Source organism: Hemicordylus capensis, chromosome 4, assembly GCF_027244095.1.
Source record: "Hemicordylus capensis ecotype Gifberg chromosome 4, rHemCap1.1.pri, whole genome shotgun sequence".
Classification (NCBI taxonomy): domain Eukaryota; kingdom Metazoa; phylum Chordata; class Lepidosauria; order Squamata; family Cordylidae; genus Hemicordylus; species Hemicordylus capensis.
The window spans coordinates 5,343,891-5,414,565 of NC_069660.1; the positions used below are offsets into that span (position 1 = coordinate 5,343,891).

At 50.6% G+C, this 70,675-nt stretch overlaps 2 protein-coding genes across 2 annotated transcripts; both read left to right on the forward strand.

The window, feature by feature from the left end:
- Positions 1-17,385: 17,385 nt before the first annotated feature.
- On the forward strand, positions 17,386-29,343 carry SOX12 (SRY-box transcription factor 12). The gene is made up of 2 exons (XM_053313296.1): positions 17,386-17,616; positions 27,607-29,343. The coding sequence occupies exon 2, from the start codon at positions 28,030-28,032 to the stop codon at positions 28,996-28,998; it is 969 nt and encodes a 322-aa protein (XP_053169271.1). The 5' UTR covers positions 17,386-17,616; positions 27,607-28,029; the 3' UTR covers positions 28,999-29,343.
- A 28,717-nt stretch (positions 29,344-58,060) lies between these two features.
- Positions 58,061-64,858, forward strand: NRSN2 (neurensin 2). The gene is made up of 3 exons (XM_053313298.1): positions 58,061-58,182; positions 61,965-62,232; positions 63,565-64,858. The coding sequence occupies exons 1-3, from the start codon at positions 58,130-58,132 to the stop codon at positions 63,949-63,951; spliced, it is 708 nt and encodes a 235-aa protein (XP_053169273.1). The 5' UTR covers positions 58,061-58,129; the 3' UTR covers positions 63,952-64,858.
- The last annotated feature ends 5,817 nt before the right edge of the window (positions 64,859-70,675 follow it).

Below are 70,675 nucleotides of genomic sequence, written 5' to 3' on the forward strand. Positions count from 1 at the left end.
TCCTTTTCAGATATAGATTCCTCTCCTCTACAATCAAGAACATCTTCCGACCAGTAACAGTTGAATTCCAACTGACCATAAGCATCACAGGCTCCTCCTCCCTATCTGCATATGGAATCCCCACTGCCCAGTCAGGTGCTTCTGCTTGCAAACTCTGTCAGCCAGTCCCAACTTTCTACCACGTCCTCACGCATGGCCCGTCTTGGAGAATTAATAATATGGATTGTAATGTTTTAACTTTTACTGTATCATTTATTTTGTTAACTTTTTCTGTTTGTTTGTTTGTTTGCTTGCTTGCTTTGTTGTAAACCGCCCAGAGATGTGAGTTTGGGGCGGTATAAAAATATATTAAATAAATACATAAAAGTAATAAATAAATAAATAATATAAAACGGGGTTTTCCTGCTTTGGGGGAAAGCTGTCAACATGTCTAACTTATTTCATCACTGTTTTTCCCACCCTGAGGAAATATTTTTCTGTTGAATGTCTGTCTGTGTTGCAGCTAGTAAACACATCTGAGTCCTGCGAGAAAGAAAAGGTGTCAGCTGCAGAACCCCCTAGCAAAACACGCTAGTGTTCCTTTAGAAATGTTGCCATGGATCTCAGAAATGTTGACCAGGGACCTCAGAACTGGTTGCCAGACACAGCAGATGGGCCAGGTCAGTCAGTGTTAGCTGTGGACATTTTTTCCGCCCGATTCAAAATTTCACAGGGACTAGTGGGCACCAAAGGGAACATACCTCCTGCAGCAAGTAGCAGTGTGGCGTCCCGATCCAGATCCAGACCGAAGCATGGGCAAAGGATTAAAGCTCTCCCCCCACATACTAGGGTTCCAGTCTGGACTGGGACTCCTATGCTTGTGATTTCCCACAGTTTGTTAATAAGCTTGAACCTAACGAGGGCACTTGAAGACGGTCATGATAAACAACGGCACTGTCCGAAATTGTAGGTTTGTATGCAAAGGCACAAATCGTTCTGCTTAACAAGGGATACTGTCCAACATTTGACAATGTAACAGGTAAAAACAAAGATATACAAAGGATGGATTTCTGAGAGCCCTGCCCTGCCCACCATCCCTTGAACACTAGGGGGAAATCTGTGCAGGTCGTATTGGCATCAGCCTATTCTGCACTAGCCCCTGAGGCAGGGTACATTTGTACGCAGACTTTAACAGTTCATTATTTTTAAAAATTAAGAACAGAAATTTTAATTTAAGGCTGGCAAAGCTATTCCTTTCAATAGGCAGATTGCTAGTTTATCTTCCCTAATAGTCCTTAATGGTCAGTTTATGTCTCTTTATGTGAGCTGAGTTCTTGATACAGAGATCTCTCCAGAGACTGTCTTGAATGGAAGAGCTATCAGGGCTTGGGCAAGGAGGTGATTCAGCTAAAGGGGGAAGGCAGATCGTGTGTGTGTGTGTGTGTGTAGGAACAGCATTTGGGGAACAAAGTAAGAGAGGTCACCAAAAGCGGCCTCAAGCTCCCTTGGGGTGCAGGGGTAGTGGCTCTGGCTGCTGTCTTGCAGAGGCCATGCTAGTGGCCCCCACTTGTGCTCAGCTTGTATATCTAGTTAAATGGTTTGCAGTTTGCAAGTATTCCTATGGTGACATCGGTTAGAAATACTTTTTCTAAAAGGGCAAAGATCTCCGCGGCTGGCACCCAGCATCCTGTGGGAAGCCTGGGAGGCCAATGCAGCATCCTGGGAAAGGCCGTAGACAGATAAGCCTTAAAACCTATCTGTGTGACTCTAGTCTTTCTCTCTCTCTGTTATGAAGCATCATTCCCCACAGAGGTAGGATCATAGGAACATAGGAAGCTGCCATATACCAAGTCAGACCGTTGGTCCATCTAGCTCAGTATTGCCTACACAGACTGGCAGCAGCAGCTTCTCCAAGGGTGCAGGCAGGAATCTCTCTCACTCAGCCCTGTCTTGGAGAGGCTGCCAGGGAGGGAACTGGGAACCTTCTGCTCTTCCCAGAGCGGCTCCATCCCCTGAGGGGAAGATCTTCCAGTGCTCACACTTCTAGTCTCCCTTTCCTATGTAACCAGGGTGGACCTTGCTTAGCTAAGGGGACAAGTCCTGCTTGCTACCACAAGACCAGCTCTCCTCTCCTGACAGACAACTCTGGCAGAGTTCTCCGCACAGCAGGCTTTACCACGAACTCAACGCTATCCAAAAAACCCAATGCAAAAAGTGGATTTTTTTACCCTGGATATAAATCGGGTTGCATTCTAATGAGCAGTGAAAAACCTGAATCATGTGTCAAGTGCTCCCCAACCCTGATAGCTTGCAAGAACTTTGGGGTAAATCTGCCCAATATGTAAACGCACCCGCTCCATTCTGGAGGAGAAGCGGGATAAAAGCCGGGTGTGGAAAATTTCCAGGGGACAGTTTCCCTTCATTTTCTGGGAATTTATTGAATTTTTTCGGGCTTGACAACCAAGCAAGGAGCAGCAAGAACCTTGATCAGGCCACTCACCAAAGAAGAGTAGCTCCCAAAACATTCCACAACACTCTGTGGCTGACAGCCTGAGTCCATTTCGGAACAGCACGACCCTGGGAGTAGAAGACTCCAAAGGACCACTACATTTCAAGAGGATTCCTCTAGTAAATTTAGTCAGGAGGTCAGCCAAGATCTGGATAGGTGATGAGGGGTGGGAAGGAAGCAGAGTATGCCGGGATTTATTTGTTTATTTATTTATTTATTACTTCCTGTGCATGCACTGGCATGTGTGTGCATAAGAGTCCAAATGCACCTTCCCCGCCCACTTCAGAGATTTAATTTTTAGGGAATCTAAATCCCTAAAGGAGGGAGCTGAAACCTGAAGAATTCTAGCATGTGCACTAACAACATGTACACGGCTGCATTGCTTTTGTAAATCATATGCTAAACATTCTCTAATAAAAGTCAATAAACTTGGGACTCTACTGCAACAAGAGCTCCAGCAGACTACCTTGGTGTCCCCCTCTCTATGGAGGCCACCTCAGCTGAAATCACTATCTGGACTGGTCTGTGTACCAATCTAGCCAGCTTGCCTAGCAGGCACAGGAGGAAGCTGGGTCCACGGAGAAGCCACTCTTGAGGCATCCCTCCACACTAATTCCTACAACTCTCCTGCTTCGCCTCCCTGGACGGACGCTAGTCTCCAGTTGCCCAAATCAGATCTTCTTGAGGACAGGTGATATAGCCTCTTGCCCAGCTTCTTCAGGGTCTCTCTATCTCTCCAATTTTTGAAACCTTACCCCCCCCCCATCTTAAAGTAACTCTCTCTAGCCTGCCTGGGAATTTATACATAATTTTGAGCTAAATGTGCCTTACAATAGTCTGTTTTTAAACATATTTGTAGAACTTTTATGCTAGGACTGCCTAGTAATCTAGTCTTATTGCTTTTATTTGTTTTTCTTACAATAAACTCATTTAAAACTGCTTGGAACTGCCTCACCCTTTTTGAGCTAAATTCCCCACATTCGCCCAAACTGAGAGTGTTGACCAATCATCCCCGAGGCACTTCCATCAACAAAACCACTTTGAGAACTTTTCTTGATAAGTGGTATATCAATATTTGTTGTAGGAAGAGTACTACTTGTAACATTATGTGCATACAGTTCTCTACATGCGTATACTGGCTGCCATCTTGAGGAGGTCCCTTGGAAATTCAAAGGACAAGTTAGGCATTTCAGTGGGACTTCCCGGAGTAAATGTAGTCAGGATGTCAGCCACTGTACACATTATTGAACATAACGTGTGGATAGGATAATGGTCTCTGAAGCTGGAGGTTCTGTAACGGCTAATAAGAACATCAGAACAGCCCTGCTGGATCAGGCCCAAGGAAGACCATCCCGTCCATTATCCTGTTTCACACAGTGGCCCACCAGATGCTTTTGGGAATCCCACAGGCAAGAGGTCTCTGCCTGTGTAGTAATGGATAATAGTAATGGATCTACTGGTTCTCCATGGCACTTCTCTCCCCCCCACCCACCTGCACCAAAATGTTGCCCCTTGTAGCTCTGGCTCCTTCTTTACAGGGTGGGACTAGGGGGAGTAGACGCTACTTGCTTGCCCTCCATATAGCTCTGCTAAGCTATTTGCTCTTGTAAAAGTTGCCTGAGCACACAAAGCTGCATGGCAAGCAGCAACACCAATTAGCATGGTAATTAACAGAATGTAGAGAATATATCTGCATACCAATAGGTACCATTTTTACTGAAGAGGCTCCAGGCTTAACTGCATGGTTTTGGGGTGGGGTGGGGTTGGGGGGGGTTGGGTTTTTTTTAATGCCCCAACCACATTTAATTCTCAGAGCTATGCTCATTGCCAGCACACTCCAAAGCAGTGCCAACAGCACAGTATCAGTCTCCACAAAATGTGGGGGAGAGATATCGTCTTGCTGGAAAATAGGAACACAGGAAGCGGCCTTCTACTGTGTCTGACCCTTGGTCCATCTAGTATTGTCTGCATTGACTGGCACTGCAGCAGCTCTCCAAGGTTTCAGGCAGGAGTCTCTTCCAACCCTACCTGGAGAAGCTCTCAAGGAGTGAAGCTGGGGCCTTCTGCACGGAAAGCAGATGCTACCTCTCCATGGAGAGGAGAGCTGGTGTTATGGTAGCAAGCATGACTTGTCCCCTTAGCTAAGCAGGGTCCACCCTGGTTGCATACGAATGGGAGACTAGAAGTGGGAGCACTATAAGATATTCCTCTCAGGGGATGGTGCCGCTCTGGGAAGAGCAACAAATGCAAATATGTATATACAGCTTTTCAACAAAATGAGGTACTATGCTGGGGGGTGTATAGGGCCAGTTTTTCTTCCCCCTGCTAAATAAAGAGAACCACCACCTTTGTCCCTTTGCCTAGTTAGCAGGGGATCAGAAGGTTCCAAGTTCCCTCCCTGGCAGCATCTCCAAGATAGGACAAGATTTTTTCCCCTTTTTTTAATAGGACAAGATTTTTTAATTGAACCAACAAACTACCAAAGCATACAGTACGTGGCCAAAGCACAATTATATACAAAGTGGTTGTTTGTACATCATATATCTAAAAGATTTACACACAAAGATTTGGAAACCCACAAGGTTATGAAGTATATGCAGGTAGTACTGTAACTCGGGGGTGGGGGATTTCAAGGCACATCAGGTAATGGTGGGGGGGCTGAGAGAGATTCCTGCCTGCAGCCTTGGAGAAGCCGCAACCAGTCGGTGAAGACAATACTGAGCTAGCTAGACCAAGGGTCTGACTCAGTCTATGGCAGCTTCCTATGTTCCTATGTACCACTGAGCAGCAGCAGCCAAGAGGCACCTTTAAGCATGAATTAGAAAGTGCTTACCTCCGCTCTGGCAGCTGCCGCTACTGAGCTACAGCCCCATCTCCTAAGGGGAATATCTTGCAGTGCTCATGTGTAGTCCCCCATCCAAATGCAAACAAGGATAGGCCCTACTTAGCAACGGGGACAATTCAAGCTCATTACTGCAAGATCGGAGCCACCTAATGGCGCAGCGGGGAAGTAACTTGCCTAGAAAGCCAGAGGTTGCCGGTTTGAATCCCCACTGGTATGTTACCCAGACTATGGGAAACACCTATATTGGGCAGCAGCGATATAAGAAGATGCTGAAAGGCATCATAGGAACATAGGAAGCTTCCATATACTGAGTCAGACCACTGGTCTATCTAGATCAGTATTGTCTTCACAGACTGGCAGCAACTTCTCCAGGGTTGCAGGCAGGAATCTCTCTCAGGCCTATCTTGGAGATGCTGCTGCCAGGGAGGGAACTTGGAACCTTCTTCTGCTCATCCCAGAGCGGCTCCATCCCCTGAGGGGAATATCTTCCAGTGCTCACACTTCTAGCCTCCCATTCATATGCAATTTTTCTTTTCTTTTCTTTTCTTTTTTTACTGGTTTTTTAATGTTTTGCTTTTTAAAATGTTTTAAATGATTTTAATTGTAAACTGCCCAGAGATGCAAGTTTTGGGCAGTATAGAAATGTAATTAATAAATAATAAATAATAATAAATATGATCAGGGCATATGGTCCCTAACCGTAACCCTGCTTAGCTAAGGGGACAAGTCATGCTTGCTTGCTATCACAAGACCAGCTCTCCTCTCTCATACTGTGTGGGAGATGGCAATGGGAAACCCCTCCTGTATTCTACCAACGACAGCCAAAGGGCTCTGTGGTCACCAGGAGTTGACACGGACTCAACAGACACAACAACTGCAAGATCAGCTCTCCCCTCTAGCAGCTTTGAGGGTGGAGAGTGTCCTGGCTACTCACTGGTAAAAATAAGTAGGGCTGGGTAAGAGTTCCATGATCACTGACTGCCCTGTGCCAACAGACCAGAAGAAAAGCCAACCTGAGCTGCTCTTGTGCTTTTAACAGCACCTTGATGCATAGAAATCAATGGATGGAAGTTTTGCACAGCACATCGATAAACATTAACACCAGCTAATCTCTGCAAATCAAGCTGCTGTTTAAAGGGGCAGCATCAGGAATTGGTTGAAAAGTTGGCAACTCTTTTATTGGCAGCTGCTTTTAGGAGGTACAGAAAACTAACAAAATGACATGATGCCAGGCTTTTAAAAAAATTACACATTACTAGGGAGATGTGGGTCAAAGACACCTGTACTTCTTCTTATAATGTTCACTTCAGCCTTTAGCACTGAAGCACTTCACATATATTAAAGGTAAAGTGTGCCGTCATGTTGATTTCAACTCCTGGCGCCCACAGAGCCCTGTGGTTGTCTTTGGTAGAATACAGGAGGGGTTTACCATTGCCTCCTCCCACGCAGTATGAGATGATGCCTTTCAGCATCTTCCTATAGTGCTGCTGCCCGATATAGTACTAGCAGGGATTCGAACCAGCAACCTTCTGCTTGTTAGTCATGCATTTCCCCGCTGCGCCACTTAAGGTGGCTCACATATATTAGCGTTCCAATGAAGAGAAGAATCCGTCCACGAGTACAGCATTTGTCTCTTCAACCATGGACAGCAGGAGTGGCACATCTGAGCAAATCAGCATGGGGCAGGGCTTCAAAGCACACTTCTGGAGACTGTACATGAATACAGTGCCCCCCCGCCCCCAATTAAGCTACTAAAACCAAGGAAGTTTGGATGGAAACCAGAAGTGGATTTGGGGGTGAAAGAACTGTGAGCTCAGTTCTGGTCCTGAAAAGAAATTCCTGGGCTGGGCTGAACCTGTGGTCAGAAGCACTCTGGTCCTTCCTTCTATGTCCACCTCCCCGAGGTACACCTAGGTAACTTTGGAGTCTGGACCTAAAGGCCTATGGAGGCCTCCCTTGCTGGACCCCCCCTGCAATTCAAGCATCACCCCCCCATTCTCATCTCACATATTTCTTTTCCCACTCCCCACTCCCTCTGTCTCTAAAGCACCCAGCACATGTCATTATCACACTCAGCCACCTGGCTCAGTGTGGGCCAGCGCCAGCAGCGACAGTGGCGTAACGGGGGGAAACAGTGCCCAGGGCAAGCTCTGCCCCTGAAATTGCACCCCCCCCCACAATGTTTGCCCCTGAAATTGCGCCCCCTGCCCCCCCAGGCCCCCACATACCTGTGCCGGCGCCCCCTGGAGTGAGCGTGGCGGTGGTGGGCGGTGGCGGCGATCCGAGTGCAGTGGTGGTGGATCGCCAGCCGAGTGCGGCGGCGGCGGTGGCGGATTGCCCGCCGAGTGCGGCGGCAGCGATTCGGCGGCGGCGGATCGATTTGCCCACTGAGTGCAGAGCGACGCCGAGGCCTGCCGTCTGGCCCGGCATCGCCTCCCAACTGCGAGGCGCGCCTGCGCAGTTGGGAAGCGACGCCAGGCCAGACGGCAGGCCTCGGTGTCGCTCTGCTGCACTCGGGGGGCGAACTGATCCGCCGCCGCCTGCCGCCGAATCGTCGCCACTCGGTGGGCGATCTGCCACCACCGCCGCCGCACTCGGCCGGCAATCCGCCGCCACCGCCGCCGCACTCGGCGATCCGGGGGGGGGCTCGGGGGGGCATGCCACTTTTTGGCGCCCCCCCACGTGACCCGCCGGAGTGGCGCCCAGGGCATGTGCCCTGCCTGCCGCCCCTATCGTTACGCCCCTGCGGCGACCACACCACTCAGGACAGACCCAAGAAGATTTAGGGGCCCCCAGTGGGTGTGGAGGCCCTGGACTTTGGCCCCAAAGTCCAGGGGTAAGAACACCACTGCCACCTCCCTGAACTACCAGGCATTGGTTGGTGGACCTGGGGTGCTAATTCAACAAAACAAAACAAAGTAAACCCTGAAAGGGCGAAGTCTGAGTCTGCCCACTCCGGGGTTAGAGGATATAAATATATGCCATTATTCAACACACAGTGAGTCAGTGTCAACAACTGGTATTACATCCTGTGGGACAAAAAACATTGATGCAGGTATTAAATCAGTGGCACGCCTGGAGGCCCTACCAGAAGGCAGGTCTTCGGCCACCTTGGGAGCACAGCAGTCTTTAAAGGCCCTTAGAACTCCTCCCTCTCTCCCACTTATGCATCCCCCCCCCACTAGTGCCAATTGCAGCCTAGGCCCCAGCATCGCCTTTGCTAGGCTTGTTGCCACGGAAACTGCCTCCACAGGATTAGACACTCGGATAACCCATCACTCAGCCTGGCAGCCAATCAGCACCACCCCTGAGCCGACATCCTCACAGTCGCCCAGGCGACCAATAAGCACCTCACCTGCTCTGGGAAGTTTTCAGCCGCTGGAGCAGCCAATGAGCAGCCGCACCTGCCCCAGGAAGCTCCCAGTCGCTCAGGCAACATCATCACCACCCCGGGCCCCCTTTCCCCCCTGCACATTCGGCTCTTCCTGCAGCAGCAGACGTGGCTGGGAACAAATGGCTGAAGGGGGCAACTCTTTTAAGTTGAGAGTGATTAATGTTAACACATCTGTCAGCCCCAGCAGCACCAGGGCCACACTCTGCCTGTCGCCTCCTTCCAAAGAGAGGAAATGCCCAGCACGGGATCATAACGAGAAGGAGGATGGATGGGGACTGACGGATAATGTACGGAAAATCAGAGCCATCTTCTTCCCCCAGTATCCAAGCCTAGGTGGCCTCTCTTTGCCCCCATTGCCTAACCTTCTTTAGAGATTGCTATTAGAAGCGCTGCTTGAGGAATCACAGGCCGTACCTCGAGAAGTGATTTTTAAGATGGCCCTATTGAGTGTAGTTGATAAACTCAACTGAGGAGAGGATTATCTCCCTTGGAGGCCTTCAGGAGAGCCTTAAAGAGCCATCTTTTTCGCCTGGCTTTTAAGGATATCTAGTTTTAATCTTAATTTTAATCTGGTTTAAATGATTTTTCGTTTTAATTGTTTTATTATGTGTTTTTGATTTTAATGTAGCCACTTTAGGAAGGGTGGTATATAAATCCAGATGAATGAATGAATGAAGAGAAAGGCCAGCATGAGGCATGAATAATTTTTTAGCAGCTGCAATGGTGGTGGTGGTGGTGGTGGTGGTTGCAAGGAAATGGAAACAGGAATCCTCCCCCTGCTCAGAACACAGAGCCCCATGATGTTGTAGTGATGCAACAAGCAACATAAAAATAAGGTAGTTGGCGTTTGTTTTTACATGACAGTTTTTGGGCTTACATATGGAAGGCAAATAACAACAAAATAAACAACAATAATTATAAACATACATTTACATACTACCTTTCAACAACAACAAAATCTACAAAGCAATTTATATAAAGAAATATGATGGCTTCCTGCCCCAAAAGGGCTCACAGTCTAAAAGGAAATAAAAGGTAGAGACCAGCAACAAGCACTGGAGGAATGCTGCTGTGCTGGGAAGGGGCAGTTGGTCTCTCGCTGATAAATAGAAGAGAGTCACCACTTTACAAGGTACCTCTTTGCTCAGTTAGCAAGGGAGAAAAGAGACCTCATCAGTTTTAAAATTTGTACTCACTGAAGTTTTCCATATGGGACTAGGGGCTTCTATAAGTAAGATCTCCAAACTCCTGTGGCTTTTTACACGGACACCTGAAATCACAGCTTCTGATGGAATTCACACAATGTTCCCGCTAACAGGGATTCCCAAATGTTGACTACAACTCCCATAATCCCCAAGCAAAAACCATTGCAGCTGGGGCTTCTGGGAGCTGTAGTCAACAACTTCTGGGAATCCTTGTTATCTATCTATCTATCTATCTATCTATCTATCACATTTCTATATCACCCAAAACTTGTGTCTCTGGGTGGTTTACAACCAAAATTTAAAACAACAAATCACTTAACAATTAAAATAATCTAAAACATTAAAAATGTTAAGACATTTAAAACCCAGTATTTAAAATAGATAAATACTTACATACATACATGCATGCATATATACATACATATTTTTTTAGAACCATAGATCTAATTAAAAGCCAGGGTAAATAAATGTGTCTTCAGTGCCTTTTTAAAAGTTGCCAGAGATGGGGAAGCTCTTATTTTAACAGGGAGTGCATTTCAAAGTCCAGGGGCAGCAACAGAGAAGGCCCGTTCCCGAATAGCCGCCAGACGAGTTTGCAGACGAACCTCTCCAGATGATCTTAACAGGCGGTGGGGCTCATGGCAAAGAAGACGTTCTCTTAAATACCCAGGGCCTAAGCTGTTTAGGGCTGTATCTTATATAATAAAAGGCTACGGCGTGTTCCCGTGCGCCCGTGTCTTTTTGGCCCGTTCTGGGCATGTGCTCTGCGCATGCCCAGATCAGGCCAAAAAGATACGGCTGCCCAGACACGGGCGGCCATGTTGGGGCCCAGAAGTGGCGGCCTCAGAGAAGCGGCCGCCGCCAATGGGAATAGAGTGCTGGCGAGGTGGCGGCGGAGCCGCGGCCTCGGCCAGAGGTGGCGGTGGCTGTGGCGGGGCAACTGGCCCCGATGGCGGCGGCCACCACCCTACGGGAAGGCAGCGGCGGGCCGACTGGCCCTGATGGCGGCGGCCGCCGCTGCGGAAGTACGGGTGAGGCGGCGGCGCTCTGGCCCCGTCAGGCCCCTTTTTTGGCTCACTGCGGCCGGGGGTGAGTGAATGGGCCGATTTGGCCCTTAAACGTGGGGGATGGGTGGAAAAAAGCAGCTGGGAGAGAAAAATAGTAGGGGGGGAGGGAGGGATCAAAAACCAGCTGGGAGGGCGGCCGGACGGGCGGCGAAGAGGGGAATGGCGGCGGGGGGCCAGGAGCGCCATAACTAGAGCCCGTATTTAAAACGGGCTCTAACATACTAGTAGGTAATAACCAGCCCCTTGTATTTTGCCTGGAAACGTTAGAGGGAACACTGAACTCTTGAAGTCCCTTGAAGTCCAAAAGAGAGACATTTTGATCTCAGCAACTTGGGAGGAGGATGCTGGAAATGCTGGATCAATGGAAACTCCTAGACCCAGAGACAACTTCCATTTTGCACTTTGTTCTATCCACTCTTCCCTACAGTTGTAATGATTATTTCTGCAGTTGGACTCTTCATAGCATGAACATCTTGAACAGTTTTTGTGCCTCTTCCTCTGGGGATGCCTCTAAATCAGTGCTTTTCAGCCAGTGATATGAATACTATGGGTGGTATTTGGCCCTGCTGCTGCCATAGCCCTGCTCTGCCCAGCCTGAGATTGCCAGCACTGGAGATGGCTGAGGCGGTGGTCCAGCTGTGGTGTGGGGTGGCCGTGCTGGACACAGTGGCGGGGGCAATGTGGACCCCATTGGGGGGCCCCACGGAGGCCTTTGCTCAGAGGCTCATCAAAACCTGGCACTGCAGCCTGCCCCCCCCCCCGAGGTGTCACAATAATGAAATAAATAACTCAACAATTCTAATAACTCTCAGCAGCTGGGTTATTCCAATAACTCTTCTAATAACTATTTATTACTTACCACTCACTGGAAAGGCCTGGAGTAGGAACGAGTAAAATGGCACAAGTATTACTTACAATAGCTGAGGACTACTAAATTCTGGTTACCCTCATGGGTCCTCCTGGGCCATCTGAAGTGGTGCAGTTGCAGGCTACAGGTTGACCACCTCCGAGAGGAAGAACAGGATTCCATTATAGGGAAGCTCCTTGAAGCCTTAGAAGAGGAGGGGAGAAGGGGACACTTTGCATTTGCATGGATTGCAATGGATTCACAGAATGGCTGCTTTCAGTTCCCCCCTGGGTCCGGGAGGAAACAAAGCTCTCTTCCCATGGATCTCAAGATGCATCATACTGCTTGGTTAAAGCTTTCTTCTGCGTAGAGCAGGGCAAGGATCCCAACCTATGGTACTCCAGATGTTGCTGAACCACAACTTATACAACTTTTAGCTGTACTGCAACATCTGGAGTACCACAGGTCAGGACCCCTGGAGTAGAGCAAGGGAAAGGGTACCAGGTTGCATTCTCCCCCCCCCCCCCGCCCCGGTCATGATCCCCAGTCCAGAAATACCAGAGTTGGAGTCAGAGTTCCACAGCTCCACCAGAAACCACAAGGGAGATACTTCTTCCCAACTCGTGTGCGCTGCCAACGATGTCCACTTCAGCACAATCAAGTCAAAGATTTCAGCATAAAAACAGGAATCCTGAGAAATACTTGACAGCCCCATCTCGCCCAGCAAGGCCATCAGCCCAATATGAGACAATTGCAGAATGCAATGAGGCTGATAAAATATATGCACTTAAGATGCAGGCGCAAGCACGCACCCTTCTTCTTCCACTTTCTGCTACAAAAGACACACACATACACAGAGGGTCAGGTCATTGTGCTGCTGCAATGCACAGAGAAAGCCTGGATAGAGTCAGGGCATCATGCAGAGGGAAGGGACTCCAATATTTCCAGTTTGAGAAAACCGTGGCACAAACAGTGACATTAACTGGGCACACTGACATTTCTGAGCTCGTATGAGACACACACTTCAGTGCATATACAAGAACAGCCCGGCTGGATCATGCCCAATCAAGGCCTAGCTAGTACAGCATCCTGGGCCACTGTGTGAAACAGGATGCTGGGACTAGATGGGCCTTGAGCCTGATCCAGTAGGGCTGATCGTATGTTATTTTGAGCATTTAGAGCTGCCTTATACCGAGTCAGACATTTGGGCCATCTAGTGAAGTCTTCTGTGCTCTGACAGGCAGCTGCTCACCCAGAGCACAAGCAGGGGTCCTTCCTAGCCAGCCCTGAGATCTTTCCGTAGTACCTGGGAGCTTTAAACTAGAGGTTCTGGGTGTTCAACTGAGATCTTGCACCAGACATATATTCTGCCAATGAGACATGTGAGTCCTCTCCATCTGGCCCCACTTGGCAATGCAGCCAAAGAGGTACCCAGAGTTGTTAAATTTGGCCTGACAGCAGACCTGCACAACTTGTGACCCAGGGATGCGACTTATTTACTAGCCCCTGCTCTTTTGCCTTTAATTGCTGGTTGATCTGTAGATATTAGCAAGTAATTAACAGTTTCTTCATGCTATGACTATCTTCATCTGCTAATTTACATTAATAATGAAATTAAAATACCAGAAAGCATTTTCCTCTACAGCTAAGCTTGGATGTGTTTTGTCATGTGTCTTGCCTAATTTTTGTGGTTTTAACTGCAGTTTTAATGGCTGTCATTTATTCTTATGTTTGACAAAGTGCTTATATATAATTTCTTTTTTAAATCCTTGCAAGGCACCTAGATATGCAGATTAACTGGCTGTTAAAAGGCACAGGAGCAGGCCATGCTAATATTTTTCCAGTCAGTTGGTAACCCTAGTGTGAGAAAGTAAACAGATTTAAAGAAAGACATAAAGGCGATGGGAATAAACTTGAGCTGAAATGAATTAGAACTGAGTGAGACAGATTCCTCCAACATAGCCCATATGCCAGCCCACTGGAAGGGAGCAGCCGATTTCAAATTTCAAGTCTGACCCATCCACACCAAGGCGTTTTTCACACAGCAGGCTTTGAGTTCTAAGTTGCCCCCCAAAAGTGATGCAAAAAGTGGATTTTTTAAACCTTGGATATAAATCGGGCTATACTCTAAAATGCAATTAAAAGCCTGAAACATATGTGATTGAAGTGCTCCCCGATAGCTTGCAGTGACTTTGGGATAAATCTGGCTGATATGTGAATGCACCCCGCCCCGCTCCATTCCGGAGGAGATGCAGGCTAAAGGCCCTGTGTGGAAAACACCCAGCTCATTTATCTGTTTAAAAATGTGTAAGCTGCTCAAAGTGGTGACATCACAACTGTTGCTACAGACAATAAAACAGAAACACAAGAGCAGCATATTGATGTATATATACATTATTAATATGCATATTTACTGTTATATACTTAAGTGGCACAGCGGGGAAATGCCTGACTAACAAGCAGAAGGTTGCCGGTTCGAATCCCCAGTGGTACTATGTTGAGCAGCAGCAATATAGGAAGATGCTGAAAGGCATCATCTCACACACGCTGCGCGGGAGGAGGCAATGGGAAACCCCTCCTGTATTCTACCAAAAGACTACTGCAGGGCTCTGTAGGCACCAGGAATTGAAATCAACTTGAGGGCACACTTTACCTTTACTGAATCACAGACAACACTGTTCTGCATGAGTTCTGGTCAATTTCACCTACGACAGTGCAACAGAATTCCTATGATTAAGGCACCTTCTCTGATGTCATGGACCAAGAAAAGGCACCTCTGCAAGCAAGGGACTTGCTAGGCCAAAGAAAAGTCCTTTGCAAGCCCTCCCAGCAGCTCCATCAAACTAGTCAAGGGAAGCCTTGCAAAAGCAGTCGCCCTTTTAGACCCAAGCTGAGTGTCTTTGCAGGACGTGAGCAGTTCTGCCAGGCCATCCAAATGCGCCTTGCTCAAGCCAAGTTTCTGAATAAAAGCAGACCTCCTCACAAAAGCAGAATGCCTTTGTATTCAGCAGGACATGCCTTACAAAAGGTCAGCTGCAAATCAATGACAATTAACAAGGAGCAGAATAAAGAGGGCAGAATCTGCAGTTCATCTCTAAAAGACTGAGGCACTGACTGTTGTGGGGGGTGGGTCGGGAGGGGCCCAAGAGGCAGAGTGTAACCTCATCCAGAACAGGCAGATCTAAACCATCTCTCACAGGAATGTAGCTATAATTGAGCAGATGGGTTCAAAAAACCCAGGGCCCCCAGCTTCCGAGGGTCCTTCAGCTCCATTCCTCCCTTGAGGAGAGGAGAGCTGGTCTTGTGGCAGCAAGCATGACTTGTCCCCTTAGCTAAGCAGGATCCACCCTGGCTGCATACGAATGGGAGACTAGAAGTGTGAGCACGGTAAGATATTCCCCTCTGGGGATGCAGCCACTCTGGGAAGAGCAGAAGGTTTCAAGTCCCCTCCCTGGCAGCATCTCCGAGATAGAGCAGAGAGAGATTGCTGCCTGCAACCTTGGAGAAGCCGCTGCCAGTCTGTGAAGACAATTCTGAGCTAGATGGACCAGTGGTCTGACTCAGTATGCGGCAGCTTCCTATGTTCCTATATTCTTCATTATCTCCCTTACTCTGAGGGGCTGCCAGGGAGCGGGCCCCCTCTCCCCGAGTTACAACCCTGATCAGGAATGTAGCTTGGGAGTGTTCCTGGATCCAAAACTCACTCTGGTTTCTCAGGCTGAGGAAGTGGCCAGGAGTGCTTTTTATCAGCTATGGCCATTTCTGGAGGTAAATGATCTTAAAACAATGGTGCATATGCTGGTAACCTCTAGGTTTGACTACTGTAATGCACTCTACATGGGGCTGCCATTGTTCATAGTCCATAAACTACGATTGGTACAGAAAGTGGCAGCCAGGTTGGTCTCTGGGACAACCCAAAGGGACCATTTAACACAGATTCTAAAAGAACTGCACTGGCTGCTGCTGTGTTTCCAAGCACAAATACAAGGTGCTGGTTATTACCTATCAAGCCCTCAATAGCTTTGGTCCAGGGTACTTAAGAGAGCACCTTATCTGTCAAGAACCCAGCCGCCTCTTAAGATCATGGTGGGGGGAGGGTTATGGTTGCTGCCCTGGGGGGTTGGAATATGCTCCCTGTCACAACAAGAGCATCTCCACCTTGGATTGCTTTTAGGAAGGCCCTCAAGACACACCTGTTTTCTCAGGCTTTTTACTGAAATTAAATTTACATTGTGCAATTGTTTTTAATCTCATGAAATTTTAAAAAACTTTTTTATTCTGTGAAATGGTTTTATTTTTACCCTGTTTTATATTGGTTGTGTTTTAGATTGTGTTCACCACCTAGACATGCACATATCAGGTGGTATAGAAATGAGAAGATAAATAAATAAATGCAGCTGCTAGTTTTGCTTTTAACATGGATTGGAGTCCTCATGCCCTGCTGCAGCTGAGCCAGTCCAGAACTGAACAGACAGTCTTCCTCTGTCCCCCGCCCCCCGCACTCCACCTCCCTCCTCTTCCTCTGAGGCCTTCTTCCAGTCAAACGTTTGACTGGGCAATCTGTGTGCCTGGGCCTTACTGCTTCAGATGGCAGCTGAATGTCCCTCCACCCATGGAACTCCCTGCAGGTAGAAAGCCAGTGGATTAAGGCAAAGGCCAGGCTAGAACCCTTCTTCCTGCCTCACGCCGCGTGTTCTGCCCTCTTGTACAGCACAGTTCATGTTGACAGCGCTACAGAATTAGCAAAATTAATACAACCACCCCAGTAACAATAACAATAGCATTAGTAACCTGAATCCATGAACATACTGAGATATGTAAGCAGTTCAGTAGCTGGGGCCTGTTCTTGTTTATTGTTCTGCTTTGCTTTTTCCTTTCTTTCTGTTTTTTGGCATCTTATGCCCGCAAACCAAACGCAGCAGCCATTCGCTATCTGTGGGGGCCGCCCAGGCCCACTGAGGAGGGCCTCCTAAGCCTGCTGTTGCTGAGACGGCAAAGCAAAAGGCCAGCCAAGGCCAGGGGCGGCAGCCGGGGCCAGTTCCCTGGCATGCCAGAGCCTTCCTTCTTGGCTAGCTGGCCCCCCAAGAAGTTGCCCGGGCCAGGCTTGCTTCTGGAGGGCTACGAGGAGTGGGGCAGGGGTGGAGCCTTCCGGGGGAGGAGGAGGAGGAGCCCCCTGGTTTCCCCCCAAGGTCAGCTGTGGTGGTGGCAAGAAGGGAGCAATGAGTCAGCAGAAATCCAGCAGCAGCAGCAGCAGCAGGAGGGGGCGGCCGGCCACCAGCAGCAGCCTCCGGGCTTGGGAGTTGCGGGGGACCGTCCTGCTGCTGCTGCCGCCGCCGGCCTGTCTCGTGAGGGATGGCTGCTGGGAGAGAGATCTGGGGCCAGGTGCGCCTGCAGGCCAAGGGACGCCTCTGAGCAAAGAGTCCCGGGGGTCGTCAGGGGCCTGTGGGCTGGCTGGGGGGGGGGACGCCTCAGTCAGGAGGAGGACCAGGATGGAGCAGGGGCCGAGTGGGAGGAGGAGGAGGAGGAGGAGGAGGACCACCAGAGGCTGCAGGAGGAGAAGATGGCATTCGTGACCTGGGAGAGGAGGAGGAGGGGGAGGGCTGTGCAGAAGGAGGCCAGAGGTGAAGAAGGAGCCGCGTCTGCTGCCGGCCCAGGCGGAAACAGGGTCTGCGGAGGAGGAGGAGGAGGACGTGCTGGATTGTGGCCCAGGGGCACCCACCCTCCCAGTAGGGGAGGCTGGGGGGATCTGCTCAGCTCCATCACAACTGGGGTGAGTAACTTGCCAGGGCCTCGGCCAGAGACTCTTTTCCCCAGGTATGGGGGGGGGGGTCGAACCTGGGGCCTCCTGGGGGGTGCAGAGGGGCCGGGTGCAGTCCCTGGCGGGGGGCACCTCCAGTGGAAAGAGACCTCCCACAGGAGCAAGAAGGAGCACTCGGTCACCCTTTGCTAAAGGCCAGGCCAGAAACAGGTCTCACCCCCACCCCACCCCACCCCACCCCACTTCCTTCCTTCCTTCCTTTCTTTCTTAGAGTAGCAGACATATATGTCCTTTTAGACTTTTAGCCAGCCACACAGAGCAGCAGCTCGGGGGTGGGGGGGTGGGGGGTGGCAGCGGCAGGTGAAAGTGCTCTAAGAACAGGCCTGTGAGCGAAACATCCACTGAGATATAAATACTCTGTATTATCTTGTTCATGTATTTATTTATTGGGCACATGTGTAGTGGTTAGAGTGCTGGACTAGGACCGGGGAGACCCGAGTTCAAATCCCCACTCAGCCTCATGAGACTTGCTGGGTGTCTCTGGGCCAGTCACTTCTCTCTCAGCCGAACCTACTTCACAGGGTTGTTGTGAAAGAGAAACTCAAGTATGTAGTACACTGCTCTGGACTCCTTGGAGGAAGAGTGGGATATAAATGTAAATAAATAAATAAATAAATCTCTACACCGCCCCATATATAAATCTCTGGACAGTTTGCAATTTAGAACACAACAATAATTAAAACATCAACACAAAACAATTTAGAATATAAATTAAAAATTTTGAAACTTTGAACTTTAAAACTTTAAAACTATACATTAAAAGCTTGATTAAACAGGTATGTTTTCAGGTTTTTCTTTAAAACATCCAGAAAAGGAGAGGCTTGGAATTTGGTAGGGAGCGCATCTCAAAGTCCCAGGGCAACCCTAGAAAAGGCCCATTTTGAGTTGCCAACAACTGAGCTGGTGGCGACTGCAGCTGGACCTCCCTTGATGATCTTCTTAATAGGCAGTGACTCAGCCTTCCATCCTTCCGAGGTCGGTAAAATGAGTACCCAGAATGTTGGGGGCAATATGCTAAAATCATTGTAAACCGCTTAGAGAGCTCTGGCTATAGAGCGGTATATAAATGTAAGTGCTATTGCTATTGCTAAGTGCTATTTGAATAGCCACCTAATGGCACAGTGGGGAAATGCTTGACTAACAAGCAGAAGGTTGCTGGTTCGAATCCTTGCTGGTATGTTTATGTTTATGTTTATTTTTACATTTATATCCTGCTCTTCCTCCAAGGAGTCCAGAGCGGTGTACTACATACTTGAGTTTCTCTTTCACAACCACCCCGTGAAGTAGGTTAGGCTGAGAGAGAAGTGACTGGCCCAGAGTCACCCAGCTAGTTTCATGGCTGAATGGGGATTTGAACTCGGGTCTCCACAGTCCTAGTCCAGCACTCTAACCACTACACCATGCTGGCTCTCACGCTGGTGTTTCCCAGACTAACACCTATATTGGGCAGCAGCGATCTAGGAAGATGCTGAAAGGCATCATCTCAGACTGCGCGGGCGATGGCAATGATAAACCCCTCCTGTATCCTACAACCACATCCTATCCTATCTCGACAACCACAGGGCTCTGTGGGCACCAAGAGTCGAAATCGACTTGACGGCACACTTTACCTTTTATTGGTTCATGAAGAAGAAGGTGTTCTCTTAAATACTATGGACCCAAGCTATTCAACTTGCTCCCAACATTGACTGAGGATGGCTATTAAAAGTCAGCCCAAGCAAGAAAGTGGTGGGTGCAGTGCTCTGGAGCAGGGATTCTCAACGTTGGGTCCCCAGATGTTATTGGACTTCAACTCCCGTAATCCCCAGGCCCAGTGGCCTTTGTCTGGGGATTATGGGAGTTGAAGTCCAATAACATCTGGGGACCCAACGTTGAGAATCCCTGCTCTGGAGGATGCTCATGCTCAGCCTCCATATGAAGGGAGGCCCACAGTGGTGGACGTTTTCAGCCCTGCTGGAGAGAAACCTGGCTTGCGCCCTCTCCTCGCGGCCACCCTGGGAAGCAAGCTGACCAGCCAATTCAGCCTTGCAACTTTGGACTGATTCAGTTTCTAATGTTCAGAAGTCCTTGTGGTTTTCGGGGCTGGGATAATGACTGCTGTGGGAGCAAAATCACTTCCATCATGTCATGGAGAATGAAGGTCTTGGGGAAGGGGGACATCAGTCTGAGGAAGAAGGGAATGATTCTTTAGAAGGGACCCCCTTCCTTGAGTGAAGCGCCCATAGCCTCTTGCAAAGAGGATACTCTTCCGGGAGTTGAGGGGCTCCTAGTAGTGGGTGATTCGATTGTTAGGGGCATAGAGAGGCGGGTCTGTGACCAGGGGCACACCTAGGTGATTTGGGCGCCCAGACCTCCCAGCCATGGGTTCCCCACCCCAAAACCTATTTTGTGGGGGGCCTTGCCAAAGTTCCGGTTTGTCTTCTTCTTTGATTACAGCCATCGCCCAGCCGAGGGGTGGCTACTGGGGATGAGCAGAGCAGTCCTTCTCTGCTTTCCCCTATCCACCCTCTGGCGGTGGCGGCCGGAGCAACTCTGGGCTTGTTCGCTCCGGCTGGCATCTTCTACCAACTGCGAGGCACGCCTGCGCAGTTGAGCGATCATCACAAGCCCATGACCTCACAGGCTTGCGACAACCTCTCAACTGCGCATGTGCGCCTCACAGTTGGCAGAAGATGTGGGCCCGAGTGGACGGGCCCAGTGTTGCTCCAGCTGCCAGTGGCGGCAGAGGGGGGATAGGGAGAGTGGAGGAGGACTGCTCCGCTCACCCCCCCCGGCAGCCATCCCTTGGTTGTATGGCCACTGTAATTTAAAAAACCCACGGAGGTTTGGTGGGATGGGCGTGGGGTGGCTACAGGAGCCCCCCCCCACCATTTGGAGTCTCCCCCACAGAACCTTAGAGGCCACGGACTGGGACCACAAGGTCCGGGGGTTAGAGCGCCTTGGTCTGTGACCCCCATGTAGACCGCACGGTAACTTGCCTGCCTAGTGCAAAAGGTTGTGGACGTCACACTGCATCTAGGTAGGCTGTTGGGCAGTGCTGAGTGGAGTCAGCTGGCACCAAGAATGTTGGGGGATATAGTTGGGAGGTCATGGAAGCAAACGCTAGGCTGCTAGGAAGCATATTGGAGTCCAAGACCCCCAGGGTAGAATTCTCAGAAATGCTTCCTGGTCCACCAGCAAGATAGGCAGAGCTGAAGGGTCTCAGTGCATGGATGAGATGCCAGGAGAAGGGCTTTAGATTTGTTAGGCACTGGGATACATTTTGGGGCAAGCAAAGCCTGTACAAAAGGGACGGGTTGCACATGAACCAAGATGGAACCAGATTGCCAGTGCTTAAAATCAAAAAGGTACAGAGCAGCTTTTAAAATGATGCCTTGGAGATTGCCAACAGGAACTGGGTGGTATCTGGTATCTGGTACTTCACTAGATGTGAAGTACTCTATGGATAGAGATAGCTCTTTCTGGCAGCTTTAGTGTAGTAAGGGAAAAGATCATTAAAAATCACAGGACTGACCGATTTCCTTGAAATAAAAATACAAAGAGTCCTGCCATCTTGGGCTACTATTTTGACTAATTTCAGAACTCTAGGTCAAACCATTTTGGAAATGTGAAGGGCTGGGTAAAAGCCGGGCATGTTGCACTTTTTAATGAAGGCAATGGGCAGATTCCTTCACATGGGGGTGGAATGATAGGGTCTAAGGCCCTTCATCTCCAGACATTTTCATTATTTTCTGCCATGGAACAAGACACATAGGACTTTTTTATTTGTAAAAAATAATTCAAAAAAAAAATCATTAAAAATCAGCGTTGGCCAATCAACTTCAAAATCAGCACACAGAGTCCTGATAATTATGTGTTCTATATCTATGCCAATTTTCAGAACTCTAGGCCAAGTCACTCTGGAAATATAAAAGGGGACCTCTTTTCCCTTGGGGAACATCATGGGGCCCCCAGGTCTGTGCCTACGGTGTGCCTGCCCTCACCTCTTGCCTGTGGGTTTCTCAGAGACATCTGGTGGGCCACTGTGAGAAACAGGATGCTGGACTGCATGGGCATCCTCGGGCCTGATCCAGCAGGGCTGTCCACCCCCACCCCGCTAATCTCTGAATTGCAATTCAGACATGTGCAAACAGACATGTGCAGTACACAATCCTATTTTCTTCTCCATTCACCCATCATAACTGACTTTTTGTTAGTATTTTATATAGATAGATTTAAAAAGTGTACTGCCCCCCACGACTTAACCTTGACTGCTGAATGCCAGCTAAGATAAGGATGGGCCAAATTATATGTGACATGGGAAATCGATAGGACAAATTAAACACAGCAATATAGTAAAAAATAAAAATAAAACCATCCACTAGAGCTAAGACAACTCGGATGCTAAAAGCCCTAGGTAAATAAAACTGTTTTTACCTGGCAACTAAAACTCTTAAGGAAAGGTGCCAAGTGCCCGGTCTTGAAAGGATGTTCCAGAGCTGAGGAGCCTACTGAGAAGGCCATGTCCGCAGTCACTATCTGAAGAGGGAGGGTGCATGAGGTTAGGCACGCTCCTGAAGTTTTGGTGCTGGAATCAAATTTTCAGTGCTGAAAGGTTGTATTTCAGTTACGAAAGACAAAAAAAAAAGTCTCCGGGAGAATACAGGAGGGGTTGACCATTGCCTCCTCCCGCGCAGACTGAGATGATGCCTTTCAGCATCTTCCTGTATCGCTGCTGCCCAATATAGTACCAGTGGGGATTCGAACCTGCAATCTTCTGCTTGTTAGTCAAGCATTTCCCCACTGCGCCACTTCAGGTTTTGCTTTATTGGTGCCCCGGATTAAGAGTATCTGCTCAAAATACGTTGGGTCTAACAATGAAAAGCATTTCTAAGTGCGGATGCTGGGCCATCTGGGCAATATCGGGGTTCTCAAACTTGGGTCCCCAGATGTTGCTGGACTACAACACGCATCATCCCCAGCTGCAGTGGCCCCAAAGGCCATTGCGGCTGGGGGTGATGGTTGTTGTAGCTCAGCAACATCTTTTGAGAACCCACGGGATAATGCACGTTTTTGTGAATGGAAGTCATCATGACAAAAAACACCTAGTGAATCTTGTGGCCCTCTTCACTGGAACCCCTGGGCTCTTGGCTGGTCCCCCCACCCCCCACACCCACACTTTGGATTGCCTCCTTATTTTGCCAGCCCCTGGGTATGCATCCTTAAAATCAGGTGTGTCACCATTTCAAACGCTACAGTCTTAGCAGATGCACAGTGTGGAGCTGTGGAGTGAATCTTCTTGAAATGCACTACCCGAAGCTAAAAACGCCTGTTGTTTATTGCACTTCTTATACTTACAGCTATTATGGCTGTCCCATCTTCTCCTCACAACAGCCCTGTGAGGAAGGCTAAGCTGAGAGAGAATGATTTGCTAAGCTGAAAGAGAATGATTTGCCCAAAGTCATCCAGTGAGCTTCTGGGCGGAGAAGCGGATTCGACCATACCACCATATTGCATGTCCTGACCACTTTTCCACTCGACTACTGTAATGTGCTTTTCATAGGGCCAGCCTTGAGGGCAGTTCATAAACTTCAGCTGGTCCAGAGCATGGCAGGATAGCTTCTCAAGGGGTCTGCTTGCTTGGAGCATTTTAGCCTGGTATTGGGAAAGCTCTTGCTTACCAGCTAGTTTCCAGGCCAAATTTAAATTGCTGGTTTAACTGCACACACACCCTGGTCCCGAATATCAGAGGGATTGGCTTCTCCCATATCATCCTCTCATTGTGACTGAAGATCAGCATCAACGCTGGCCCAAGGGCTGGTGGCTGGAGCCTGGCTTGGGGGCTCTGCCACCTTCGCCCATGTGGGCAGGTGTCTCCCAGTGGGCGGGCAGGTGAGTGGTCCCCATCGTCTGCTTGCCCACCCACCAATGCCCGCAATGGGCAGCCAGGCTGCCATGGCGCATTGTAACAACCACCACCACCAATATTTATATACCGCTTTTCAACGAAAGTTTCCAAAGCGGTTTACTTAGAGGAATAATAAGTAAATTAAGATGGCTCCCTGTCCCCAAAGAGCTCACAATCTAAAAGGAAACATAAGACAGACACCAGCAACAGTCACTGGAGGTCCTGTGCTGGGGGTGGAGAGGGCCAGTTGCTCTCCCCCTGCTAAATAGAGTCACCACGTTAAAAAGGTGCCTCTTTGCCCAGTTAGCAGGGTTGGAAATAACAACATTTCCAGCTGCCCAGCAGCAGGTGAAAGTGACAAGCAGAGCAAGAGGGCGGCCCGGGGGGTGGGGTAAGGTGACAGGGATGGGGAGCACCCAGTTGGTTGACTGCTCACACCAACAACAAGAGTGAGTGCTCATGGGGGTTAGGTGACCCAGGCTGTCAGCGTGAACACGCACACACACGTACATGTACACACATGCTCTTACCCCTGGACTTCGGGGCCAAGGTCCAGGGCCTCCACAACCCCTGGGGCCCCCAAATCATCTTCAGTCTGTCCTGGGTGGTGTGGTTTGTACCCTCAAGAACATACATGCTAAAAAATGATGCTTAACTTTTAGTGGGGGTGGGGGAGCCTCCAAAGACCCTTTAGGTCCAGATTGCAAAATTACCTAGGTGCACCTCTGCACACACACACACACCCCGGATTGGTGCCCTAGTGGCTGCCTAATTCACCTAGCAGGCAGGCTGGCCCAGATCAGGAAATGAGGCTAGATTTAGGGACAAGTGAGTTCTCCAGCAGGCCACCGCTTGGGAGTTTCTGAACACAGCAGTCCTTCTTGAAATCAAAGGCTGACATAGAAGCCGTGGGATGTAACGCTTGCACAGTTGTGGAAGAATGCTGTATGTAAGCACAAAAGTTGCACCAAGGGAGTTGTGCAGCACTGCTGCCATGATATGTCATGGCATCACTGCCACGCAACTCTGTGTGTTCAGTTTTTGCACTTGCATGGCAGAGCTCTGGCACAGCTGAACAACGAGAACCTTCCACCACATGCGTAATGGCATGCAGTATGTCAGCCACTAAATTAATATACCATTAAACAACACATTTTTAAAAATTTGTTTGAATATGGAATGAATGAATGAATGCAGGGTTAAATCATGCATACAGATTGTGTATTAGAGTTGTGAAAGGGATTACAAATGCAGTTAAAAGTAAGATATTATAAAGCTGAAGCCACCTAATGGTTCAGCGGGGAAATGACTTGACTAGCAAGCCAGAGGTTGCCGGTTCAAAGCCCTTCTGGTATGTTTCCCAGACTATGGGAAACACCTATATCGGGCAGCAGCAATATAGGAAGATGCTGAAAGGCACTGTTTCATACTGCGTGAGAGGAGGCCATGGTCAACCTCTCCTGCATTCTACCAAAGACAGCCACAGGGCTCTGTGGGCGCCAGGAGTACGGCACACTTTTTTATATAAAGCTGAACAGCTGGAGGGAGACACCAAGACAGTCCTCCCGGGAGTCACCATTTGGTCTGGGGTGACACCAGAAGCAGGACTTTTCTAGTGGAGGCCCTTGTTTCTCACTTAGTTCAATAAGAACTACTACGGTATAGTGCTGGAGAACAAACTTTGACCTGAGAAATTAGCAAGCTGCTGCCAGTCAGAGCAGACAGTACTAGGCTAGATGGGCCAATGGTCTGACTCATCAGAAAGGAGCTTATGCTGTGGGGCCATAGCTTGATGGTGGAGCACATTTGCTTGCATGCAGAAAGTCTTGGGTCACAAGGACTCAGGGATAGATGATGGAAAGGATTTCTGCCTGAGCCCCTAGAGAGCTGCTGCCAGTCTGAGCGGACAGTACTGGGCTAGAAGGACCAATGGGCTGACTCAGTATCCAGCAGCTTCATATGTTCACCTGCAACCAAGTCTCTGGTTCAGGTTCCACCTCCGCTATGAACCCATCAGGTGGTCTTCGGCCGGCCACAACCTCTCAGCCTCAGTTTCTCATCTGCAACCCGGGAATAATAATAATGGGGCCTACATGACAGAGTTGTTGCTGTGCAGGTAGAATTACAAGAAGAGCCTGTGTAATTTTTAGGTTTTAATCTCTGGCTTATTTTTAAATGGTTAAATTGTTTTAAGTTTTTGTACATGTTTTTAACTTGTTTTATGGTATTGTTAACCGCCCAGAGACAAAACTTTGGGGCAGTGATAGATAGATAGATAGATAGAGAGATAGATAGATTCTGATAGATAGATAGATAGATAGATAGATCGATAGATAAATAAATGTATGTGTAGGGGGAGCCGCTGTACATGTGCATTATTCATGTGAGCGTAAAGTCAACATTAGCCAGGAGGCGGGTTGGAAAAAGGGCACTCCTGCTTTCTTTGCTGAATCAACCATGTCTGCCCCTGGCTAAAGCACAGCACGGGAGCAAACACCTGGGCACTTTTACTGCCCTCTGGGGCAATCCTGGAGTGTGCCTCACAGTGGTCTGGACTCAGCAGTTTGCCCTGTGGGCAACTGGTGAATGGGTAGTTGTGGCCCCTCCTGACTGACTTATTGTCACAGAACCACAGAGATCAGTGGGGGTGGGGGGCATTCCCAGTGCTCTGATTGCAGAGAGGAGGCGGGGGGGGTCCTGGCCCCCTGACCTTTCTGGCCAGCTCCCTTAGCTCCTGTTACAGAAGGCTACCAGGGGGCATGGTATTTCGGGGGGGGGCAGGCTTCTATAAGGGCACCACTCCTTTTCTTTCCATAATTTGGGTGCTGGAGACTGTCTCTAGCCTTTGCAGGGCCCAGGACGAGAATAGTTTGGGGGGTGGGTGGGTAGTGGATGATTTCATATTCTTCCAGCCCTCCCAGAACCGGGAGAGTCTCTGCTGCTGTGCTGCAGGGTGGGTGGCCCATATGTGTGGGACCGTGGGCAGCCACTTTCCCCCACTCCCACCCATTCTGCCGGAAGTGGGGGATCCCTGGACTGGGTTTCCATCGGGTCTGTTGGCCATACTGGAGGTCTGGCAGGCACCCGGAGTCGCCCTCTTCTCCCCTGCCCTCTGTAGCTGCGCCTTTCACCAAAGCTTGAGTTGCAGGAATAATTTCATCGCGTTCTTGCCTGCTGCAGACCCAGCTGCTGTGGAAGGCACAGCTGGCTAAAAGCCGTCCTAGCTGCATCCAAACACCTAAAACTTGGATGCTGGGGCGTGCAAAATGCAACATGTTTCTTCAGCCTCGATGCCTAAATTAGCTTGCTGGTGCTCAGGCGTTGGGAGTTGTTGTCCGCCCCCCGCCCACCCGCCCCAGTCCCCAGCTGAACAGCAGCAACCTTGGAGGTGAGATGCCAGCTCCACCCTCCCTCTCCTTGGCTTGCCTGTGAACTTGACGGGGCTGTGAAACCAGACAGTGGCACAAAGAGCTGAGCCGAGCAGCCCGTCTGGGCTTAATCCCCTGCCTGTGGTCCAGTCCAGTCCGGGGATGTGGGGGAGGCGCAGGGGTCACATTTCAGGTAACAGATGTAGCAGGGTGAGCTGGGAGGTGGGGGGCGGAATCGGCTCTGGTGGGAAAGCTGGAGAAAGTTTTTGGCATTCTCTCCAGCAACTCCTTCCACGGTGCGACCCTATTGGGGGATGCAAATATTCCATTCCTGCCCCGCAACCAATGACGTCCCCAGGTGGGAGGAGCCTCCCATTGACAGAATAAGCACCTTGGTGTTTACTCTGAGCAGCAATGTGTGCAGCCCCTAGACTGTACAGGAGGGGAGGGGCGGAGTGTGTCTGGGAGGGAGGAGGGGGAGGAGGAGGAGGAGGAGGAGGGGGCTGTCAGTGAGGATGGGCTATAAGAGAAGGCAGCGAAGAGGAGAGGGAGAGCGGGGTGGGCGTGAGCAGGCTGTGTTAGGAAAGCAAGCCGCGGAGCAAAGAGGTGTGGAGGGCACCGGAGGGGCAAAGAGACTCAGCTCTGACCCCTCCGTCCATTCATTCTCCGGTCTTTCCCTACCCCAAGGACCGAGCAGCGGCAGCGGCAGCAGCAGCAGAGAGAAGGCGTGACTCCTCGGTCTTCGCTGGGCAATGCAGCACCCAGAGGGTTCCCTCGCCTGGAGCTGACGCCCCCCGCTCCTGCCCTCCAGCCGCGTTGCCAAAGACTCCCCCCTCCAGCCAGCCCTCGTCTGTCCGTCTGGCGATCTGGCCGCTGGCGTGGCGTCTCCGGGAGGCCCAGCGATTGCCTTGCAAAGGTGCCACAACCACTTCTGTCAATTTGCCAGCCAGCTGCTTCAGAGACTGAGTTAAAAGGGGGGCGTGGACGAGGGGAGATCTCGCCGGCAGCCGGAGAGGCTCGCCCACCCACCGGACCAGCGGCAGAGCCTTCCTCTGCCAGACGATGCAAAAATAACCCTGGCCTGGATTGAGTGACTGGAGAAGCAGCAGCATGGTCCAGCAGCGGAACGTGAGGAGCCGGGGGACGGAGGCCAAGAGGGAGGTGTGTCCCAAAGATGCCTTGCTCTTGAAGGATGCCAAAGGAGAGCCGGGCTGGTGTAAGACGCCGAGCGGGCACATCAAGCGTCCCATGAACGCCTTCATGGTGTGGTCCCAGAACGAGAGGCGGAAGATCATGGACCAGTGGCCAGACATGCACAACGCGGAGATCTCCAAGCGCCTGGGCAGGCGTTGGCAGCTCTTGCAGGACTCTGAGAAGATCCCCTTTGTCAAGGAGGCAGAGCGGCTGCGCCTGAAGCACATGGCTGACTACCCTGACTACAAGTACCGGCCCAGGAAGAAAGGCAAGCTGGGAAGTGCCAAGTCCCGCCCGAGAGTCCCCGTCAAGATCAAGCCCTCCGTCCTCGGACGGGCGGCCTCCGCCAGAAGGCAGCCTCCGAAGCAAGGTGCTGATGCCAGCAGCCCGGTGGGGCACTCGACCCCCGAGATGGACGATGACCCTCTGGAAGCGCGGCTCTTGGAGACGTCCTTTGACGAGAGTCCGAAACCCCCCAGCAAGGAGTTCTGGCATGTGCTCCCAGCAACTGGTGAGAAAGGGTGGGCGGCTAACTCCGGCGAGCCGAAGGACCACGAAGCTGCTGCGTTGAGCAAACCCTTCTTGGAGGAGGCGAGGGCCTCGGAGACCCCTTCCCCAGCCTCCGCTGGGTCCCCTCCCTCTTCTTTTGCCTCTTCGGACGAAGAGTTGGAAGAAGAGCTCTTGAATTTCCTGCCCAGCCGAGCCCAGCCCAGCACGCCCTGTGGGACCCCGGACTGGTCCATCTTCGACAAAGACCTTGACCTCTTTCCCTTGGGGGCCACGTCTCACTTTGAGTTCCCGGATTATTGCACCCCGGAGGTGACTGAGATGATCGCGGGGGACTGGCTGATGTCCAGTATTTCGGACTTGGTCTTTACATACTGAGTCCCAGCAGGTAACTCTCTCACTTCTCCGCAATCAGGTTTTATCAGAAAAAGAAAAGAAACCCAGCTGTTTACATACAGGAATCAGGTATCTCCATTTTCTTGCCTTGACTGCATCCAGAGGCAAGTGTTCCATCCGCCCATCCCCCACTCGGCACACACCCACTTTGCCGGCTTGGCGTGGTGGGGCTGGGCTCCTCCTCACCTCTCGCCCCCACAAGCCACGGAGGGCTCCTGGCTTGAAGCAGTGTTTATTTACCCATGAAATTTGACTGTCTAATCAGGTTTTTCATTGTAGCCCTCTCCAGCCACCCCTCCGCCGCCCTTGACTCCCCCTCCTCTTCGCTGCAGCTGCTTCCCGGCTCGGCTGCCATCCGTGGCTGTGATCCTCCCCCTCCATCTCCGCTTCCACCCCACACCATTCCTCTTCTGTCCTCAGCTACTCATGTTCCCTCCCGTGGGGTCCTGCTCCTGACACCTTCCCGTGCTGGCCCCATGGCGTCTCCCACTTCCTCCAGCTTTGATTTGGGTGCCATTTCCATGCTTGCCTTGGAGCGTTCTGGGTTTTTCCCCCCTCCCCTTCCCCTTTTTCTTCTTCTCTGCCTTCTGTTCCATTTTAAATAGCTCCTGGGAAAAGATTCCAGTTGGATCGCGCCACGTTCGTAGATGTTAAGGGACATATTGTAGCTTGTCAGTCTCCAGCACCCCATGTGGGCAGGGCTTCCAGGTCCTCATTTAATGAGACTTCCGTGTCGCAAATGCACGAAAACATGTCCCCGAACTGGGGCAAGAGGCGTCCGCTTTGGGGAGAGACCAAGTTGCGCACACGTGGTACACACGTGGATCCGAGACGCACACCCTCTCCTCTCGTGTCTCGCAACTTCGCCTCCGCCCCCAAAACGGACCCTCCCCACCCACCCCCAGAGGTGTGCCACTGGCAGAAGTCAAACCCCTGGGCCCCTCTCTCTCTTCCTGGCACACGGCATTAGAGGCAGATCAACGGTGGCCATATCGTTGGCATTCCCTCTGCCACTCCCTCTGCCGCCACGTTCCAGCTCCAGCGTCTGGGCCACCCCTTCTGCCCTGCTGCACGGAAGCGGCGAGCACCAGGCTTTAGAAGCAGCGCAAGGAGGAGGCTGCCTGGGATCTCTGGGGAGGGAAGAGAGGTGCCTCCCAGGCCCACCTGGAAATGACGGAGCATCCCCGTCCTTCTCCGAGGGCTGTGACTTTCACTGAAGGTCATCTCCAGCTGCTGTCCTTCCTGCCGGGAGATGCTGTGCAGTGGCTGTCTTCGGTGCTGCTGAGGGTAGGAGACACTGCCGGGGCGGGCTGGCAGGCAGAGCTGTGCTGGCCGGGCTGGGGTTCTCGATTCGGGTCTGCCGCAAGGTCCTTGTCTACCTCCCATCACCACCCAGAGACCAATCCAGGGGCGCTAGTCGTGGGCATGAATCCTGAGGCTCGGCATGCCGCTGTGAAGTGGGGATGGCAGGAATGGGCGCTGGGGGGTGGGCGTGGGGGTGTTGCCAGCTGCAAAACAGGCTCAGGACCCAGGCTGGTGGCTGCAAACAGGCAGTGGGGTCAAAGGTCTCCCCGGCCCCCTCTCTCTCTCTTTCTGCTGGAAACAGCAAAGGAAAGCAGTGCCAGGTTCTCTCTAGTGCGGCGCCCTCCATCCAGAAAGGTGTGATGCAAAAGGGAAGCTTCCCAGGAAGGGAAATGCTTCTAAAACCCAACCCCTCTTCAGAGCATAGAGAGTCTTTGGCTGGCATCTGATGTTCGTGAACAGCCAGTCTTTCCAGAGGTGCTGGGAAATCACGGGCACACAGAGACATCTCCACCTCCAGTGTGAAACCAGTTTAATTGTTGTGGTTTCCCTGCCCGAGGACCCTGGAAATCCTCATTGTGTGTGGATGTGGAGAATTTCCTGCCGGGGCTCTCTAGGCACCTTGCAGAATTCCAGTTCCCGGGACTCCTTGCAGAGAAGCATTAATGACGGTTAAACTGGTTTAACCTTGTAATATAGTCTTTGCTTTCCAAAAGCTGTTTAACTTCACTTTCCCCAAATATGGGCATGCCAGATTTAGGAGAGCTAAACAGAAAGTTCTTCCCTCCCACAAAGAACCCTGGGAATGGTTGTTCTAGGGATTTGTTTGCCATTGGGCTTCTCAGACTTGGGCCCCCCAGATGTTGCACTAGAACTGCCATCACGCCCAGCCACGATGGGCAAATACAATGGTGGGCGTTGCTGGCCACCAATCTCTGGGGGCCCAGATTTGAGAAGCCCAGCTCCAACAGGACTCGCTTCCAAATATACAAGCTATATAGGTGGGTCCTTTTTTTTTTTGCCTCTGCAGAGTTCTTTGTTTTTGGTTTTCCTGAAAGAAAAACTGGGGAGGAGTTGAAAAATCTTTGCAGTGTTTCCTTTGCTATCATTCACAAATGTGGGCTGTATCTTTTGGGTTTGGAAACATTGCACAGGACACCCCTGTTACCAGGGCGCTGGTATAGGCAGGTTAATGTGGGATGGATTCAGATTTTCCAAGGAATGCCAGCTTTTCATTAGCAGTGCCGGGGTGGGGAAAACGAACCCAGATCTTTACAGTCGGTGCTAAGCCATGAATCCCTTGGCCCAGTGCCAGGGGTTCTCAGCCTTGGGTCCCCAGATGAGGTTGGGCTATCATACCCAACATCCCCAGGGGGTGTGGAGGCCCTGGACTTTGGCCCCGAAGTCCAGGGGTAAGAGCGCCACTGATCAGGAAGACTAGTTTGCTCCAAAAGGCTGAGAACTTGGGCCCTTAAGGGCCCATTCTTTCCCCCCACTGCCAGCTGAATTCTCAGGGGGACTGATATTTGGGCAATGCAAATTTTTTTTCCTACTGTGAGGTTAGTATAGAGCCCAGGGCTGTGCAACGTGTGACCTTCCAAGCCAAATGCAGCACCAGGAGGCAAACTCAAGCATCTGGAAGGCCCCAGGACAGATCAGAGGAGCGGTGAACAGCTTGGCGGGTGGTGGCAGGTTAGGTGGGCCTGGTGTGAGATTGCCAGGAAGAGAGTGAGGAGGGAGAGGGCTGCAACCCAGAAACCCACCTCCGGTGATCAGGATAAATGATGCAACAGAGTGTATTTGCATTCCTCTGATCACTGGTTCTGCTTCCAAGATCACACAATGCAGGGAGTTGCTATCATAGCGAGCAAAGAGCATGGGAAAGGCCCCTTTGGCAGCCCGCTCACTCTGTTCATTGCAGGACGCCTCTGCAGGTCGAAGGACCCTCGGCCAGTTTCTCCAAATGTGGGTCCCTCGGTATGGTTGGACGACGTCTCCCATCATTCCTTGACCCTGTGTCCACTAGGGCGGGATAGTGGGAGTCATAGTCCAACCCTGCCTGGGGACTTGCGTCTGAGAAGCCTGACCTCGGTGGTTTGCCGAGGCAGTGCCGTCGCAGACCCCCTGCTCTCCCCAAACCAGAGCCGCCTCCACTTGTCCTGTGATTCAGTTTTCCAGTCTGGCATTTTTAGGAAAAGCAGAGTTCCAGATAGGAGTGGAGGGAAGGGCAGCCTGTGGGGATGTTTAGAAGAGGTTCTAAGGGCTAGAAACCTGCTGCATTTTAAAAGCGAGGCTCTGTGTTCTGCCTCAGGAAGGGGACTCCGTGCTTGCCGGGCAAACTGCTGCAGACAGAGAAGACCCTCAGGCCTGCCGGGAACCCACCCACCCTTTGCCTTGACAAGGGGAGGCGGCAAATGGCCAGTGGCACTCCGATGCCACCCCCCCCCCCACACCCACACACCCACAGAGGATGTCAAGTCAGGTGTGATGGATTGTTTCTTCCTCACTCTTTCTCCCACCCCATCCAAGGGAGGAACAGGAGAATCCAAAGGACCGATTCACACGAGGCAGAACCCACCGGGGAGTTCTGCTGCTTGTGCTCTCGCGGAAATGAATGGAAACTGCTCTTGTGCTGCTTCCCTTCATGTTAATCAAGGGGCTTGTGCCTGGTGGATCTGCCCTGGTGGACTGTACCCCATGACCAGACCTTTCTCGTGTCCCATGTAATGGCACCCAAAATCTGCCCCCAAAGGTTGTTTTATGATGGGACTTCCCCATCATAGGGGGCAACCTTTGGGGGCAGATTTTGGGTGGAAGCGAATGAGCATCCTGCCTCTTCTCAGTTGCCCAACCTCCTGGATTTGAACTGGGTACTCCAAGATCCAGGCTGACTGCTCGTTTCCACGCCAGCTTATTTTCTCTCGTTTGGGTCCAAAGAATTGCCCAAAGTGGTGAGAAACCATGGCCAGCCAGTGGAAACGATGGTTGCTAACTTTTTCACTAGTCTTGCTCTTGTGCTTTCATCAGCATCCTGAAATGGTAGAATCTTTGAAAGTGTGGACTGTACCACTTCAAAATACAGGTGAGGGGTGCATACTTTTGAATGTTTCCTTGCATTTAAAAACTCCCCGCAAACAGAAAACTAGCACAGTAAATATTCTATTCTAGTCTGGTCTACTCCTTGCTGTGCTGGTTTAAAAAAAAAAGGCAAGGGAACATTTAAAAAATGGAAGCCACTACCTACAGCCTGAGGTGGTACAGTCTTTTGCTCATTCTACTGCTTTATGAAGACTAGCTTTGACCCACAGGAATTTTAACAGATGATGCTTTCACTGCCATTTACTTCCATGCCAGGAAGAGCTTCAGTGGCCATGTTAGGGTCTGCTTTAAAGGCACAAGACCAGGGCCAGTATAAAAACAAGAAAAAGATGGCAACCTTAACTGCGATTCCTGGTGTCCAAGGATGGGTTCCTCTGAGCTGGTCAACTGGCTCCATCCTTGACCTACAAACTGGCTTTGGAGGGAGTTTTTGCGGACAGTTTTTTGCAGTGCGGTTAAGAGGAAGGGCTGGAGCTTAGTCCTTGAATGCCGGATATGAACTGGAGGATAGCAGTTACAGAAATATATTCTGTACGTCCTTAAATATACTCTCATTTTTTTTTAAAAAATGAGTATACTACTTCTATTCCAGAGCTGAATGCTGACACTGAGAGCAGAATCTAGTCTCAGCCATGGCTGAAATTAAGCCCTGAGCATTTGCCTTGGGGTGTCACCACCTCCAGGTTTCATCCTGTCCCTCCCCACCCTTAAAAACAGCTGACCCTAGCCTTCAGGGCTTTCGTTTTTTAAAAAAATCCTTCCCTGGATCATTCTCCATTCCTAGTTTATTTTGGCTGCAGCAATTTCGCTAATTATATTTGCTAAACTTAGCAGGCCCACTGCAGGACTCCCAGGCTCTTTGCAGTGCTTGGGATGGTCCTGCTGTTTGCTGTAGATGCCAGACCACCCCCAACCATGGCCAGAAACCTGTGATTGATTGATTTTTTTAGACTGAGGCTATGCTGCCTGCAGGATCAGGGCCTTTGCCCAATGCTCACCCAGCCCAGCTGTGCTTTCCAGCAGAAGGAGTGACCTTGGCACACAGGAGTGATGCAAAAGTCTCAGAACCTTGCTTGTCTTTGCTAGGGAAGCCGGCCTGGGCGTCTTGACTCTGCAGTGTGTCTTTGCACATTGTGAGTTGCACAACATGCAAGCATAGAACTTGGTGTCTGATGCCGCATTTGGTATCTTTAGAATCTCAGGTTTCAAAAAAGGGAGAGGAATTTCCTAGGCCTTGTCGGCCCTTACATCTGGGAAGTGCTGGATGAAACCTCAGGAGCCAAAGTTATCCAGCAGGGGCTGGGGCGGAACTTAAATGTTCTTCATGGAGGTACCCACCCCCATATTTGAAGTGGGAAGAATAAATTATGCCAAATAGGCATATCTATGTATGCTTATTCCGGTTGCAGGATTTGGATTTTCTTAGTGCAGAATGGGGTGGTGGTGGTCTGTACTGCTGCTGAAAGGAACCCCGCACTTTGCAGGAATAGCGGAGGTGCTGTAGGGTGAGGATAACTGCCTTCTAATAGGGGCTGAGGCCTTTAATGGATTAATCATGTAATTAATGAATTACTCTCGCTTTTTAATCAACTAAAAAGTCATCCCTATTCACTAGTCAAAATTTAAATTATTTTCTATATATAAATACTTCTTAAAACTACAGATGGCAGGATTCTTGCTCTTCCTAGAAGAGGCATTCTCTATTCACTCTGATGTCAGAGGGAATTCCTCTTCTGTAGCAGCATCCACGGCAACAGAGACATGTTATAGCCCTGCTATATGTTCACCACTGAAAAACAAATACATTTGGCTTTTTGCTTCATGACTACGGTTTTAGCCATATGCAAAGGGATGCAAATTTAAGTGATAGATTTTTTAAAAAAATCAATTTAAAAGAAGTCTGATTTAGCTGGGTGACAGCCCTACTTATAACTCAACGGCCCTTTTCAGGAACAGACTTCAGAATCTAGCCAAAAGGAGCACGGGCACATCACAGTGTATCTTCATACCTGAGGTTTACAACACTGTCCTTCCTTCCTCACTGAATCTGTGTCCCACGTGAATGTAAAACCTACATTGGCAAGGGATGCACATCTACGCTGCAAATTCCTCTCTACATGAGCAATGGATATATGTCAGGGCTGCACAACGTTTGGCCCTCTGGCTGTAGTTGGACTACAGCTCCCACCATCCTCAACCACAGTGACTAATAGTCGGGGATTATGGGAGTTGTAGTCTAGCATCTCCCAAAGGGCTGAAGTGGTATAGCCCTGCTATATGTCCACATAAGCTGTGGGAGCGAGCTTGAATGGCCATTGCAGCTTGAGGGTGTGAACGTCCCAGGAAAAGGCCCCAGGTTTGTCCTGCAGCAGCTCTGGACAGAGAGAACCTGGCCTGTGTGGATGGGAGACTGGGGTGTGCCGGTGAAGGGCCCCAGTAGCCCAGATGCCTGCTTGGGGTCACAGTAGGGGAGCCGGTGAAGCAGCCCCCAGGTCTGAGAGTTGCTCCCTGGACCTTCTGCAATGTTGCAGGGCAGGGTAAGGCTCCACGCGTCACTACAAGGCACAGCCCCTGGGGGTGGCAAAATGGCGGAGGGGAGTGTTGGCTGGCCATCTCTCCTGCCTTTTACAGCAGCTAGGTCTTCAGCTGGTGGTCGCTTTTCCAGCAGGGGGATAACGGCTGATCACCTGCTAATGCCTACCCATCAAGCTGTTGCCAAAGGCAGTGACCAGCTGGAAGGCTGGAAACCCTAAATGGCTGGTTCAAGTGAGGAAGTCCAGGAGATGCATGCCCCAGTCCCATACAGCCAACCTTTGCTGTAGGAGAGGAGAGCTGGTCTTGTGGTAGCAAGCATGACTTGTCCCCATAGCTAAGCAGGGTCCGCCCTGGTGGCATCTGAATGGGAGACTAGAAGTGTGAGCACTGCAAGATATTCCCCTCAGGGGATGATGAGGCCGCTCTGGGAAGAGCAGAAGGTTCCCAGTTCCCTCCCTGGCAGCAGCATCTCCAAGAGAGGGCTGAGAGAGACTCCTGCCTGCAACCTGGGAGAAGCTGCTGCCAGTCTGTGAAGACAATACTGAGCTAGATAGACCAATGGTCTGACTCAGTCTATGGCAGCTTCCTATGTTCCTATGTTTGCAGCTCACGCAGCCTGGCTGATCCCAACTCCGGGGGCGGGGGGTGGAGAATCTCTATCTCCAGCTGCTTTTCTGGGGTGGAGCCCTGTGGCCAGCTACAGCTCCCTCCAACCATTCCCACCAGCCTTGCAACTCTTGCTCTTTGGGGTTTCTAGGGGTGGGGCAAGGGGCAGCCCTGAACTGAAAGGAGAGGGCTTCCCTGAAGCCGCATGCTCAGACCTTGGAAGCCCTGCCCTCCTGGAGTCCCAGATACGTGGAGGCTGGTTGTGTTGTACTGGTGTGCAGAGCAAGCACTCTGCATGTGCTCAAATGCACTCTTGTTTTTTGTTCTTACTTCACACATCTCAGGGCAAAGCCCCAGCATATAAAGCTAAGTTCCAGGACCCTGGTTCATACTATGCCCTTGCCAGCAGCGGGTCATCCTAACGAGCCAAGCGGGTACCAAATGAGAAACAGCTGCCTCTGGTTCCCAGCTGCCCAGCCCCCCCCCCCCCGTTAACAAGAGCTGCACTGCCTGCAGGCTGGCCATTCATCAGGTAGAGCTGTGCGGGCTTTACCTGATGAATGGCCAGCCTGCGGGCAGCACCACTCTCGTTTAGCATGGAGCAGGTGGGAGAAACAGGTGCCGTGAAGCTGCAGGGAACCAGAGCCAGCTGTGACTGGTTCAGCCCCCAGCCCCCCAGCTCATGAGGACGGGCTGCTGCTGTCCCTTTCAGAGAAGGTCTCAAGTGCGAGGACCCCAGTCGAGGGGTGGGAGTCAGCACCCACTCCAAGTGGGCACGTGAGCCCAGTGCAGACCACGTGGGGCCACTGGCCAACCGCGCACCGCGGGACCCTCAGCAGTGCCCGGGCCCTCAAGTCTCTGCCAGTGTCTTCTTGTCTTTCCCCAGTCTCCGTTTGGGACTGGTGCATTTTCCGCCTTGCCCACAGGGCTCTCTCCCTCCCCGCTCCCCATGCCTGTGGGCATCCGTCTGGCCTCAAGTGCTATTCAGCGTTTACAAACGACCAGGCAAAGCCTTCCTCAGGACCCAGAGCCAGGCAGGATCAAACCTACCCTGGCCTGACCAGAACCACGGAGAGGGAGCCGCTTGCCGGCCCGTCTCCCTTCCTTCTGACTTCCAAGCACAATCTTCACAATGCTTCCTTTCGCCCTGACTTTCTCTCTGAGCAGTTTATTATTATTATTTTGGGGGGGGGAAGGGGGGGTTGTATTTGTAAGGGGAGAAGAAATAAAAGTGGTGCTCAGTGGTGAATTCACATGAAAAATGTGTGCGATATTAGTGCATTAGAGATGTGTGGAACTTCCCACTCCCTTCCGCTCCTTTCTGCTGTGAATAACCTTTCCTTCGCATTCTCGCCGCCCTGTAATTTGCTTCCGTGTGTGTGCGTGCGTGGGTGTGTGATTTGTTGAAGACTTAAAATAAAATATAATGAAAAAAAATACTCTTTCTCAGGTACAAACTCCACAGATTGTGGCCAGCAGGGGTCTGGGGGCAACGTCCCCCGCCCTTTTCTCCTAAACCTCTCCCAACGCTTTACAGTTTTTCTGCAGGTGCCAGCAAGCAGCAACAATAATGAATAATAATCACACCCACCTGCAAAATGGTGCTATAAGCGCTCTGGGTTTCCTTCTTGGTAAATGTTGTGTTAGTAGTGACCGTCGTCTTGAAAGAAAATAGGCTTGTAGAAAAAAAAGGGAAGTTAACAGCACTCGATCCATCCGTGTGGTGATGTGACTAGCTCGGGAAATGGTGGTTGTAACCCTGGAATAAAGTGTGTTCTTGGTCTGGAACTCTGGTCTCTCTTTGTGCCTCCGTTTCTGGTTCTTGGGACTGCAGGTTTCTGCTCACACTGTTCATTTTGACGCAGCGGGTCCGGCTCAAGGGCTCCTCTCGTCCAGCATGTGGTCTCGTTGCCCCACAGGTTTTCTTTGCTTTTTACTCCACCTTTCCCCGCCCTGAGCCTTTTGGAAGGGCGGTATAAAAGTTTTAATTATTATTAATAATAATAATAATAATAATAATAATAATAATAATAATAAAAAATAAACACACAAGGCAGCTCACAACAAAACACCTGCAAATCAACAAGCCATAACATCCAAGAAGCACCAAAACGGAATACAAAAGCAGTCCAGGGGCGGCCCAAATGTATTGTGGCACCTGAGGCCAGGTCCCCAATGCTGCCTTGCCCCCCTGGCCCTGAGTGGGGGGGGGGACCAACCCTCTCTCAAAAGCCAGCCCTTGCAAACTTTGAAAGTAGCATGGGGGCGGGGGGCGGGGAGGAGGGCAGGTGGCCAGCAGTCTCCTCTCCTCTCCTCTCCTCGTGTTTCTTGCAAGCTTAGCAAGGCGTGTGAGGAGGAGAGGCAAAGCTCCTTGCAAAACCTGCCAGGGCCGATCTGGTCCGGAAGAGCTGCTCTGAGGGCAGCAGTGGGGGCCTCTTGCTACCTGATCATCTTCCATCTGAGGCAACTGCCCCACCATGCCCCATGAAAGGCCGGCCCCACCACAGTCACTGAGCAGCATGAACAGTCCTTTCTCCAAGACTCTGGCTGTTCAGCCACACGCCAGCCAATCTGCCAGTCACAAGGACACGAGGGCGAAGCCTGGACCTGCCCATTTGCTACCGCCGTGGCAAGCTGTGCAGTCCACACACATCGAATGTCCGAGCTTGTGACAGTCCCCACGCGTGGCGACAGCTATGCCTTGTCGCAGGATGCCCAACCTGGAGTCCCCAGATGTTGTGAGACTACCACTCCCATTGTCCCCAGCCACAGTGGCCAAAGGTGTTTCCCTGGAAGCCGCACGCTTGGCCCCAAATCTCAGCCTGCTAGTCTTGGTTGTCTGGAAGGGAAATGTAATTTACAGAGGACCTTGGGGGCAGAGCCAAGGGAGGGCCTCATGTGGGTTACCAGATTTGGGGAAGAACATTAGGAACATGGGAAGCTGCTGTCTTCTGAGTCAGACACTTGGTCCGTCTTTCCCAGCCCTAGGTGCAAATGCTGCTAGGGATTGAACCTGGGACCTTCTGCATGCAAGCGGACGTTCTGCCACTGAATTATGGCCCCAGCCTCCCAAATAAATGTGGTAATTTACTTGTGTTTTAACTTGCGGGTCTTGTATCTTGTTCAAATCATACATCACCCCAAGCAGGCATTGGAAAACAGGAAACTGCCTTGTACTGAGCCAGTCCGTTGGTCCATCTAGCTCAGTATTGCCAAGACTGACTGGCAGCAGCTCTCTGAGATTTCAGGCAGGAGTCTCTCCCAGCTCTCCCTGGAGAGAGGCCTTCTGCATCGAACCACCTGGGGCTTTCTCCATGCACAGCAGATGTTCTGCCACTGAGCCACAGCCTCAGGTGGTCTCCCATCCAGGCACTGACCACACCAAGGCCTGCTTAGCTTCAGCAAGATGGCTGCATCATATGCCCTCAGACCAGGCTGCACAACTTGGGCCCTCCTGCAGATGTTGGATGACCAGCTCCCATCATACCTATTGGCCACTGTGACAGGATGCTGGGAGTTGCATAGGAACATGGGAAGCTGCCATAGACTGAGTCAGACCATTGGTCTATCTAGCCAGTATTGTCTTCACAGACTGGCAGCTGGAGGGACAAAACTGAGCAGCCCTGCCTTAGACCAAGGATTCCCAACCCGTGGCACTCCAGATGTTGCTGAACTATCACCCCCAGCCACAATAAATTGTAGCTGGGGGTGATGGGAACTGTAGTTTAGCAACATCTGCAGTGCCGCTGGCTGGGGACCCCTGCCGTAGACCATGCTCTGGACCCCAGTGGCCCATGAAGCCCTGTCCACGGCCAGAGACTATCCCTGGCTTGGACTGACCACGGCCAATCCTGTGCCAACACTCTTCAACCAGCCTCCATGTGCAGGCCAGGCTAATCCACCCACCCGCTTTTTGTCTGCTCTGGAGAGGGGCCTCCTGCAAAAAGAGGACCCAGGACCAAACCTTCATTTTGGTTCGGACTCCAGCCAAGAGTTCTCCTACCTGGAGTTCTCCTATGGCCGGAGAAAGGAGAACGCAGCCTAATCAAGCCTTTCATCTTGGGGCCCTTCTAGACAGATGGTCCCCCCCTCCCGCCCCGCCCTGTTCTGGGCTATTTTGTGACGTGCCCAGATCACGTTCTCCACACCTCATGCGATCGATGCATGATTCCCATGAAAAATCACCCCCACCTCCAGACCTCACGGGACAACTTGTACAATGAGGAAAGGTGTCAGCAGGACTCGTCTGGGTCTGAAGCGGCGTGATGATCTCCATAGATGGGGATGCACGGGAAGGTCGGCCCCCAAGCCAGCGGCTGCAGCCGGCCTTCGCCTCTGCAAATGTGAATTAGTGTGCTGGGGGGTGGATGTGCCTTGCATTTGCCTCCTCAGCGCCAGGACGTTTTTCACATGGGGCTTTGAAAGCCCTGTCACTGGCATCTCCTCCGGAATAGAGGGGGGTGGGTGTTCACACCGGCCAGATTTACACCAACGTGCCCGCAAGTTATCGGGGAGCAGTTCACACACAATTCGGTTTTTCACTGCGCCTTAAGAGTGTAGCCCGATTGATATCCGGGGTTAAAAAATCCAGTATTTGTGTCGGTTTTTTGAGACACAACTTCAAGTTTGCAGTAAAGCCTCCTCCCAGTACACTCATGGTCAAGCCTGCTCTGTGTCAAATCCCTGGGGACAGCCCTGCCCTGAAAGGGGATGAAGCAGCCCTTCTTCAAAAAGTGGAGAGGCATTTCTATCCTGGATGCAAAGTGGGACCCTTCTGCACAATTAGCACTGTACACTCATGTTTTGTCGTCCCTTTGATGGCACTCGGCCCCCCAGGCTTTGAGGTTGCACTTCTGAGATATCCCACCTTCCAGATGCTCAGAGAGTAATATTATATGGCGAAAACGTAACGGCTGTTCTCACAATGATTACCAGGGCAGGAGAAGCCTTCCCAGGTTCGGGAGCTGTGTGCATGCTCTGTTGACGATTAGGAAGATCCTGCAATCATGGCAGGAGGCATGGAAAAGGCCTGTCCATGGTGGGGGATGGAGGGAGTGTTCTCCTCACCACCAGCCCCACCACCCCCACCCCTGGAGCTGGGTACAAGTTCTGGGCTCACGGCCACCTCCCGCCTGAGCCTCCTCCATATCCAGCTTGCAGATGAGCACGTTCCCCTCCTCCTGTCCTCCTTGTAGAAATCTCTTGCTGGCCAGTTGGGTAGCCTTCTCCTACTCTACTAGCCACAAGATGTCGTGATGAAGGAGAGCTGGTCTGAAAGAAGAGAGCTGGCCATGTGGTAAAAAAGGTAAAGTGTGCCGTCAAGTCGGGGTTGACTCCTGGCGCCCACAGAGCCCTGTAGTTGTCTTTGGTAGAATACAGGAGGGGTTGACCATTGCCTCTTCCCACACAGTGTGAGATGATGATGCCTTTCAGCACCTTCCTATATCGCTGCTGCCCAATATAGGTGTTGAAACATACCATCGGGGTTTTGAACCAGCAACCTCTGGCTTGCGAATCAAGTCATTTCCAAGCATGAATTGCCCCCTTTGCTAAGCAGGGTCAGCCCTAATTTGCATTTGGCTACATGTGAGCAGTATAAGATGGGGCCTGCTCTGGGAAGAGCCTCTGCATGCAAGAGGCCTCAGGTTCAATCCCTAGCAGCATTTCCACGCCTAGGGCTGGGAGAGACTCCTGCCTGCAGCCCTGGAGAAGCCACTGCCCGTCAGTGTAGACAATACTGAGCTAGATGGACCGATGGTCTGACTCCGTCTAAGGCAGCTTCCTATGTTCCTGTGATGGCCACTAGCTGCCTTTAGATTGCATGTATTAAACGACTGTCTTGCTCCACTTTTCAGGTATTGTGCCTCACAAGGCAGCTTACATTTAAAACATCCATCACATCTAAAGCCAGTGTTAAGATCGACTACCATTTTTTAAAAAGCGAACCATTTAAACCTCACCCACTACAAAGCAGGCTGTGTAGTGGCCTCACCCTGCACATACTGACACAGGATCAGCCCAAGGAAAGAGAGGGGTTTCCAGGGCCCTTTGAAATGCTACCAAAGGTGGGGCCTGGGGAACTCTCAGGGTGGGAGGGTCTTGAGAGGGGCTTCCAGGGTTCTCGGCCTTGGTTCCCCTGATGTCTTCATGGGAGCTGCAGTCCAACAACATTTGGGGACCCAAGGTTGAGAGCCTCTGCCCTACAACGAGCCTGCCCCCACCACCACCACCACATGGGCAGTTACCAGCGGTCCAGACCCTAGAGGAGTATCCTACAAAGGTAAGGTTCTAATTAATGAATTGTATTTGTATCCTGCCTTATCTCCAAGGTGGTCCGAACAGAATACAGAGCCTGCTGCCTCCCTCTTTATGCGCACAACAGCCATGTGAGATAAATTAGGCTGAGAGACAGTGACTCACTTGCCCAAGATCATGAGTGAACTGGAACCCAGGTCTCCATGGTCTAAATCCATCAAATTTTTGAAGTTTCTCTTCCTCTCCCATAAGGGTAGAATGTGGAGTCTCCCAGTTAAATTGGTGAGCAGTAGGTTCCGACATCTCTTCTGAAAAATGCATCGCGCCTTTATGGGCTTCATGGCCTCAACCTGGACTTTGATGGGGGTTAGAGCATTTTGTGGAGGGCTTTTAGCCAAGACCATTGAATAGAACCTCCATGCTCAGGCGCAGTGTACCTCTAAATGCCTGTTGCTGGGGGACAAGAGTGAGGAAGGCTGTTGCCCCACCTGTGAGCTTTGCGGGGTTCTCTGACTGGCCACTGTGGGAAGCAGGAGGCTTGCTTGATGGGCCCTTGGTTGGTTCTGGCTGGGCTTTCCTTACCAGGAGATCATCTCAGCCTATAAAGCTGCAGTGCTGGCATGTGCCGAGGAGGAAATGGCAACCACCCCTTTGCTGCTCCTTCTAATGCATTGCCTTGGCCAAGAAAGGAGGCCTGCTGCGATGGTTTCTTTCTGGGGAAGGAAGGAAGGATACTGTCCAGCCTGAGGTGGTGGGGACATCTGGTGGCTAGTGGCGTAATGGGTTGTGCAGCAGTGGGTGGGGGCAGCTCCTCCACTCATAGTCCAAGCGAGGGGCCTGGTCTCCTCCTCATGGCGGGTTCAGTGCAGACATCAGCCAGGGGGCAGCTGGCAGTCAGGTGCATGTCCACAGCAGCACACACTGGCTTAAAAGGCTTGCAGATTGTCACGGCCGAGGCAGGGACTGTCTGGTCTGGGGAGGGTCTCTTTAGGAGAGGACACGCTGCATGTCCTGGGTTCTGTTCTTGGCATCTCCAGGAGAGGCTGCAGTTCCCAAACTTGAATCCCCAGATGTAGCTACACCACAGCTCCAGACATGGCTTTCAGCCTTTGGGGCTGGGGATGCTAGGAGCTGTAGTCCAACAACATCTGGGGGCCCAAGTGTGAGGACCCCTGAGTTCAGGGCCCTCCAGTGGGAGGTCTGGGGACGGCCTTCACCTGAGATCCTAGAGAGCCTCTGGTACTGCCCCTCAGAGTAGATCACACTGGGATCCGTGGGTCCACGGCCTGGCTTGATCAAAGGCAGCTCCGTATGCTCATAGGATCTAGGGCTGCTGCCAGCCCCCCAGGCTGGGCCTGGGGGTCTCCAGGAATTGGCATCGATCTCCCAGTGACCACTGAAGGCATTGATGGAGATTTCCATGGCTTGAAATTGTGGACAATATTGGGGGGAAATAAGGGGGGGGGGGCTTCCAGCAATGGCTTGAGTCAGAGTTGGCAGCCTTATTGTGATCTGGAACACGTAACAAAAGCAAGCCAAAGCCATAACACAGGGCGGCCAACCTGAGGTGCTCCAGCTGTGGTTGGACTACAATTGCCATCACCCCCCACGACAAAATGGTGGCTGGGAGTGATGGGACGTGTCGTCCGGCCACAGCTGGACAGCCTTGGGTTGGCCATCCCAGTTTAGAGGGCACCCTTGCTGGGTGGAGATCCAGCGCCATAGCTATAATTAAACAAAGCTGGACCCATGACCCTGGGCTCGGAGGGACGGGGAGCTTGCTGGCTGGACAACTGCTCACTCTTTGCTCACGTGCGACATTATTTGCACAGAAACAAGATTCAGGGCATGTTGAGGAGGTTTTGTTTCTCACCCGGTCCTTACTGTTCTTCTGCAGCAAAGACATTGGGCAGGCATAGGCCAATCGCTGCTTCTTGTTCGAGGGCCCCCTCCAGCCTCACTGCACCCCTACTGACATCACAGAAGAGAGGCTTGGGAGGACGACAATCTTTCGGCACCCTTCATACTACTCAGGAGTAAAGGAATCCCCATTCCAGTAGGACTTCCATTGAGTGATTTAGCCAAGATGTCAGCCACTGAGGTCACGCACACAAGCGAAAACTCTGTCCTACCCAAGTTTGGGAGCTGTGTGTGTGCTCCCAATTTTTGGTTGTGTGGAAGCAAGGCAGGAGGAAAAACTACCCAGGTTCCACACAACCGAAAATTGGGAGCACCCACAGCTCCCAAACCTGGGTAGTAGGACACAGTTTTCACTTGTGTGAATGACCCAGTGAGTCGGAGCATTGGCCCATCTTGCCTACTATTGTTTACTCAGAGTGGCAGCAGTTCTGCAAGGATTCAGAGGAATCTTTTGAAGTCAAATTGAAGCCTCCTCCGTGGAAATTACTTAGTAGGAAAAAAGAAGGATGAAAAAGGCCCCCTGCCTGGTCCTTTTCATTTTTAACAGCTTTTTGATGCTCCATATTTTATTTTATTTTATTTTATTTTATTTTATTTTATTTTATTTTATTTTATTTTTTAAAATCACATTCCCTTTTACAGCTCTCTCAGGAAGCCAGAAACCCTACTGAGAAATGTTGCGTGTAGCAGGAAGGAAGGAATCAACTTACAATATCAATAGTTAATGAATCCAAGCTCCTCATTTTTTTGGGAAATAAAATAACTCATAATAAATAAATACAACTCTTCAAATATCCCTAGGTCTGTAACCCAGAAGAAGAAGCAGACTCTGTTACTACTGAGGGCAGGACTGGAACCAAGGGGATGGAATTACAAGAAGGCAGATTCAGGCTAGACATTAGGAGGAATTTCCTAAGTGTAAGGGCTGTTTGACAGTGGAACAGTCTGCCACAGGCTGTCTGCTGGAGGTTTTCAAACAGGCTGAGCAGACATCTGTCAGGGATGATGTAGCAGTTTCCTGCACTGAGCTGGGGTGGTGGTGGGGACTAGAACCCAGGGAGACCCTTCAGCCATGAGACTTGCTGGGTGACTCTGGGCCAGTCAGCCTAACCTACTTCACAGGGTTGTTGTGAGGAGAAACTTGAGTATGTAGCTCTGGGCTCCTTGGAGGAATAGCGGGATAGAAAATGTAAAAAAATAAAATGTAAAAATAAAATAAAATCCTATATTATTCCAGGCACTGAATAGTTGAACTCATCTTTTCTCTTGGTCTCATTAGGACTAATAAAGAACCACCATTATAGCACAACCACCGCGGATAGAAGGATAGGGCTCAGGCTTATTGCATCTCCCCTCGGGCTTCCTAAGAGATTAAAAGGACCCACAATCATATTGTGACAATTCATTGTCACAATTCTTAATAAAAATAGCTCCTATTTTCCTTTTTTTAAAAAAATGAGAAATATGGGGAGACAACCCAGAACCTGTCTTAGCCCCTACACGGCACCCCCCTGCCCCCAGAAAATGGTCACCGCCACCACCAAGCACCCTCCCTGGGCTCCGCCAGCAGCATCGCAGTGACATCACCAGCAGCATCCCCAAGAGGAAGCTGTCTCCACGGCAACAGGGCGGTGGCATCGGCCTATTGACTCCTGACAACAGAGCCACTCCTCAGCCAACAAGCAAGAGGCTGGGGGAAGAGTGCAGAACCCTGGCTGGCTGCTCCTGCCCCAGCCAAATCCCGTGTGGGAATAATGGAGCCAGCCCAATCCCCTTAGAGCTTCCCGCAAACCCATCAGCGGATTAAGCCGGGCAGCTGCTGGTCTCTTGTCTGCAGGCCTCATTACAACCATCACGCCAGGAAGGGCGTCCTGGATTGGGTGGGCTCCCCAGGGCAACTCCCAGCCGGGAGATACCAGCCCTAATCCCATCGCTTTGATGGTGTTAAGTCCAGAGAGGGGAGACCAACCACAACAATCCCAGATCCAGAGATGGGAGCCTCTGCCTGGAACCGCTGCCCTGTCTCCAGGGCAGTCCATGCCCAAAGGGATTCGCTCCAAGACCTTTCCACTGCCACTTGTTGCCAAGGTGGCAAACAGCACTGCTGCTCCCAATTGGGCCGAAAGAAGCCCTGCTTGATTTCAGTGGTGAAATGGGAATGAGTCACTGTTAGGAATGGCGGGTTAGATTTCAAAACAGTCGGCCTCATTGTTCCTTTTCTCCTTCTCCCTTTCTTCCTTGGGCCCACTTGAGAAATGGAAAAAGTCTGATGCAAATTCTCCTCCCATCCCCTCCTTTCCATCTCCACCACAAACTCAACAAACCAGTAAGCCACTTATGTACACAGGAAACATAGGAAGCTGCCATATACTGAGTCCGACCATTGGTATATCTAGCTCAGTATTGTCTTCACAGACTGGCAGCGGCTTCTCCAAGGTTGCAGGCAGGAATCTCTCTCAGCCCTATCTTGGAGATGCTGCCAGGGAGGGAACTTGGAACCTTCTTCTGCTCTTCCCAGAGCAGCTCCATCCCCTGAGGGGAATCTCTTCCAGTGCTCATACTTCTAGTCTCCCTTTCATATGCAACCAGGGTGGACCCTGCTTAGATAAGGGGACGAGTCATGCTTGCTACCACAAGACCAGCTCTCCTGCCACTTCATTTCTACTCATTTGGAGCTTGAGATTCCTTTCAGTTTGGGAGATTTAGAAAGAATGCGCAGAAGTGTTTTTGTTGCTTCCTAATTTATTTTATGACCCAGCAGCATCTACAGTTCAGACAATCACAAGGCCCAAAGTCAAGCCCTTCTTTGAAGGAAGCATGTCTATTGAGAGTGACCAACCAAAAGAACCTCCATGTCAGAAGCAGTCTACCTCTGGGAGTACAAGATGCTATTTCCATCTTACTCAGCTTGTGTTCTCCCCGGGGCATATTTCCATTGCTGGCGATTGCTTAGGAACAGCTTGCTGGGGTAAACAGACCTACGTCCGATCTAGCAGGGCAGTTCTTCTGTTCCAGTAACCCAGTGATTCTGTGAAAGCCTGGCTGGCGGCAGCTGACTGAGCTCTGAAGAAGTCGGGTTAGGGCCTAACCCTGAAGCCTAAGTAAAAAATGCACAAAGGCTCATGTTAGTTATGAACAGGGTGCGCATGCCTGATGTGTGGGTTTTCCCTTCAAAATACTCACATGCATTAAGTGGCCCGTCCACTAGTCAGACTTAGGTGGCCCCCTGGGGCACCAGTCATTTGGGGAGGGGGTTGCATAAGCAGTGCCAGGCGATAGCACGGCCCATTATTCTTTCTCTCCGTCTTGTGCTGCACCCCTGAAGTTCTGCACAGTGGTGTACAAGGGAATACTGCACCCCCTGCTCCCCAAAGGGCCTGCTGCACAATCTGCACCCCCAAACACACAGTCTTCCTTGCTCCTTGCACCTCAGCCCCCAAGAAACAGCTGGTCTCACAAGCGGCCCTCCCTCTCTTGAGCCGGAACGGCCGGCCTCAGCATTCAGTTCCAAAAAGAAATGGTCTCAGGCTGGATTTGCCAATTAACAGCAGCATCTTTCCATCTCTGAAGGGTTAGCGTTTGGCCCCCACAATAGACTGGGAACTCCCTCCCACTGGATCCTCAAATCAGTACGGGCTAGTCATCTTCTGCTTATCTGCTTGGGCTGGTCATTCGACCCCATAACCGAGCATCCGGGGCGGGGGGTGGGGCTCAGGCTAAAGCCAGGGCCGCAGCACACTTCTCAGCTGGGAGGAGGGTGCCAAAGTCAAACCACCTAGGGCACTCCAAACCCTAGGGTCAGCCCTGGAAAGGATCGTGCCCCTTCCCGTGAGTATTTTGCAGCTGTACGTCATAAATTATACAGGTGTGCACTCTCTCCCATAACTGATGTGAGAGGAAGGGCTGACATCCAGACTAGCGACTAGCATGAGTGCAACAAGGCTGCATACCCACAAGGAAGTCATGTAGCAGAGCAAAATCCCTAAGCTGCTGCACTCTCTGCTCTTACCCAAACATTTCCTGCAATGTAAATGGACGGAGGAAGAAGAGGTTTCCCGGTGGGAGCTGTTTGCACAAGGGCAATCCTAGTATGGAGCGCAAGCTGGTCTTGAGAGACTCCATGTGAGCCCTGTAAGCTATTCCACCGTAAGGATGGGGCTGCTCTGGGAAGGGCAAGAAGGTTCCAAGTTCCCTCCCTGGCAGCATCTCCAAGACAGGCTGGGAGAGACTCCTGCCTGCAACCCTGGAGAAACTGCTGCCAGTCTGGGTAGACAATACTGAGCTAGATGGACCAAGGGTCTGACTCAGCATATGGCTGTTACTATGTTCCTAAGCTCTGGATGCAGCACAAGTACCTAGTGCACTGCAACCACTTAGGCTGTCAAGCATTACATTTTGTGCTTGGAGTTAAAACAGGAGCAAAAATCTTCCTGACCTCAACAGGCAAATGCATGAGACATTTCATCTGAGCATCTTCCCAAAGTAAGACGTCTCTCAGAAGCACATAAGGAGGACATGGAGGTAATAGCCCTCCTTTGTGGATGCCCTTCCCAGCAGCTGGTATTTAGAGGAAGACTGCCTCTGGACATGGAGGCTCCACACAGCTGTCATTAGCAATATCCAGTGATAGACCTCTCGAATGTTTCTAATCCCCCTTTAAAGCCATCTAAACTAGCAGCCATCACCACACCTCATGGCATTGCATTCAAGACATTATGTATGTGCTGTGTGGAGAAGAAGTTTTTCCCCCTCTTCATCCTGAATTTCTGGTTCATTGGATATCATAGAACATAGGAAGCTGCCATATACTGAGTCCGTCCAGCTCAGTATTGTCTTCACAGACTGGCAGCGGCTTCTCCAAGGTTGCAGGCAGGAATCTCTCTCAGCCCTGTCTTGGAGAAGCCAGGGAGGTTACTTGGAACCTTCTGCTCTTCCCAGAGTGGCTCCATCCCCTGAGGGGAATATCTTACAAATAGCTCACACTTCTAGTCTCCCATTCAGATGCAACCAGGGCAAACCCTGCTTAGCTAAGGGAACAAGTCATGCTTGCTACCACAAGACCAGCTCTCCTCTCCAGACCAGCTCTCCTCTCCAGAAGTGATGTCCAATGCATGTACAATCTGTGACCAGTGTATGCAAGTTCAGATCTGCACATGTTATTCACATGTTGTTTTCAGTGCATGTACAGTAGTGAGCTTCCAATCTGTGCCATGCATTTGAGGGACCAATACCCAGGTATACTTTTAAAGGAAATGCATGTACAATCATCCACACAAAAACTTGCACACATCATGTGTATAGACTGTGTGCACATAAAGTGCAATGTCTGGACAGGACTTCTGAGCTCTGGCATGATGGGAGAGGGAACAAAATGTTTCTCTGTCCCCACTAAAGAGCATCAAATGCTTTAGCTCTTCGTTGCAGGGAAAGAGAACCCTAGCTACCGTGAATTCCCCTTCCTCTCAGCCCTGCTCAAAGCTAAAAAGCTGTCTTCAGTGGTACGGTCAGGAAGAATGGGTACTGGGGTATCTTCAGAGCTGGCCTCAGACATTTGGGTGCCTCAGGCAGATGGTCTAAATGACAGCACCCCCAAGGAAAGAAAATAAAGCAAATAAATGATTGTTTGAAGCTCTTTAAGGGCACCCTCCGATCTGTCACTTGAAGTGGGCTCCCTTTTCATCCTGCCTAATGTTAGGGCTGCCCCCAGATGCACTGCAAACATGCCAGGGGTGGTGAAGAGTCCGGGACCAGGAGACCATTGCTGGGTTCCTGTGGTCCTGTGTATGGGGTCCCATGGCAACAGTTGCTTGGTGACCTGGCCTGGACCAATGGAATGTGCTGTTAGAAAATGGGCAAGGGAACAAGTGAGAGGTCAGCGTCTCTTGCACTGTTGCTACGGCCTGGTACTTCCAAGCTCTTGGCTTCACTAAGGCACCTTGGCAACAGGCCACGCCTCCCCTCTCTCCTGGCAACAGGAGTATCCTGGCAACAGGAAACCAGGCTCTCTCCTTTCCTCTCTCCCTCCATCAGCAGCAGCAGCATCCCAGCAACAGAGCATCAGGGCTACCACCACCAGCTGCACCATTTCCTAGCAACGGAAAGCCAGTCTCCAAACCCACTGTTGACCTGGTGATGTAGCTGCTGTCTGGATTGGCCAAATATTCTGGAAACCTTCAATTTACAAATGGGATCAGGAGCAATTCTAAGCCGCCTAGAAACTGTGGAGGGGTGCAGGTGTGTGTGTGTGTGTGTGTGTCTGTGTGTGTCTGTGTGTGTTGGTGAGGTTATTCTTCAGGTTCTTTCCCAAATGACAAAGCTCTATTAAACAAAGGTGCAATGTTGTTTCTGGTGCTTTTTGTAAACCTTAGGAGCCAGGATTGAGATCTTCTCAGGGCCACACCTTCCTCCTTTAGCAGACTGATACTTAGCATGCTGACGTCAGTGAATAAGTGGAGAGCAGATCATCTTCCCTCCCATGCAGAAAAATGTAGGTGTGACACCTGAAATGTCAGGGTGATGAAGGAAGAGCAAAAGACCAGAACATATCCTAATGGAGAAGAAAAGAAAAGAAAAGAAAAAAGAAAAGAAAAGGTCACATGTGAACCTCTGCTCTCTGCATGCTATAGCCATAGGGGCAGGTTGGGGGCACAAGGGCCTGCCCCCCTCCAAGATATTCTTAGCCCTTCTCTGAATTTCTCTGCTTTTTAGTTTAGAAAAAAGACGACTGCGGGGAGACATGAAAGAGGTCTATAAAATCATGCATGGTGTGGAGAAAGTAGAGAGAGAGAAATTCTTTTCCCTCTCACACAACACTAGAACCAGGGGTCACTCCATGAAATTGATTGCCAGGAGGTCTAGGACCAACAAACGGAAGTACTTTTTCACACAACGCGTGATCCACTTGTGGAACTCTCTGCCACAGGACGTGGTGACAGCCAACAACCTGGATGGCTTTAAGAGGGGATTTGGATGACTTCATGGAGGAGAGGTCTATCAATGGCTACTAGTCGGAGGGCTGTGGGCCACCTCCAGTCTCAAAAGGCAGGATGGCTCTGAGAACCAGTTGCAGGGGAGTAATGGCAGGAGAGAGGGCACGCCCTCAACTCCTGTCTGTGGCTTCCAGCGGCATCTGGTGGGCCACTGTGCGAAACAGGATGCTGGACTAGATGGGCCTTGGGCCTGATCCAGCAGGGCTGTTCTTATGTTCTTATGAATGCTCAGTTATAAATTTTAAAACAAGTAAAGGTTCTAGCTATTATACTTATGGAGACAGGAACATAGAGCTACTGACTGAATCCAAATGTGCATTAAGAAGTCAACTGGCATACTTTTAATTGGTCTGGCCAATGAGTACACAGGCACTGTGATGATACGCTGGACCTTTGGGATGATGGTTTAGAGACCATGAGGCAGGAAATAAACCAGATCTGGGATTTCACCAGGGAGTTCTCCACATAGCAGGCTTTACTGCAACTTTTCTGCGAGGCTTTACTCAAAGCCTGAGCCTTTTGGAAGGGTGGCATAAAAGTTTTAATAATAATAAATAATAATAAATAATAAATAAAGTTATTCAAAAAACCCAAAACAAAAAGTGGATGTTTTTTACCCTGGGTATCAATCAGGCTGCATTCTAACATGCAGTGAAAAACCCTAATGGTGTGTGAAGCACTCCCTGAGAGCTGGTAGGGACTTTGGGGGGTAAATCTGCTGGATATGTGAATGCACGCCAGCCATTCTGGAGGAGATGCAAGCTAAAGGGCTTTAAAGGCCCTCTATGAGAAACCTCCAGGTTGGCTTGAGCCCTGGAACCTGTTTTCAGTGCTGACACTAAACTGAAAAGGGGAGGAGGCTGCAAGGCCATTCAGACGACCCTAAACTGGGTCGGAGACAAGCCTTACCCAGTTCTGAGAGGTGGGGGTGCTCCTGTTTTGTGCTGGTGTGCTTTCAAAAAGCAAGGTCAGAGGCAAGGTGCTTGAGCTTGAACTATGCCGGGGGGCTGGTGGCTGTAGGATGAGCACATCAGCTCCAGATTTCCTCCCCAGCTTTGGAACAAAGTAGGAAGAAAAACCGCCCTACCCGATAGGGGCTGATCTCACAATCAAGCTCCCCACCTATGCCTTTGTTTTGAGCGGACACACAATCAGCAGAGCTCCCAAATCAGAGTAGGAGGCTTCTCCCACCAGAATGTTGAGTGTGAACTGCCCTATCAAGGTGCAATGGAGATCATTGATTGGAGTATTGTAACTCTCCATTGAGGTGACTCAAGGAGAGGAGAGCTGGTCTTATGGTAGCAAACATGACTTGTCCCCTTAGCTAAGCAGGGTCCACCCTGGTTGCATATGAATGGGAGACTAGAAGTGTGAACACTGGAAGAGATTCCCCTCAGGGGATGTAGCCCCTCTGGGAAGAGCAGAAGAAGGTTCCCAGTCCCCTCCCTGGCAGCATCTCCAACGAGATAGGGCTGGGAGAGAGACTCCTGCCTGCAACCTTGGAGAAGCCACTGCCAGTCTGTGTAGACAATACTGAGCTAGATGAACCAATGGTCTGACTCAGTATATGGCAGCTTCCTATGTTCCTATGACTCATGTCAAGGAGAGACCAGAACGGTCCTCTAAAGTCATTTGGGATGATGTGAAAGATCATCCAAAGAACTACAAGAGAGTTGCCCCCCAAATACTTGAAATGCTCTGGGCTACGGCTTTTCACCCTTGGGTCACTAGAGGTCGTTGGACTACAGCTCCCATCATCCCCAGCTGCAATGGCCTTTGGCTGATGGCAGTTGTTGCAGCCTGCTTGGGAAGTCCTGCATTTGGCAATAAACTATCTTGTCTGCACCTTGGGGCTTCTCCCCTCTGGCTCGTGTGTGTATGTTAGGCTTTGTGGCATTTTCTGAGGAATGGGCCTAACCTGTGGCTATTCTCTAAATGTAATTTTATAATATTTATTATGGTTATTTTTTGGAATGACATTGCTGTGATCCACTTTGAATGTTTTTCTTGTTGTGGGAGGGAAAGGCCTATAAATACAATATTAAATGTATATTTAATGTACAACTTGCCTTAACTACAGCCTGGCTGTAGGAATACAAAAGTAGAGAAAAGGTTTCCAGGGCTAGAAGAAAATTGGCATGTGTCTCAGTTGCACAACCGAGGCATGAGAGCACGGCACATCTCCTGCTCATTTCAATGAGGTTGGTGTCTCGGAACTTCCAGGGACTTGTTGCCCCCCATGGGGGGGGGTCTGTCCTGACTCCTAAGCCATTTAGTTCTGTGCTAATCAAAACCAGCTCTTTAATTAGCAGAGAGAGAGCTAAATCCCTTTCTGCAAAGTTGCATTTCCAGCCTCTCGCAATCTGGACCTGAGTTAACAAGATAATTGGATTCAGAAAAGCTAGCCCGCTCATCCCCTGAGGGAAAGTGGCCTTGCTCTCAGCTCCTCATTTGGGCTAAGGATGCTCAGTGCCTGGCCAAGGTGGGCTGCAGGCCTCCATGACCAGCTGGCAGCAGGTGGGTGGCGTCCTGCTCTGGAGCCGGAGTCCTCATCCCACTGGAGCCACGCCGAGAGGCAAGGAGACGACGCTTCCGACAGTGACTCAGACAGAACTCGGCACTCGGGGGCTGTGCTTGCAGCCGGCACACAGCAAGCAGTGTCTGACTGCCAGTCTCCGCAACAGGTAAACGGCTTCGGATCCGTGCCATGTGCCTCATCCATGCAGCGTGCCCTGCTCACAGAGCAACGCAGCAGAGGGAAGACCTTTGACTTCTTCTTGCTGCCTGGCGCCAATGACAGCCTGCCTGCTGCGTGAGCTGCCGGGGGCAGCCCCAGAGATCCCCACCACCCTGCCAGTGCCCGAGGACACCTGCCGGTCCTCCCAGCTGGTGAGAAGCAGAGGGATGTGCTAGGGACCGGCTGGCACCCAAACGCAGGTAAGGACAGTGGCGGGACAAATCCAGTCGGCCAGGGATCGGCGTTCATGCGATGGCTCTTGCCTGACACCAGGGGTCAAAGCGGGTGAACAGAGGCTTCCGAAAGCCATGACATTTAGCAAAGAGCAGGAAGGCCAGGGGGAGGCAGCTGAGGGTCAAGGTCTGGACTTCAGTGCTCAGCTTGTGACTCAGGAACCTCAGAAGGGATTTATGCCAGCCCCCTGGCTCCTGAGTGCGGTGTGGTTTCCCCCCAGGCCAGAATGGCCAGAGAAATGACCAGAGATGGGAAGTGCAACTAAATGTGTTGGGAGCAGGATCCAGCCTGACTCTGCTTGTTCCCTGTGAAGCAAGGAGCAGCGGTAGCCGGGGTGGGGGGAGAAACTGGACTCCTGGCTGCCTGTGCCTTTCCAGCAGTGCTGCTTTACAGCCGTTTTTCTGCTGGCAGGAGTCACTCCTGCTCATATGACAAGGAGATTGTGGGGGGGGGGGAGGAGTACAGGCGGAAGGAGGGTTCCGATCCCCACTCTTGCCTGTCCCTGCTGCACTTTAAACTGCCTCAGCTCCCAGCCACCCTGGGCGCTTTCCAGATTCCACGCTGCAACCAGGTCACTACTGGCCATTAAGTGTGCTTCTGAATCCGTCCTGCCTGTGTTTCGATATCGCAGTCGCTGCGCTGTCAGCAAGGTGCCGTTTGCATTTCCGATGCCTTCTTTCGGATTCTATCCTTGCGTTTTAGTCCTTTGACGTTGTATGTGCGTTGCAAAAAAGCCCTTGTATTTTCCCGTTTGGGGAGTGTTGTGTAAACTGTGTGTTCAAAACGATCCTACCAGTCCGAAGCATTTTACTGCTGAACAGTGTGTGAACTGGAAAGCACCCTGGGCTGTGACTGCTGGGTTGGCCCTGAGGGACTTGGGCCAGATCACAATGTAGACGGTGAAAGGCAGACCTCACATTCTGCTTCCTCTTCTAGGGAATGCTAGGAAGCTGCAGGATGTTGTAGAATGTTGTCGCTGGAAGGGGCCGAGGAGCTCTTCTACTCCAGCCCCCTCAGTGCAGGAAACTGCTCCAGCATGAGGCAAACTGTTCCACTGTCCAACTGCTCATACAGTTAGGAAATCCCTCCTAATGTCTAGCCTGAATCTGCTGCCTTTCAATTCCAACGCATTAGCTGTAGTCCTGCCCTCAGGAGCCACAGAGAAGAAATCCGCTCCTTCTTTAACGGGACAGCCCTTCAGGTGTTTGAAGTCGGCTATCATATCCCACGTAGCGCTACCTGATGAACAGCCAGCCTGCAGGCTGGTCTTGTTAACATGAGGCGGGGCGGGAGTGGGGAGAAACAGGCGCAATCAGGCTGCCAGGAACCAGAGGCAGCTGCGCCTCCTTTAACATACATCCCCTCCTGGCTCACTAGGACAAGCCACTGCTGCCCGCAGCAAAAGGGGTCTATGAGCATCATGGTCTGTTCCAGGGGCGTAACTACAATAGGGCAAGGGGAGACAGTTGTCTGGGGGCCCACTGCCTTGGGGGGGGTGTCCCAGAGGCAAGTCACATGACTGACTCCCCCAGCCGCGCACCCACCCGGGCTTCCTTCAGTTGCATTCATCCTCCGAAATGGATGTGAGTGTTAAGACCTGGAGCTACCAGAACAGCAGGTCTTTCTCTAGTACCATCAAATGACTTGCAGCATCCACAATTTACAAAACCTTTTAAAAAATAATTTAGGATGATGTTCTATTGTGGCACATAGGTTGTGTGTGTGTGTGTGTGTGTGTGTGTGTGTGTGTGTGTGTGTGTATGTATTACTATGCTTTTTGTGACCACTATTCAGCCTCATTTAAGATTTCTTTACTTCATGAGCTGAGCTTCAGTGCGGGGTGGGTGGGCATTTTAAAACCTTGTCTTTTAAAATCTTTCACGGCATGTTGAAACTTAAGATTGTAAGCTCTTTGGGACAGAGACCCCCTTTCCTTTTGCATGTATTAATCCGTACAGCACTGTGTGCAGTGGCGATGTTATCTAAATAATAAATTATAATGATAAAAACTTCGTCTCCTAGGAACAGGCAGTTCCTCCCCACCAAAGGGTTTAGGGCTGAGGCTGGAGGTTCCTTTCCAAGCAGAGAACTCCCTGGTGTCCCTGGAGCACGCTCAGTAGAGACGTGCCTCCCCCCCCCCCGCCCACACACACACACACACACAGCCTGCTCCTCCCTGCAGAACACCACCAATGCCTTCCAGCCAGCTCCTGCCACTGCTTCTGCCTCTCAGCAGGCTGACAGAATGGCTGCTGCCTTGGCTCCCATCCTCCCTCATCTCTGTGTGAGGCGGTTCCCATGGCAACGGCCAATCAGGGAAACAGGATGCAGCCAGCCCATGGCCAGGCAGGCAGGCTCAGCAGCGGATGGGTGTGGTGGGGAGCAGGGGGGAGGGGAGGTGTTTGCACATGGCGGCTGCAAATAGGAAATGGGGCCTCTGCCTTTCAGCAGGCAGCGCCCGGCCTGCCTGACGGCCTTCTCGGATACACAGACCCTCCCCTCTCCTCCTCCTCCTCCTCCTCTCCGCTCTAGTCGCAGGGTCCTCCTCGGATCCCCGTACCGTGTCATGTGTGTCGGCTGTGCAGCCAGCCATCTTCCTGGAGAGGTCCCATCTGCCTGCCTTATCTGAGCAGGGGCCATAATTCAAGGGCAGAGCACACACGCTCTGCACGCAGGAGATCCCAGGGGCTAGTTTCTGTTAGCGGCACATCCACGGATCTCCGGGAGCAGAGCTGGGAAGGTGCCTGAGACTTTGGAGTGCCACTGCCAGTCAGAGTGGGGACAGTGTTGAGCAAGAAGGACCGAGGGCCGGACTCGACAGAAGGCAGCTTCCTAGACACAACAGGCCACTCCTAACTCCTGGCCGTCTCCTTGTGCTGCCTGCAAGACCTGCAAGGCGTGTGAGCAGAGGGGCTCCTCCGGGCCAGGTTCGCAAGGGCCAGATCAGCCCCGGAGGGCTGCAGTGTTGGCGAGGGTGGGCAGGGAGGCACCTTGCCGCCCGGCTGATGGCCCAGTGCTCTGCAGCCGGAGGCAGCTGCCTCACCTTGCTTCATGAAAGAGCTGCTGCCAGCCCGAGAGTGCTGCGGCTCAGGGTCAGTTTGGCGGGCTCTGACGAAAGTATGACGAGAGGGTGGCACCAAAGGATCGCCTGCTCTCCTTCTCTGGCAATCACAGTTCTCTGTCCATCTCCTTATAACTCTCCTTATCTGACTGTCTGGCAATAAGGCATACTCTTGCGATCAGTATGGCACACAGGCTTTGGCAACTGAGCAGAGCCTCACCTGGCTGAATGTCTTCCCTCCAGGCCTGATGCCCACAACTGGCAAGCGATTGTGCGGCTGCCGCCGGGGCCCAAATGTGGAGCAGGGCAAGTGGTACGGCGTGCGTTCCTACCTGCACCTTTTCTACGAGGACTGCACCGGTGCAAGCCCAGGCGATGACTTCAGCAAGGCTCCAGCCTGCAGCAGGTGGACCTCTGTCCTCTGGAAGGTAAGAGTTGTAACAGGGCATCAAATGCCAGGCGGAGGTGCTACCTTCTGCTCTCTGGCACCTTGGAGTACGTACTTCCGAGCACATAAAGAGTTCCTGTCCCCCTGCTGAGAGCACAGGTGTTTCTTCAAAAAGATGCAAGGATATAGTACCCCTGGCCAGGTACAGAGTACTTTTGCTTTGGGGAGGGACTGTCCCCTTTAAAGTGACAGGTGTCTCCTGCCTGCCTGCCCTGCCCCCCCCCCACGCCATTGTTTTGCCCTACTGATCCAGTCTTGGTAGGATTATGATAAAATGTGCTGTCAAGTCAATTTCGACTCCTGGCGCCCACAGAGCCCTGTGGCTTTCTTTGGTAGAATACAGGAGGGGTTTACCATTGCCTCCTCTCGCGCAGTATGAGATGATGCCTTTCAGCACCTTCCTGTATCGCTGCTGCCCGATATAGTACCAGTGGGGATTCAAACCGGCAACCTTCTGCTTGTTAGTCAAGCATTTCCCTGCTGCGCCACTTAGGGTGACTCTTGGTATGTTTACTGGGAAGCAAATTAAGTTTGTTCAGTGGGACTCTTACTCCTGCATAAATGTGCATATGACTACAGTCTGACAGGAAAGTCTTACGTTAGGAAAGTCCAGCCTGGCATTCTGTGCTTCACCCTCAGGACTGCAGTGGTTGAGAAGTGGCTTGCACAGAAGCAGGCAGTCATTCAACTGAGAGAGGGGGTTGCCACCTTTTAAATTTGGCTCTGCTCCTGTACCTTAGACCGCAGCCTGAGATGTTTTTCCCTGTTGTGAAGAAAAGTGATGTGAAAAACTCATGACAATTCCTGCATCTGCTCCAACAGCAAACACGGCAATTGATACACACACACACACACACACACACACACACACACAGCTTTGTATCCTCTTGTTATGGCTGCAGACCAATGCTAGCTGAACCTGTGGAAAATTTGACCAGGTTGCAGCCTTCTTAGCAGAACAGCACATTTGCTGAGTTTGGGGGCCACAGAGGCAAGACGCTCTCTCATAATTCTAGGGGGGCATCCAAAGAAAATGAATGGCAAAAGGTTCAAGACACAAAGAAGACAGTACTTCTCCAGACATGAATGAATCCATTACTTTTGCTGGTGCCTGGTGGTGGTGACCACTGACTCAGAAGCATGGAACTTATTTAAAACGACAATAATAGAAGCTCAGTTGGAATGTATACCAAGGAGGAAAGATAGCACCAAATTCAGGAGGATGCCAGTGTGGCTAACAAGTAGAACCAGGGAGAGAAGCTATACAAGGGGGAAACACTTCCATTAAAAAATGGAAGTCCTGCCCAAATAAAGAGAAGAGAAGAGAACACAAACTCTCGCAAAAGAAATGCAAGGAGACAATAAGAGATGCAAAAAGAGAGTTTGAGGAGTATTTTGCTATAAGCATCAAGGGGGATAACAAAAACTTCTTTAAATACATCAGCTGCAGGAAACCTGCCAGGGAGGCAGTTGGTCCGTTAGAAGAAGAGGGAGTGAAAAGGATTATTAAGGAGGATGTGGAGATTGCAGAGAAGCTAAACAAATTATTTGCATCAGTCTTCATGGGAGAAGATACTGAGCATATACCTTGTGCCTGAACTGAGCTTCTCAGGGACAGAGGCTAAAGAACTGAGTTAGATAGAGATGACGAGAGATGACATTCTAAACTGCCAGGAAAAAATAAAAATTCACAGATCGCCAGGGCCAGATGGCATTCACCCAAGAGTCCTTAAAGAACTCAAATGTGAAATTGCCGACTTCTTTACAAAAATATGTAACTTATCCCTACAATCAGGCTCTGAGCCGGAGGACTGGAAAGTAGACAGTGTAACACCGATTTTCAAAAAGGGATTCAGGGGGGATCCAGAAAATTACAGGCTGGATAGCTTAATGTCTTTTCCAGGCAAATTGATGGAAAACATTCTCAACGGTAAAATTGTTAAGCATATACTGTAGAAGAACAGGCCCTGCTGAAGGAGCACCAGCATGGCTTCGGCAAAGGTAAATCTTGCCTTACGAACCTTTTGGAGTTCTTTGAGAGTGTCAGCAGGTGTGTGAATAAAGGTGATCCAGTTGACATAGTATACTTGAATTTTCAAAAAGCTTTCAACAAAGTTCCTCATCAAAAACTCTTGAGGAAACTTAGCAGTCATGGGATAAGGGGAAGTGTTCATGTGTGGATTGTTTACTGGTGGAAGGACAGGAAACAGAGTAAGAATAAATGGACAGTTCTCTAAATGGAGGGAAGTAAGAAGTGGGGTCTCCCAGGGTTTGGTACTGGGACCAGTGCTTTTTAATTTATTCACAAATGATCTGCAAGTTGGGATAAGCAGAGAAGTGGCCACATTTGCAGATGACACCAAACTACTTACGGTAGTGAAATTCAGAACAGATTGTGAGGAGCTCCAAATGTATCCCTCCAAACTAAGAGAGTGGGCAGTGAAATGACAAATGAGGGTCAGCATTAACAAATATAAAGTGCTGCATATTGGGGCAAAAAACCCCAACTTCACATATACACTGATAGGGTCTGAGCTGTCGGTGACTGACCAGGAAAGAGTGGTGGACGCCTCCTTGAAAGTGTCAACACAGTGTGCAGCAGCTGCGAAAAAGGCCAGTTCCATGCTTGGAATCATTAAGAAGGGGATTGAAAATAAAACTGCTAAAATCACAGTGCCCTTATACAAATCTAGGGTGTGGCCACATCTGGAGTACTGTGTCTAGTTCTGGTCAAAATACCTCAAAAAGTACATTGTAGAACTGGAGAAGATGTAGAAGAGGGCAACCAAGATGGTCAGAGGCCTAGAGCACATTTCTTATGAGGCAAGGCTACAGCATCTGGGGCTTTTTAGTTTAGAAAAAAGACAATTGAAGGGTGACATGGTAGAGGCCTATAAAATCATGCAGGGTGTGGAGAGAGTGGAGAGAGAGAAAATCTTCTCACTCTCTCACAACACTAGAACCAGGGGTGATCCCATGAAACTGATTGCCAAGAAATTTAGGGCCGACAAGAAATACTTTTTCACACAACATATAATCAACCTATGGAATTCTCTGCCACAAGATGTGGTGACAGCCAACAGCCTGGATGGCTTTAAGAAGGGCTTAGATAAATGTATGGAGGTCAAGACTACTAGTCTGAGGGATATAGGCCACCTCTAGCCTCAGAGGCAAGATAAGAACATAGGAAGCTGCCATATACTGAGTCAGACCATTGGTCTATGTAGCTCAGTATTGTCTTCACAGACTGGCAGCGGCTTCTCCAAGGCTGCAGGCAGGAGTCTCTCTCAGCCCTCTCTTGGAGATGCTGCCAGGGACGGAACCTTCTGCTCTTACCAGAGCGGCGTCATCCCCTGAGGGGAATATCTTGCAGTGCTTACACTTCTAGTCTCCCATTCATATGCAACCAGGGTGGACCCTGCTTAGCAAAGGGGACCAGTCATGCTTGCTACCACAAGACCAGCTCTCCTCTCCTTCGATGCCTCTGAGTACCAGTTGCAAGGGAGCAACAGCAGGAGAGAGGGCATGCACCTACCTCTTGCTTGTGAGCTCCCCAGAGGCATCTGGTGGGCCACTGTGCGAAACAGGATGCTGGACTGCATGGGCCTTGAGACTGATCCAGCAGGGCTGTTCTTACATTCTTGTGTAAGGCTTTAAAAGGGGATTGGGCAAAGTCATGGAGGGGCGTATAGGTCTATCCATGGCTGCCCGCTTAATGGAACCTGCAGGTTCAGAAGCAGCATATATACCTCTGCGTTTCAGATACTGGGGACAAACAACAAGGGAGCACGGCTGGCTTTATACCCGGTTTGTAAGCTTCACGGAAGCATCTGCATGGCCGGTGTGCTGGAGGCAGAATGCTAGACGGCGTGGCACTTTAGTTGGCTCCCGCAAGGATCTTCATTCTAACATGTTTGGAGGCGTTTGCTGGCTGCTGGCCAAGACTCAGGGTCATCGCAAGGCCGATCCAGCGGCACAGGAGCAACAGAAGGAGAGCCAGGTCCAAGTGGGGCTGCGACTCCGGAACCCAGTGAGCTGAGCTGAAGTGCTAATGGGGAGTCGGGGAGGGGAGTCTGGGGACAAGAGCCAGGGGACACGTGCGAGGGAGCAGGAGGCGGGAGCCAGCAATGGAAGCAGCGGCTGCAGAATCTCCCCAGAACCTGTGGCCATGAAGGGCAGGGCAGGCGGCTGTCCCGGGCGGGCTCTGAGAACTCCCAGGTCAGGGAGGTGCCGGGCGGCAGCTTCTGAGATGACTCTGGCGCCACCTGCAGGCCAGTGTTGGAGTCTCCTGGTGGTACCCAGAACAGGAGTACTACTCAGCTCCAGAGCCCAGTCCTGCCATTTCAAGCACGTTTTGAGCTCTGAGGTTGCCGCTGTGGCTGCTGCCGCCGCCTTACCAGTAGACATGGAAGCTTGCCCCAGAACATCCGAGAGCAGCCAGGGATCCTCTGGCGTGCCTTTCAGATGGTGAGGTCACTCAGGGTGCAGGTGGAGCCAGAGGCGCACCTGGGTAATGTGGGAGCCTGGACTTAAAGGCCTTTGGAGGGCCCCCCCCCTTCAAGTTAGTGCAGTGTGCAGTACTGGCCAGCGGTGAACACACCACCCAGGACAGACTGAAGAGGATCTCCCCCCCCCCGAAGGTGTAGAGGACTTGGGCTTCGGCCCTGAAGTCCATGGGTCAAAGCACCACTGGGTGCAGCTGCTGACCAGCTCAAAGGCCCTCTAGCAACAGCTACTGTATGTGAACAGAGCTGCACACATAGGAAGCCGCCTTCTACTGAGTCAGACCCTTGGTCCGTCTAGCTCAGTATTGTCTACACTGACTGGCAGCGGCTGCTCCAAGGTTGCAGGCAGGAATCTCTCCCAGCCCTGTCTTGGAGATGCTGCCAGGGAGGGGACTTGAAACCTTCTGCTCTTCCCAGAGCGGCTGCATCCACTAAGGGGTATAGCTTGCAGTGCTCCCACATGTAGTCTCCCATTCCTATGCAACCAGGGCAGACCCAGATTAACAATAGGGACAATTCATGCTTGCTGCCTCAAGACCAGCTCTCCTCTAGCAGAGTATTCTTGTGCAATGAAAATCCCTCTGTCAAGCAAGTGTGAATCCAGCTGTGCTTTTTCTGCTTTTTAAATTTGTAAGTTTTAATTTTATGCTGATTTTAAATGTAAGCCTTTATATTTGTTTTAATTGTTTTTATGTCATTGTTAACCGCCCAGAGACAAAAGTTTGGGCGGTACATTAGATAGATAGATAGATAGATAGATAGATAGATAGACAGATAGATAGATCAGCTACCCTCTCACTGGTTGAATATCTCAGCAGGGATCTTCTCTCCTTCTGTCTCCCCCTTTCCATCCCAAGGTGACCCTCTCCACAGGGACCCTGCTGTTGCTCATCGGAGCTGCAGCCCTGGCCACGGGGTACCTCCTGCCCCGCAAGCTGGAAGGAATTGGCGAAGAAGAAGAGTTCCTGGTGCTTGATCAGCAGGCTGTGGAGTACAACCATGCGCTGGGGATTTGCCGGGCGGTGGGCACGGTCCTGTGTGCCATGGCGGGAGCTCTGCTTGTCAGCTGCGTTCTGTGCTCCAGGCTCTGCAGGGGTGGCCAGTGGGGGGAAGATGGGCTGGACAAGGAGGAGCAGGAGAGTCCTCCCCCCGGGCAGCAGCGGGGGGGCACCATCGTCACAGCAGCCCCAGCGCCCTTCAGGCCTCTGTGTGTGCAGAGCGTCCAGCCAAAGAGAGAGACCTAATGCCAGATGCCTGCTGGGGTGGCCTCCAAGGCCCAGAAGCCTCAGTGGACTCACTAGCACACAGAGCCACCAGCTCTGAAGCCATCCCTTCCTGCGAGAACCTCCCCTCTGCATACAGGCCCAGGGCCAGCAGAAATGTCGCGGGTGAAGCTCTTCCCGTTATCGAGTCGAAGCAAGAGGAAAAGCTTCCGCTGCTACATGTTTGTGTGCCAGGCTCCTGTCAAAAAGGCCCAGGAGCAGCAGGCCCAGGACAACAGATGGCAACCCTATTCCCACCCCACAGACAAGCACCCCTACTCTATTAGAATCGGAGCAAACCCAACGTCCTGATCCTCCATCTGTTTTCAACAGATGCTGCTGGAAGTTCACAAGCAGGGCACCTGGGTGATGAACATTTCCTGGGGCTTGCTCCCAAAGCTGGTGTTCAGTGGTAGACTGCTTCCAGATATGGAGGCTTTGTTCCTAGCTGTCCTGGCTAATCACCAGGATAGAGCTATGTCGACATGGAAATGGTAGAAACCGGCTTGACAGGCTGCCTTGCCAGAGAAGCGCTGCTTGTTCCAGATAATCTGAGAGAGGGAAACGGCTTGAATGCAATGGCCTCAGGCTGCCATTGCTCACACATCAAACACAGAGCCAATGGACATTTTCCACATTCCCCTGAAAGGTGAACCAGCATGTTATTGTGGTCAGAATGCTGGACTAGCATTGGAGAGACCCGAGTTCAAATCCCTGTTGAGCTATGAAACTCACTGGATAATTCTGGGTCAGCCACTTCTCTCTCAGCCTAACCTACCTCACAGGGTTGTTGTGAGGCTAAAAATAACCATGTACACTGATCTGGACTCCTTGGAGGAAGAGCAGGACATAAATGTAAACATGAATAAATAAGCATTTGGTTCATTAACTTGGGGAAATCCTTTTTCAGGAGGGAGAATGAATGTGAAACTTAAGCCTTATTCCCAAGAATTTGAAAACTAACAAACATGGACACTCACAGGACTTTTTCCAGGGGTGGGGTGGGTAAGTACATACCTATGAATATATAAATAAAAGCAACTACTACTCCACATTAATCTGGTCATGAATTCAGTGGATCCCTCTGTGGGACAGCCAGGGTCCCAAGCAGAGATGGCTGGAATCCACTCCTCAAATGGAACATTCACTTGGGATTCAGCACTCAAAATCCAGTTTCACATGCATTATTAGGTTGCAGTCTTTACAACAACTCTATAAGGTAGGCCAGTATTATCCTCATAGTGTGTGTGGGAACTAGGCACTTTTCAGACTAATTGCTCAACAGCAGCAAAATGCCTCCATTCGGGCAAGTCGCCTTCGAAACATCAACAGGGGGAGCAGTCTTGCGGCAACTAACAACCCGAAAAACCAGCAACTTTTTCACACCGACTATACGATGTCCTAGCACTATATCACAGCGATTAAATTCAAAACAAGGCATTGGAAATGTGAACGACACGTAGGGACTGCAGTGTCACGACACAAGAAGTGTGGAAGCACACTTCCGAGATGTGTCCTGACCCTATAGTAGGGTCTAGTCTGGAAAGTGGCCTGGGGGCTGAGGCTGAGAGACTGTGACTTGCCTAAGGCCACTCAGTCAGTCTGTAGCAGAGGCAGGATTCAAATGAGGGACTTCCTGGCTCACAGTTCAGTCTCTTAGCCTGGGGGTTTTCTACCTTAGTTCTCTGCCTATTGTACTTTAGCTTCCATAATCCTCAGCCACAATGACCTTTGCCATTATGGCCGAAGATGATGGGATTTGTAGTCCAACCACATATCAGGGCTCAAGTTTGAGAACCCCCAGTTTTAGTCACTGCACTGCACCTACTCTCTTATTACATTCTTAACAAACTGAAACTGAATTTCGGCTCTGCCCTCTCCATTTGCTTTATCTCCACAGGCATTTCTATAGCTCAAGTATAGGACTGCTGCCTGTCTTTCTTACAGAATTTCTGAGCTTATAATAGTTGCATGACAAGCAGAAATTCAACAGCCAAAGTTTTCCCCATCACTGACTGAAACTCTGTGCCTGGGGAAATTTGCACCAGTTGGAGTTTTGCCCGTTGACCAGCTATTCAAGGCCCAGAGAACACTCAGAAAAGAGATGGCCACTCCCAGGTCAGAGTCACCAACTTTCATGTGCTGCTCTGTTGAAGGGAAGAATAAGTCAGTTAAATGCATCATACCCAGATGGCGGCATTTCCCTTTCCTGGTTCGATAAAGATAAAAGTAAAGTGAATTTCTTTGGAAGCTGTTTGTTTTGCATGACTGCAAAGGGGCAAGACGCACAGGATGGGCTTGGTGAGGCTCTCCCCATTCTTCCAGTCTCTTTCTTTCCATGATCGGATTGCGAATAGTCTCCCAGGTGCTTGCATGAGTCAAAAATCATGCCCGCGGGTATATAAGCCAATGCCTTCTTCCTAGCTCTGGGCCTGCTTTGCAGCTTAACAGACTGGGCAGATTAAGGCAATTTGAAAAAAGAATGCAGGTAGCTCCAGACCTGTCTTGGTGCCTGAGACAGAAAGGGAGAAATGGAACCCTCCCTGCCCTCTTGCACTTCATCCCCATCCCCATCTGCCCAGGCTGGTCGTCCTCACTATTTTCCAGGAAAAAACCCCTTCAGTGTGAGTCAGGCCATTAGTGACAGTGCAGAGCTTCCCACAGTGCTGTGCTTTCCTCAGTGCGGGGGGTGGGGGGTAGGGCCTCCCTTCCAAGCTCTGTGCATGCCTCCCAAGATCAGTTCAGGGAAAGGGCTCCCTTTCCCGTCAATGAGTCCCCGGCGCTCCTCCCAGCACCAGACAAAGCACAGCTCTGCATGATGGAGCAGGGAACGGTCATTTCCGCTCAGTGCCAGGAGGGGTGTGCAGAGCCTTCCGCTTCGGCCAAAGCGCCACATCGGCTCAAGTCCCAACTTGCCAGGAGGCAGCTGCGCTTGGGATTCATGGGGGCCGCCACTGGTCCCCGCCCGCTGAGCCTTACAGTGAAGAAGACTGGTGCAGGGGCGGCAGCTGCTCATGTGAACAGCTCCCCGAAATGCACAAGGGCACAGTTGTGCTCCCCAAGGGCGTGGGGGGGGGAACCAGGCACAGCTGCCTCTGCTCCCAGACAGCTCCGTTGGCTGCTCTCTCTCCCATCCTGCCCCTGTATTCATGACAGTTGTGCTGTCTGCAGGACGGCCATTCATCATGTAGAGCTGTGCAGGCTGAGCTCTACCTGACAAATGGCCAGCCTGCAGGCAGCACAATTCTCATTAATATGGGGGATTGGAGCATGCTAGTTTTCTATGTGCAGGGGTTTTTTGTTTTTTTTAACGGAGGAACATTCCATCATAAAACCTCTAGGAGAGGTCATCTGTGGGAGGAGATGGTGGGAGAACTGGTCTTGAGAGGAGAGCTGGCCTTGTGGTAGCAAGCATGACTTGTCCCCTTAGCTAAGCAGGGTCCACCCTGGTGGCATCTGAATGGGAGACTTGATGTGTGAGCATTGCAAGAGATTCCCCTCAGGGGATGAAGCTGCTCTGGGAAGAACAGAAGGTTTCAAGTTCCCTCCTTGGCTTCTCCAAGATAGGACAAGATTATTTATTTATTTTTAATAGGAAAAGATTTTTTTTATTGAACCAACAAACTACCAAAGCATACAGTATGTTGCCAAAGCACAATTATATACAAAGTGCTTGTTTGTACATCATATATCTACAAAGATTTACACACAAGGATTTGGAAACCCAGAAGTTTATGAAGTATATGCAGGTAGTACTGTAACTCAGGGGTGGGGGATTTCAAGGCACATCAGGTAATCTCCAAAATAGGACAAGATTATTTTTTTAATAGGACAAGATTTTTTTGATGGAACCAACAAACTACCAAAGCATACAGTACGTTGCTTAGATAGGGCTGAGAGAGACTCCTGCCTGCAACCTTGGAGAAGCCGCTGCCAGTCTGTGAAGACAATACTGAGCTAGATCGACCACTGGTCTGACTCAGTATATGGCAGTTTCCTCTGTTCCTATGTTGTGGGCTGCGGTGCCATCAATATATTTATTTATTTATTTATTTATTTATTTGAAACATTTGATATACCACCCACTCCGAAGACTCTGGGCGGTGTACAGCATTAAAATTACATTCTAAATAAAACTAAAGTAACTAACAGTGGGGGGGGGGGGAATAGGTAAACTACAGGTTAAAAGCCTGGCGAAAAAGAAAAGTCTTCAATAGAGATTTAAAAACCAACAAGCTGACGACACCCAGCTCTACCTATCTTGTAAGTCAGCAGACACCAGGGAGGCAGTGCATGCTCTGAACTGGGGCATGGAGGCTGTTCTGGACTGGAGCAAACAAGCTGAAACTTAATCCAGATAAAGCGGAAGTGCTCTGGGTTGGTAAAACTGATCATCTGAGCAGTGAGGTAAATCTGGTCTCCGTCTGGACAGGGTCACACTCCCTTCGAAAGACAAAGTCCAGAACTTGGGGGTGTTTCTCCACCTGACACTGTCCTTGGAAGGATGAGCAAAGGCGCCTTTTACCAGCCATGGCTTGTACGCCAGCTGGAAACCTCCTGGGAAGGGTATTAGACAAAGGATAGGGCATTTTTCCTGTTCTATGGCCAAGTTGACCAGTGGGCTTGCTTTTAGTTATAAAAGAGAGTTCAGCTTTGGGGGCCTGAAATGGCAGGTGTGCTACGCCCAAGCATGTTTCTGAGATGTCATGAGATGCCTTTTCAGATTGAAATGTCTAACAGTGGTTTTTCGGGTGACACAACAGAGCACTTCCCCAATTTAGGCTATATTTTACTTCGGGGACATTAGGACAGAACTTGCTCAAACCACAAAGTTTGCAGGAGTTTCGATCAAAACACCTACGCTGTAGTTTTTGTAGGGTTCATTTATGCACATTCAAGAGGTGTCCGATGGGTCGATATGTCAAAGGGGGTGACAAATTGGGTTATAGGTTATCTGTGGTGTGGATTCTTCTGACCAATCATTGTCAGAGAGAGTGGGAAGCAAGGTTGTGGGGGTGACCCCTCAATCGGGCTTAAAAGAGGGGCCCTTAGCTGTTCAAGGGTGTCAAGAAAAAGGAAGGAGCCAGAGGAGTCAGGAGAAATCCAAGCAGAAAAGCAACCACAACGCATAACTGCGAGCAACAGGAAAAGGTATGATTAGAAATAGCAACCCATTAACTTTAAATTTTTAATTTTCTTTATGATTTTTAACCATTAAAAAATTATGTTAAATGTTTGAGGTGTACTGATTGAAACTAGAACTGTGTCTTGCTTTTCTTAACTGAATGCTGTTAGGATTTGAGTGAAAATAAATATTGTTAATTTTTCATTTCTTGTTCGTGTACTTTCAGGAGTCTTTTGGGGAGTAAGACAAGCCAGACATAGGCAAAAAGGACCTGCCCCCCTGAGGACTTCTGAGCTTTCCTTTCCCTACATGTGAGGGGAGAATTCTGAAGTACCTGATTTCTTACATTGATTGATTGATTGATTTGATTTGATTTGATTTGATTTCTATACGGCCCTTCCAAATATTAGTGGCCCATACGGGAGGCTCAGGTTCTTGGCTGTTCTAACCCTCTAAGATTCTGTTGCACAAGGTCTTGTCTAGGGGTGTAACTATAATAGGGCAAGGGGAGACCGTTGTCTGGGGGCCCACTTCCTTGTCACATGACTGAATCCCCCAGCTGCGCACCCTCCTGGCTTCCTTCAGTTGTATTCATCCTCCGAAACTGATGTGAGTGTTAAGACCTGGAGCGACCAGAACAGCACGTCTTTCTCTAGGACCATTCAATGACTTGCATCGTCCACAATTTACAAAACCATATAAGATTTCTTTACTTCATGAGCTGAGCTTCAGTGGGGGGGGGATTTTAAAATCTTGTCTCTGGGCCCACTCCAGCCTTGCTACGCCCCTGGTCTTGTCTTCTCCACTGCCTCCTTCCTTCCTCCTCTTCCCCCCCCTTTTCTCCCCCCCCACAAGGTATATTTAAAATTTTGGAAATGAAATGACTTTAAGAAACCAGGAGGGGGAGATCTTGCCCATAAAGAGCTGTGGGAGGAAATTAACAGTCTTTTGAGCCTAGGAGCCCCAAAGTCTGTCTCAGTAACCCATGTTAATGCACATGGCAGAAGTAAAGACGCAAATTTGATTTTTTTGGAATGATAAGGTGGATAAATTGGCTAAAGAGCCTGCAGTGACTCACCCCATAAGGACATAGGAACATAGGAACATAGGAAACTGCCATATACTGAGTCAGACCATTGGTCCATCTAGCTCAGTATTGCCTTCACAGACAGGGCTGGAGGCAGGAATCTCTCTCAGCCCTATCTTGGAGATGCCGCCTGGGAGGGAACTTGGAACCTTCTTCTGCTCTTCCCAAAGCGGCTCCATCCCCCGAGGGGAATCTCTTCAAGTGCTCACACACCAAGTCTCCCATTCATATGCAACCAGGGCAGACCCTGCTTAGCTATGGGTACAAGTCATGCTTGCTATCCCAAGACCAGCTCTCCTCTCCTTGTGGACGAAGTCCAATGAGAAAGTATTGGTAATGTCTAGAGCTCAGGCAAAACGGGAAGGGGTGACTCTGGAGAATGATTTGGTGAAAAGGTGGAGGAAGGTAAAAAACAAAACAAAACACCAAGAGGACGTCCCCATAGATATCGAAACTGAAGATGCTGCCCCAACTTTGTCTTCCTTGGGAAATGA

Bases quoted from the DNA above. Each gene is read 5' to 3' on its own strand.
- SOX12 (XM_053313296.1), top strand. From the start codon at position 28,030: ATGGTCCAGCAGCGGAACGTGAGGAGCCGGGGGACGGAGGCCAAGAGG.
- NRSN2 (XM_053313298.1), top strand. From the start codon at position 58,130: ATGACTTCAGCAAGGCTCCAGCCTGCAGCAGGTGGACCTCTGTCCTCT. The intron at 58,183-61,964 runs GTAAGAGTTGTA...TCTGCGTTTCAG, and splicing joins GGACCTCTGTCCTCTGGAAG to ATACTGGGGACAAACAACAA. The intron at 62,233-63,564 runs GTGAGCTGAGCT...TTCCATCCCAAG, and splicing joins GGCTGCGACTCCGGAACCCA to GTGACCCTCTCCACAGGGAC.